Source organism: Humulus lupulus, chromosome 6, assembly GCF_963169125.1.
Source record: "Humulus lupulus chromosome 6, drHumLupu1.1, whole genome shotgun sequence".
Taxonomy (NCBI): Eukaryota; Viridiplantae; Streptophyta; class Magnoliopsida; order Rosales; family Cannabaceae; genus Humulus; species Humulus lupulus.
In genome coordinates this window covers 223,049,170-223,121,258 of record NC_084798.1, presented here as the reverse complement: position 1 = coordinate 223,121,258, position 72,089 = coordinate 223,049,170, and the positions used below count along the sequence as shown (strand labels likewise).

Here is a 72,089-nt window from a genome sequence, read left to right as displayed (position 1 = left end):
GTAAGTAGTTTATGTATTTTTATCTTAATTCTTATTTTATGTTATATATGATATTTACTAATAAATGTTTGTAAATTAGGATGATTTGTTTGATATTGGGCGTACTAGATATGGAGAAGGGCATATGCCTGGGATCTTGAGAGGCATTGATACTTCGTGTGCTAAAAAGTATTCTGACTGGAAGTACGATATTAAAGAGCACTTAACGATTAATGGGCCACAAAATCGTTATGGTGGTTGCACGGATACGCAGTGGCAAAAAGCAATTGATTTTTTCCGTCGCCCAGAAATTACGGTATTAATTTCTTGCTAAACTTAACTATCTTAATTAAATATATTACTAACGATAACTTTTTGCAGAAACGTTCTGTGGTCAACAAGGAAAATAGAAAGAAATTGAAAGAGCTTAGCTATGGAGGTTCTCAGTCAATCCCAGCCTTACGCTATAAAAAGGTTAGTTAATTAATTATTTTTTAGTTTATTTTTCTTATTTACGTTTAATTATTAATTTTATAAAAATATATGTACGTGACAGCGCAATTTAGAGACTGGGCAACTTGAGTCCATCCCGGATAGCTGGATGGATACTCACCATAAATCAGGCACAGGGTGGGTGACAGAGACAGCAAAAAATACTTGGGTACGTTAAGTTTTTTTAAACATTTTTCAAATTTTTAATTGTTTCAAAATTTTAATTACATTATACATTGTATCACAGGAGGAATTGCGTGCATACCGCGACACACAGCAGACACAGGCAACTGATACTGAGAGTTCCACACCAGTTTCGAGTGCGCCTGAAGATGAAGACATATCTTTGGTACAAAATGTCTTCGGAAAACGACGGGGCCACCAGAAAGGATATGGACGTATCCTTAACATAAGGGACCGAACTCCATTTGATTTTCGTCCTTCACAAACTAGAGATGAAGAGTTGTCTGAGATGAGAGAGCGTCTTCGACAGTTAGAGGAGCATGTCCGGACTCATTGTATCACCCCGGGATCTCAATCTGCCCCACCACCACCACCCGATGATCCTGATGTTGGAGCACCGACTCAGTAGGACTTATGTATGAATTTTATTACAATTGACTATTACATTATCATGTTTAAGACAAGTCTTTATTTTAATTCAACGAATACACTCTTATGTTTTTTTTTATATCTTTAATATAAGTGTTTTAATTTTATTCTATTTTCTTATATTTAATTCAAAATAAATAAATAAATAAGGGAATAACAAATATAAAAAAAAATTGGGGACAAGTCTATACCGAGGACATTGTCCTCGGTATATACCACCAAGATGTCGGTATGTACCAGTACGATGAGAAATTGAGGTTTGTTGTACCGAGGACATTTGTCACTTTCTACCGAGGACATTATCCTCGGTAAAACGTATACCGAGAACATTTTGAATGTCGTCGGTAGACGTTTTGTTTTTACCGACGCGGCTGTACCGACAACTTTATACCGACGACATTGTCTCGGTATAAGATATACCGAGGACATTTCGGCTTATACCGAGGACATTTGTTCTCGGTATAGGCCCTGATTTTTGTAGTGTAACCATGCTCATGACAAGTGTCATATTCTTATTGGCTCTATCTAAACCTTAGGTTATAATAATTATCATATTAATAACTAATGACTCTACAAAATAGAGTTATTTTACCACTTTTTATGTGCTAATTGTTGCTTAATTCTTGAGTTTTTAATTGATCTATTAAGTTTTTAAGTAATTTTGAATTTATTAGGTTTATTTTAATTTTATAGATTTTTATGTATTTTTATAGTTATATTATTGTAAAATGTTATATTTTAATTATTTAAAATTAATATTGTTAAGTTAAGAGTAAAAAGATGAAATTTTGAGCTTAAATGTTTAAGTAAATTAAGTTTTAATTAATATTTTCATGGAACTTTTGTTGTATATTTTATTATTGAAAATATTTAGTTTTAATTTAATTTATGTTTGTTTTATAGGGAATTTGTTGTAATTTATTTGCTATTGAAAAGCAATAAAAATGAGGATAAAGAGTGGCATTTTTGAGAAAAAAGAAATGAAAAGCTAGCATTTTTGAAGACCACCAGCCCGGCCCAACGCCTGGGCCAGCCATCAACACTTCCGCATGCATCTCCTTCCCAGCCACCATGGGCCTGCTCTCCTCACCAGCCCAGCAAAGCCCCAGTAAGCAGCTTCTCCAGCTCCAGCCCAATCATTCCACCAATTCGTGAGCGTGCCTCTAGCCGAAGCCCGCACGCCAGCACCTCACCATGCCAGCCATCTCCTTCACCCAGTCGCCTGCCACAACCCACCAAGCCCCTTTTGTGTTTATTTTGAGCCCAACAAAAGCACATTTTTCCCTTTGTCCCCTTATGTTCAAAAATACCAATTCTTTTACCCAAATTTTTCTACACATTTTACCCCAAAATCATCATTACACCTTATAATTTACCCATATTTGTCATATTATTATTAATTTAATCAATTTAATTCATTTAAATTGATTATTTTAATATATTTTTTTTGGCTATAAATAAGGGAGTGTAGTGCATAATTTTGGGAGGGATTACACTACACATTCTACACTTTCAAGACCTCTCCATTTTCTTCTTCTTCTTCTTTGTTGTTAATTTTCTATGTATTTTTAGAGGAACAATTTGTGGGTTTTCCTCCAAATTTTCCTATGTCATGTTTGTAATTTTTTGGTTTGTATTTTCTATTCTAGTTATGAGTTTCTAATCTTTTTAAGATTATTAAGGTGATGATGAAACAATATGTAACTAGATAGTGTTTATTTTGTATGTTGATTTCCCATTTGTGTAACAAAGTTTATGGATTTTTCTTTTTCAAATATCTTCTTTCATCTTAAATACCATGTATTTTTTATTGTTAGCACATATTTACACTTTGTTCTTCATTTTGCAAGAACATAATATTCTTTGTGTAAGATGTGTCATTAAATTGTACACATCCATGCTTAGCTTTCGTGAATTACGTCCTTGTGAGTAATTCTGATCGCGTTTAGACCCTATAATCATATTGGGACAATATTCCTTAGTTTATGGTTTACTAACATTTTAAATATATTTAAGGGAATTTAAAATCAAAAACTGGAATTTCATACCCTAGCCTAAACCCGAGCCCTTGGGGTCAAATAACCATAATACCCTTCTCAAAATTTTGAACTCAACTTAGAAAATTATTATTTCCAATAATAATTTTGTTATATTATTTTATAATATAATGTAATATTATATTATAATATAATGTTTTAGATTAAATAAATGTGACAAAGTGTGTCACATATTGTAACATATTTGGTGTTACAAATTTGTAACTTCCAAATATTACCATTTATTGTGTAAAATTGTTGTTACACAATATTGAGATGAATTTCATAAAGTTATATGTGATATGGCTGTTAGAGATATGATTTTAACCCCAATAATGTATTTTGGGAGTTACAAAATCATTTGGGAGGGTTTGGAAATGTTTGGAAAAACAGCACATTTTTTGTATTGAAATTGGTCGGTGGCTGTGGCCTGTGGGTCAGAGACCAGTGGTCGCGGCCACTAATGTCTCTCGCCGCGGCCACAGGCCAAAACTGACCAATTTTTCAGTTTTTTCAATCTTTGTTGAACGGCTCAAAAAACCTAAATAACTCCCAAATCTCATTTTTAATCCCATATTAATCCAATTAAACATTGGTAACAGCTATGGGGGTTGGTGGAATTTGAAATTCAAATGGTGTCTCTAAACTCTATAAATAGGAGCTTATAGCTCACTTGTAAGACACAACATTTCTATCCATTAGAGCACTTGGCTAGAAACACCTTGAGGCTTGATAATTCCATAAAGCTTTTCCAATATCTAAGAGAGATCCCTTAGTGCTTGAGTTAGGGGAATAAGCTTTTGGACAAAGGTTGTAAACGTTGTTCAAGTTGGTGATCCCCAACCCTCTTCACTTAGGTTGTGTAAGTGAGAGTTTCTTGTATTTCTATTCTTCTTTCTATTGTTTTGTTTTCTTCTTATTCTCTTGTTCTTTTACTTGTATTTCTTGTTCAAGAGTTGTAATCTTTTCTTTTCTTTTGTTTCAAACACTTCTAGTTTACTTGTAACCTTTTGCTTAGAGTTGTATTTTACTATTCTCTTCTTCTTCATCATCTTCTTCATTTTCTTTGTTTATTTGTAATTTTTAGTTATAGAGTTGTAACCTTATTTAATCAATTTATATGTATTTGTAATATTATTGCATAGAGTTGTAATATTATAATCATTTCCATTGAGGCAAAACAATTTTTCCTAACATTCAAAAGCTTATCCCTTTTTTGTTTCAATGGAAGGGGAGACAATCAAGATCATGAACCAAGACCTAGTGAGATTGGATAGGTTTGATGGATCCAATTTTACTAGGTGGCAAGACAAGGTGAGGTTTCTTTTAACCACTCTTAAAATCGCCTACATCCTTGAGTCATCCTTGGCACCTTTAGCCGAGCCATCCGACAAAGACACTCCCGAAGAGGTGGAGAAGAGAAGGAAGAGGGAGGAGGACAACCTTCTTTGTAGGGATCATATCCTCAACGCCCTATCCGATAGGCTCTATGACCTCTACACCGAGACCAAATCGGCCAAGGAGATATGGGATGCACTTGAGAAAAAGTTTAAGGCGGAAGAGGAAGGTACCAAAATTTTTTTGATATCTCAATACTTCGATTTCAAATTTTTTGGTGACAAACCTATTCTTCCTCAAATTCATGAATTGCAAATAATTGTTAACAAACTGAAAGTTTTAAAGATTGAGCTTCCCAGGGCCTTTCAATTTGGTGCTATAGTGGCTAAATTACCTCCAACTTGGAAGAGCTATAGGAAAAGAATCCTTCATAAAAATGAGGATTATTCTTTGGAGGAAATCCAAAAACATATTCGAATCGAAGAGGAATCGATATGTAGAGATAAACTTGTGGAGGGGTCTAATGAAGATACTTCCAAAGCAAATGCGGTGTCACAACCAAAACATCCCAAAAACAAAGGGAAAAAGGGTAATGAGAAACCTTTGGGTCCAAAAACCAACCCAAACAAGTTTAAGGGCGAGAAAGGTCCTTGCTTTGTGTGTGGGAAAAAGGGTCACTATGCTAGAGAATGTAGGCATAGAAAAGACCAACAAGGACCTAAGGTGAACTCAACTCAAGAGGAAAACATAGTTGCTACCCTTAGTGAGGTGAATGCGGTTCAAGGCAAGGTGAAAGGGTGGTGGTATGATACATGTGCCACCGTCTATGTCAACTATGACAAATCATTGTTCAAGACCTTTGAAGAGTCAAAGGGCAACCATGAGATACAAATGGGCAATGAGGGCAAATCCAAGGTACTTGGCAAAGGTACCATTGAAGTCTTTTCACCTCCGGCAAGAAAGCTACATTAGTAAATGTATTTTATGTTCCCGAAACGAGTAGAAACTTGGTAAGTGGTGATTTGCTTGGCAAGCCCGGCATTAAAGCCGTTTTTGAGTCCGATAAACTTATACTTACCAAATGAAATATATTTTTGGGAAAGGGGTACTCTTGTGAGGGTATGGTTAAATTGTGCACCAATGATGTAACTTTCAATATTATCAATAAAAATGCTAATTCTGTCTATACTGTTGAGTATGATTCTTTATTTTTGTGGCATCTTAGACTATCGCATATAGGTTTTTCTTCCATGAAAAGAGTAGTAAAATGTGGTATGATTGCATGCAATATTAAAAACTATGGTAAATGTGAAATATGTGCTAAGGCAAAAATGATTAAGAAACCATTTCCTAGTGTAGAAAGATCATCTAATTTACTAGATTTAATCCATAGTGATCTTTGTGAATTAAATGGTGTTTTAATTAGAGGTGGTAAAAGGTATTTTCTTATTTTTATAGATGATTTTAGTAGATATACCTATGTGTTTCTTTTAAAGCATAAAAATAAAACTTTTGATGCTTTTAAATTGTATAAATTAGAAGTTGAAAATCAATAAATAAAAGATTAAGGTGCTAAGAAGTGATAGAGGAGGAGAGTACTTCTCTAATGAATTCAATACATTTTGTGAAGAAAATGGTATAATTCATGAGTGCACTGCACCTTATACACCACAACACAATGGTGTTGCTGAAAGGAAAAATAGGACTTATCTAGAGATGATAAATTCTATGTTGGTGTTTTCTAAGTTGAACTTCAACTTATGGGGTGAAGCACTTTTAACCGCTTGTCACATTCTTAATCGAATACCGATGAAGAAAAATGAGTTATGGAAAGGAAGAAAACCCAACATAGGGTACTTCAAAGTGTGGGGGTGTCTTGCATATTGCAAGAAAAACGAACCTAATAGAACAAAGTTAGGTTCAAGAGCCATAAAGTGTGCTTTTGTTGGTTATGCCAACAATAGTAAAGCTTATAGGCTATTAGACTTAGAGTCTAATATTATGATTGAATCTAGAGAAGTTGAATTCTTTGAGAATATGTTATGTGACAACAATTCTCAAGCTTCAACATCTCTAAAGGAGAATTTGTTATATGAGAACAATTCTCAAGCTTCTACATCCAAAGTTGATTCTCAAGAGGAGAATTCTCAAATGGATGTAAAGCAACCCTTTGAACCTAGAAGAAGTCAAAGGCTTAAAAATCATAAAAGTCTAGTAGTGGATGAGATAGATTCTCAACGAATTTCATTCTACATGGTAGAAGGAAATAGAGAGGAAGTCATTAGGAAAATTCCTATTGTACTTCTCGTTGAGGATGATCCTAAGACTTATAGAGAAGCTATGCAATCGAGAGATAGTACATTTTGGAAAGAAACCATCAATGATGAGATGGATTCCATTCTTTCCAATAACACTTGGGAATTGGTAGACCCTCCCACCAGGGTCTAAGCCAATTGAGTGTAAGTGGTATTTAGGAGAAAATATCACACTGACGGCACTATCCAAACCTTTAAAGCTAGATTAGTAGCTAAAGGGTTTAGGTAAAAAGAGGGTATCGATTATTTCGATACCTATGCGCCTGTTGCAAGAACAACTTCTATAAGAATTTTGTTCACTTTAGATTCTATACACAACTTGTATGTTCATCAAATGGATGTAAAAACGGCATTCCTAAATGGTGACCTCAATGAGGAGGTCTATATGGAACAACCCGAAGGGTTTGTCCTACCAAAATATGAACATAAAGTTTGTAGACTTGTAAAATCCTTATATGGATTGAAACAAGCTCCTAAGCAATGGCATGAGAAATTTGATCAAGCCATCATGTCTAATGGGTTTAGACATAACAATGGAGACAAGTGTTTGTATTCCAAAACTTGTAAGGGATATATGATCATTGTTTGCTTATATGTGGATGACATGCTTATTCTAAGTAATAGCATAAAAGGGATAGAAGAAACGAAGAGGTTTCTATCATCAACCTTCAAGATGAAAGATCTTGGAGAAGTTGATACCATACTTGGTATGAAAGTAAAGAAACATAGTGGGGGTTTTGCGTTAGGGCAAGCCCACTATGTTGAGAAAGTATTGAACAAATTTAACCATCTCAAGGTTAAAGATGCCAATACTCCATTCGATCATAGTGTAAAACTAGAGAAAAATGAAGGAAGAATGGTGGCTCAATTGGAGTACGCTAGTGCTATAGGGAGTCTAATGTACGCTGCCCAGTGTACTAGACCTGATATAGCATTTGCGGTAAGTAAACTTAGTAGGTTTACAAGCAATCCAAGTGTGGATCACTGGAAGGCAATTGGAAGAGTCCTAGGTTATCTCAAGAAAACCAAAGGACTAAGCCTTTACTACTCCAAATTTCCTTCGATATTAGAAGGATATACAGATGCAAGTTGGATATCCAATCTTGGGGACAACTACTTGTCCAAAACTGGTTGGGTATTTACACTTGGTGGAGGTGCAATTTCTTGGGGTTCCAAGAAACAAACCTATATATCTCATTCCACTATGGAAGCAGAGTTCATAGCTCTAGTTGCTACCGGAAAAGAGGTCGAATGATTAAGGGATCTGTTGATAGAGATTCCCCTAATCAAAGATAATGTATCTACTATATCGATACATTGTGATAGCCAAGCAACATTGGCTAGAGCATACAACGGAGTGTATAATGGGAAGTCTAGACATATTAGTCTAAGACATGGATATGTAAGAGAATTGATTCAAAGAGGAGTCATCTCAATATCCTATGTGAGAACAAGTGAAAATCTGGCGGATCCTTTCACTAAGCCACTAACGAGGGATTAGTGGTTACATCATCTCGAGGGATGGGACTTAAACTCCCTAAAGAGATTCACGATTGATGGTAACCTATCTTAACACTAGTTATTCAACTAGTGTTAGGTTCAATAGGTAATAACAAGTCAATCAAGTGAATATTAGTTGTACTCAAAACAAGTCTCATCTGAGATATTGAGTACTTGTGTGTTACCAAGATGAGGGTTAAAACCGAAAGGTTTTTTAATAGAATTCAGTCTTGTAAAGACAAGTATTTTTGGTAACGAAATACTGTAAGAATTCTACCTATATGGACCTAGGGGTGGTGCCGCCTCTCATGAGAATTGGGAGTATTCTCAAGAACCTCCATGAATGGAAAGTGCACATGGCCATTAATGGTGCAAAGCGAGACATAGAGGTCTCAAGTGAACAAAGCAAAGGTGTGTGTGTTATCACCGATTTGTCATCATGAAAAGATGGTTCAATGCCTAGTGCAACCTAATTTTCGACAAATTTTGTGATAATTACACTATTGTAAAGTTCAAGCTCAAAAACACTTTGCTTTATGCACTAATGCAATGACTCGTATAAGAGAGAGTTCTTATTTAATCAAGTGGGGGATATGTTATATTTCAAAATATAATGATTGATTAAATAAGTGTTACAGTAGATAAACTATTTAATCTAGTGGGGTAATGTTATATTATTTTATAATATAATGTAATATTATATTATATTATAATATAATGTTTTAGATTAAATAAATGTGACAAAGTGTGTCACATATTGTAACATATAATAGAGAGTTACAATATTTAGATATATGAGATATATCCAAATAATGTAACATATTTGGTGTTACAAATTTGTAACTTCCAAATATTACCCTTTATTGTGTAAAATTGTTGTTACAAATATTGAGATGAATTTCATAAAGTCATATGTGACATGGCTGTTAGAGATATGATTTTAACCCCAATAATGTGTTTTGGGAGTTACAAAATCATTTGGGAGGGTTTGGAACCGTTTGGAAAAACAACACATTTTTTGTGCTGAAATTGGTCGGTGGCCGCGGCCACCAACATTCAGTGGCCGCGGCCTGTGGGTCAGAGACCAGTGGCCGCGGCCACTAATGTCTCTGGCCACGGCCACAGGCCAAAACTGACCAATTTTTAAGTTTTTTCAATCTTTGTTGAACGGCTCAAAAAACCCAAATAACTCTCAAATCTCATTTTTAATTCCATATTAATCCAATTAAACATTGGTAACATCCATGGGGGTTGGTGGAATTTGAAATTCAAAGGGTGTCTCTAAACTCTATAAATAGGAGCCTATAGCTCACTTGTAAGACACAACATTTCTATCCATTAGAGCACTTGGCTAAAAACACCTTGAGGCTTGATAATTCCATAAAGTTTTTCCAATATCTGAGAGAGATCCCTTAGTGCTTGAGTTAGGGGGAAATAAGCTTTTGGACAAAGGTTTTAAACGTTGTTCAAGTTGGTGATCCCCAACCCTCTTCACTTAGGTTGTGTAAGTGAGACTTTCTTGTATATTTCTGTTCTTCTTTCTATTGTTTTGTTTTCTTCTTTTCTCTTGTTCTTTTACTTGTATTTCTTGTTCAAGAGTTGTAATATTTTCTTTTCTTTTGTTTCAAACACTTCTAGTTTACTTGTAACATTTTGCTTAGAGTTGTATTTTACTATTCTCTTCTTCTTCATCATCTTCTTCATTTTCTTTGTTTATTTGTAATTTTCAGTTATAGAGTTGTAACCTTATTTAATCAATTTATATTTATTTATAAGAAATATTATTGCATAGAATTGTAATATTATAATCATTTCCATTGAGGCAAAACAATTTTTCCTAACAAATTTTATACTAGACTACGCCCGAAATTTCAAGTCAAAACTCCAATTATTTCTTAAAATCCCATTTTTCGATACCCGTGTCCAAATCACGAGCCCCGAGCCCACTTATTATTCTTAAGACTTAGAAGGGGTAATATTATACATCCTAAAATATTTTATAAATCCTAAAATATTTTATAAATCCTTGAAAATATTTCGTAGGTTCTAAGCCACCAAATCCAAACTTTGGAACTAATTCCCGAGCCTAGAATTTTCTTGAAGCTTAAGAAATAATTTTCGAGCCTTGCTCATAAGTTATTAAACCTGGATATTGATTAGATAAATTTTCTAACCCCGACCCTCAAAAATCAGGTCTTAGACTTTGTGGTACTAATCCCGAGCCTTGTGACAAAATTCTAAAGTTTTGGGACCAACTACCATTTTTGGTCCCATGGTTACTAATCAGTAACCATTTGAATACATGCATGTGACCATCCATTTGGTCATCACCTTCATCACACGTTCGACCATGGCCACCCATTTTTCCAATTATTGCCACCTCCTTGCTTGTTTAGTCGTTCAAACTCATCTCTTGGAGGAAACTGACGCTTTTGAACTTGAAACTCATGCTCAAGCGCTAATAACGTAGCTAGGGAATCTCGTGACAATTTGTACAAGTATAATGTTGATATTTGTTAATCCTCAGCATACTCTTTACGAACCTACATTTCGAGAAAATTTATTTATTCTCAAAATTTGTGTGTAACAGGATCATATACATTCACTTTCAAATCTCATATATTCTTAAACTATGACTTCACATTTAGGTCAATAGTATTACATGCTATACTATATTAAATTATAATTTGTGTTGTAAACTTTTAATAAATTATATATATATATATATAATGCGGTATGAAATAGTTATCCAAATATTATATATGCATACATATAATGTGCACCAAAATGATAAGTGAATAGACAAGTACATGTTCTTTGTAGTATTGGCAATGGCATATAGTTGTTGAAGCCATGTGAATTGAATTGTCCTTAAGGAAGGTCAATTTTTAGAAGATATATTCCAAAGTATTTTCATTCATGTGAGGAATTATTAGAAAAAGTGAATGAGAAAAAATATGAAAAAGTATAGGTAATTTAAGAGAGTGTGTATCATTACTACTTTATATAGGTGGGTTTTGTCTTGGTTTTTAATACAATGAATCCAAAAGAAAATGAAGTATACATCTACCAATCAAAATAGAGTAAAACACAACTTTTGAAGGTAATACTTGGGTTTGAGAAAAGTTTAAATTTTTTTAATGGTTTTTAGTGAAAAAGAGGCAAAGAAGTAGAAAAGGAAAGCCAATAATATCATTTAAAAAAAAAAACCCTTTACATAATTGATTGAAATACACAAATATTTTATTATCAAATTTACTACTAAAATAGTAAATTTTCTTTTCTAAACCAAAGTACCAAATGTTATAGTTTTTTATATATATTATGTACTACCAACAACTAATTTTTTTTTAAAAAAAAAAAAGAAAAATTCATTTTTTTAAAAAAGGTCAATTTTTTCACCTTTCGAGCTTGTAATGGTTTCGAGGCTACCATCTTCGAGGCTGCCCGCTGCTTGTAGGTCCGGTGCCTAGGTTGCAGACATGTGTTCCAGACATTACAAGCCCGTTCCTAACGAATCCAACTTTCGAGATCACAATTCTTAGGGCTCGAAATCTGGGTGTAACATTTTGCCCCTTCAAAAGTATTTGTTCGAATTCTATGAGAAGGAAACTTTTGAACTACTTTCTTCGGGAACCGCACTGTCACACACTTGAGAATGGACACGTGTCAGTCGGGTATTGCCCATTCAAGGTACTCGAGTACCTTGGAAATCCGCCCACGATCGTTCGCCTGCCACCTTTTTGGTGCCATCATGTCATTAGTCCCTGACCGTCGGATTTTATAAGGATTCTAGCCAATGGCTCTGATTAATCCCTTTTTTACCACTTTTTACCACCTATATATAAGGCCCTAGTCATCGTCTTCCTCTTATTTTACACTCATCAGAAAGAAAAAGAATAGAGGCAAAACTAGAAGCCATCTCAGAGAGCTTTTTGCTTGTGCATGTTCTCATTGCCAAAGAAACAAATGACCGCCAGTTTGTTAAAGACCGTAAGGTTAAACCTGCAGCCTCTCCTTCAATCAACGATTTCTCTGCAATCGCCATCATTGTGTAAGTATCTGATGATCTTTTCGTTTTCCTTTATGTCGGTTTCTGTCTGTGTTGTTCTTTTATTTCTGGGAATGCACTGGTTTATTTTTTTTAGTTTGACACGCTAGGAAGCTCTGACCGATAGGCTTTTACGTTTAAGTCTCCATGCTAAGTTTAAGTCACTGGTTCCAAATCCAGTTTTGTTGTAGAACAAGGTCTCTTTTTTCTAGGTTTTCAAAATTTAAAAGACATATCTTGCACGCCAAGATATCGGGTACAAAATCTTGGTTTTAAAGAGCGCACGATACCCAAGACTACCATTTCTGAATAACCGTCACCCTTTTTTCATGATATTTTGGGATTTTCAAAAGATTTATCCACTCTCCTCCTTTTTCTCGTAGAATACACGTTCCGACTCTTAATCGGGTTTTTAGTATCGAGCTCGTTTCGTACCCAAGAATTCTCCGAGCTTGTCTTGTCAAGCTCGCAATTCTTGAATCCTTGCATGCATGGCCCTCACCATTTTTTCTTTCTCGCTAGATGTCACAGAATCTGGAAAGACGATGGGGGTCGTTGCTGGCAATTCCTTACTCGCCAAAAACCCCGAACCCAGAGTCGCTGTTTGCCTGGAATCAACGTCTGATTCACGAATACGATCTCGCATGCGAACAGGAGGAAACCCGAGCTCACTATCGCCGCCAAATCGTTGAGGTCATAGAAAAGAAGAGGAGAACCCTTCGAGAGGCCCTTTATTCGGAATCTGATTCAGGACCCAGGCCAATTCCCCTCGACCCTAAGTTAAAAGTGACAATCGCGTACAGTCCGGGAGAGCTCCAATTTTCACTGATGGGGGAGCCTTCTACCTCGAAACCGAGGAGGGATTTCTTTGAGGCCGAGCACTACTGGAGCTCGGTTACTTCACTAGGCCAGATAACTGATATCCTGGCCTTTCACGGTCTCAGGCTGTCAAGCACCCTAAGGTGTTGAGCCCTACCTCCAGCGAGCGAGGTACGCGGCTTGGAGCCAAGAGCATATGAAGGCAGGAGCGTTACTGCCTTTGAAGTCATTCTTCAAGGACTTCACGGACTTTGTTGGGTTGGCTCCATTCCAGCTCAACACCAATTCTTACAGGGTTCTGTCTACCCTGAGGTCGTTATACCACGAGTTGAAGTGGAAAGGACCTTCACCAAAGGAGATTTTGTATCTCTTCTGTCTGAAAAGCAATCCCTCCCGAGCTCGGGGAGGAGACGACTTCTACTATCTTTCGAGCTACCCCAAAGAGAAAAAGGTGTTCGAGGACCTTCCTAATCATCCACCTGACTTTAAGAAGGTCTTCTTCTGGACAGATGGTCTGTCCCCGTCTCGATACTACTCATTCAGACGGATTCGTAAGTATCCCAACCTTCTTTATCTCTGTGCTCAGACTTTTGTCTGTAGGTTTGTACTTAGTTGAAATGTGTTTTATTTTCCAGCCAACTTTCACCGCCCTACTCCCGATGACGTCACTACAAGAAATGTGATCTTTACCTACCAATTTATATTGGTAGGTAAAGGGAACCTTTACCCACAAATATTTATTCGTAAGATTTATTGGTGGGTAAATATTGCCAATATTATAATATTTTAGAAGGATGATTATCTACTAATAATATAGGTAAGTAAAGAGTGTTACCCTACACATATACTGGAGGGAAATTTTTTTGCATTTGGCGCCAATGTTTCCCTCTTATTATTTTAATTTTTAATAAAAATGATGTTGAGTTGTGTGATGATGTGTTAAAAATATCCTACATGTCATCTTACTTATTTTTAACATGTCATATTATTTTTAACAAAGGGTACAAATCTTAAAAACAAATAAACATTACAAAAACAAAAATTAAAATTAAATTAATTCTAACTACCAGTAAAAACAAAATCATAACACTACTACAAAATACCCTTTACATGACACTTTTTTAGGACACACACATAAATGCAAGTCCTTAAAAATATTTATGGAGTTCTTAGGACACTCATTGAGAGTCCTGAAAAAATACAATTTAGGACTCGCAATGAGTGTCCTAAAATAATATGCGAGTCCTAAAAAAATTTGGGCTAAAAAATGAATGTTTTAATTAACAATTTTTAAGGACTTGCTTTGCTCTGGGAGTCCTTAATGTATGAGTACATAGTGTATGCTTCTATATCAAAATACAAAACAAAGTGCCATGAATATATTTTGTTTCGCGGGAAAACTAAGTGCCAAAAAAATTTCATTTCCCTCTTTGTGCCATGAATATATTTTGTTTCCTTCACTTTTAGACCCATACTCGAAAACCCCCCAAACCCCAATGGAGAGACCCATACTCGGAAACCCCCAAACCCCAAAGGCAGAAACCCCAACGGAGAGACCCAAACTCAAACCTCAGTTAGCGTCGAAACCCCAAACGGAGAGACCCAAACCCACGGTAGAGGTATTTCTCCCTCCCTCACCTCTTGTTTTTAATTTTTTTTTCTCAGCTACTTCTTCTTCTTCCTCAGTCATCTGTTTTTTTTTTTCTTGGGCTGCTGGGTCATCTGGTTCAACCATCTGCGATTCTTCCGAGCTCCATCGGATACGGCTCCTCCCATCTCCCTCTACACTTGCACGGCTGACTATTAAGGTATATATATATTTAGTTTGATTTATTATTAATATTGTTAACTTAATTTATTTATAAATATATGTATATATGTATACAAGCATAGTTTTTGGCTGGTATTGGTGGTGGTGGGCTTGGGTTCTTCGCTGTGAAAATGTCACTGATTCCACTCTCTTAATTTACTAGCACAATTTTTCTTTTAATCGCAATCGCAATCCCTCTGCACTTGCATGGCTGAATTTGATTTGCTACATTCAAGGTTCATAATTAATCAATCTCAGTTACTTTATTTGCTAATTTTAAATCTTTACCATTGATTTGTGATGTTGCATTTGAAACAGATGGTCGAATTGTTTAAAAATATAAGGGAGATGATGTTGCATCACACATTCTCTTTGTCTCTCGCCCTTTACTAGATGACTGTGATGGAGCCTAGACACCTCGTGTTGTGGCTCACTGTCTTCAGGTAAGAGCAACTCTATGTCGAGCCCTCTCTCCCTTTGCATTTAGACTCTTTGTTTCTTTCTAATCAAAGACCTGTATATTTCTTCTCACACTTTCTTTCTTATATTTGATTTTAATATTAGTGCTACAAGAAAAGATGATAAATTTTATTTTTCTTTTATGTATGGGTTTATGGTGTTTGATCATAATTGTACCCATAGTAGAATCTGAAAATAGGGCTGGGCTCACAGAGACAAATATGTGCAATGGGTGTACGAATTTTTTAATTTCATTTTGGTATTTACAGCTACAAATTTGTGTGCCATGGGTATTAAATCATGTGCCTAGCACTTTGAATATGGAATCTCTGCAATGGGTATTTGAATTAGCTTTACTTTTATATATAACTTCATTATTTATTGAGGTAACTCTGTAGGTTCATACGAATGTGATGGGGTTGCTAGTTAGGATCTTTCTTTAGACCTCTTGGACTATCCATAATCTCATTTATGTCAGCAACTCTGTAAGTTCATTCAAATGTATTTGTTCTTTTTTTTATATGTCTGATTTCTTGTTTTTTTTTTTTCCATTTGGGATCTAGCTTTTTGAGTTATTATGTCTGCATCTTCCCTAATAAAGGACTGTAGATTGTATTTTATTTGGGAACTTAACCCTATTAAAGCAAATGCGATCATTTTGTATGACATTGGCATATCTATTTTGTTTATATGCTGATTTGGTTACACACCTTGATGTGTGGTAGTTACACACCTTCCTGAAGATATCTCCTATGAAAGGTGTCAAGCGGTTCGGGAAGAAAGGCAAGCTTAGTCCCCAATTCATAGGTCCTTTTGAGATATTGGACAAAGTGGTACCAGTTGCGTATAGACTAGCCCTACCGCCAGCACTAGCCGATAGTCACAACGTATTCCACGTCTCGATGCTACGCAAATATGTGTCAGACTCATCTCACGTCCTCAAGTACGATACGATAGCACTCCAGAAAGACTTAAGTTACGAGGAACGACCGGTTAGCATCCTAGATAGGGGGATGAAGCAGTTACGGTCCAAGAGCTTTCCTATAGTCAAAGTCCTATGGAGTAATAGTTCTGAACGAGAGGCAACGTGGGAGTTGGAGGAGGACATGCAAGGCCGGTATCCGGAGTTATTTGATAAGTAAATTTCGAGGACGAAATTATTTTTAGTAGGGGAGAATTGTAGAGTCCAAGAACTTTACTTAGCTAGTTAGATAGTAGTATTATAGAATTTATAGTATTATCTTTATGACTGTGGATTTTTGGTTCAGACCAGGAATTATTTGGACACTCATAGTAGTACTTGTAGATTTTCTAAGTTTAACCTATAGTTTAAGAATATTAATGTTAACCTAAGGTTTGATTAATATGACTGATATTAAGGATACTATTTATTATACTATAAGGTTTAGATAAGAACCAATAGGATTTTATGCACATGTTATGTATGGGTGATTAAGGATTAAGTATTTTGAGGATTAAATTTAATAAGGGTAAAGTTTGAATGCTCTAAGGTCAGTCAGCAGCTTTGAATACGTTTGAGGGCTTAGTCAAGGCTGTTTACTCAATTTGAATTAAGCTAAAAATGTGTAATTTCGTGTTTAAATAATCAGCGAATGCCGATATATCGCAGCTATAGGAGGCGATGTATCGCAGCACGTAGATACGGAAAACACGAAACGATGCACGTTTGCCTCGGGCTTAATGGTCCAGGCGATATATCGCCTATAGGGGGCGATATATCGCCTCCTTCAGCATAATTTGAATGCTTTTGAATTCGTTTTCCATTCAGCCATTCAACCTTTTGATAAGTCCAGCACCTTTTTGAACGAGTCTTCAGCCTCTACTGAACGATTATTCAAATTATTTTCACCTAAAAAGCCATTATTTTTATTCAAGTTAAATTAAGATCCTTTCATTCCTAAACTCTATAAATAGGACCTAGTACCCAGTCATTATTCACCTTTTACTCTAAGTTCAGAGGCTGCAAGTTGCTAGGTGAGTGTGAGAGTGTAAACACTTGGGTGGGGAAATCATAAGCTTGATCATCATAAGCTTATCAAACACTTGGGGAAGTAAGGCTTCATAGTATTTCGGTTCGAGGTTTAGATTGGTCTACAAGTCTTCAAGGTATTTCTACACCTTAGTTCATTGGTATTATTTTATTTTAAGTTCTCATAGTCTTCTACTCAGCCTCTAACCTTAATCTTTATTTTGGTTAGGAAATCTAAGTTCTTGAGCAAAAAGGTTTTGGTAAGTATTTTTCTCAATGGTTTAGTCCTTCCATTCCTTTCATTTCTCTTCTTCTCTATACTCACTCTTTTTCAAATGGTTCTTAGGAGTGTTCCAAAGTCCCACCTCTGTCCTCTTATCCCGGTAATTTTGGTAAGGAAAATAGGGTAGAATTTATATGTTATATGCTTTTTATATGTTATCTTATGTTTTATGTTATGAAATATGTTATGTTATATTATGTTATGTATGTTTGTAGGCTTGGGCATATGACCCATATGACTAACCCCCAAATGGATTATGGGCATATGACCTGCTTAGCTAGTAAGACCCCACTAATCTAATGGGCATATGACTTGTTTAGTCTATGGGACCCCAAGTAATAATGGCCATTATAGTATGTGTATGATATAAGTATTATGTTATGTTTTTTTATGTTTCTTATGAAATTTATGTATATGAACTATATGGTAGATTTTCCTTGCTGGGCATTAGGCTCATTCCTTTTTGTTTATATGTGCAGGAAAATAGCTATAGTGGCGGGTAAGATTCGTGGATGCTTGGGGAATGTGTATCGGTGATGAATGAATTCAAGGAGTCGAGAGTTCGATGTCGAGGATGTAGTCTTTTATTTATGGTTTATGTGTATTTTTCCGCATCTATTTACGTAATCTCTTTTCATTTCAAGTAAGATATGTTTTCTTTTTTAAACAATGGGATCTCATATCCTGCTTTGAGTTTATGTAATTTTAAACATTGGTTTTTACAAGTTTTTAATAAAGTATGATCTTTTTCTCTTGTAAGTTCTATTAAAGATTAGGGTATATGTATAGTTTTCGTTAATGGTCCAAAGTCTAGAGTAGTTGGGTCATTACAATGAACCTAGACGTAGCAAAAGAATTAGAACAGAAAAATCTTTTGGTCCAGATTTTCTAACCTATTTGCTAGAAGGTGAACCTCAAAGCTTTGATGAAGCTGTGAACTCCACTGAAGGCTCTTTATGGAAAGATGCTATTAATAGTGAGATTGAATCCATACTTCAAAATAACACCTGAGAGTTAGTAGATCTTCCTCCAGGATGTAAGCCTTTAGGGGCCAAATGGATTTTCAAAAGGAAAATGAAATCTGATGGTTCAATTGATAAGTATAAGGCACAGCTTGTAATTAAAGGTTATAAGCAGCGTGAAGACCTCGATTACTTTGACACTTATTCTCCTGTGATGAGAATAGATTCCATTAGGATGATACTTGCTATTGCTGCGTTACGCAATCTTGAAGTACATCAAATGGATGTGAAAACTGCTTTTCTAAATGGGGATTTAAATGAAGAAATTTATATGGAACAACCCGATGGGTTTTCCTCCCCAGGTCAAGAAAGAAAAGTATGTAAGTTGGTGAAATCTTTATATGGTTTAAAGCAAGCACCAAAACAATGGCATGAGAAATTTGACCAAACTATGTTGGCAAATGGCTTCAAAATCAATGAATGCGATAAATGTATTTATGTTAAAGAAACAGATAATGACTATGTCATTTTGTGTCTTTACGTAGATGACATGCTCATTGTTGGAAGCAGTGATAAAATGATCAAATCTATCAAGAGTATGTTGAACTCGAAATTTGACATGAAAGATATGGGTCTAGCAGATGTCATTTTGGGGATTCAAATCTCAAGGACATCTGATAAGATCATTCTAAGTCAGTCACATTATGTGGAAAAAATTCTTGAGAAATTCAACAAAGAAGATTCTAGTGTATCTAGAACCCCTATAGATTCGAGTCTACATTTGTTCAAGAACAAAGGGGAGAGTGTCTCTCAGGTAGAGTACTCTAGAATTATTGGAAGTTTAATGTACTTAATGAGTTGTACAAGACCTGATATAGCCTACGCAGTTAGCAAATTGAGTAGATACACGAGTAATCCAGGGTATGACCACTGGAAAGGAATAACAAGAGTACTTAGGTACTTACGATTTACTCGTAGCTATGGGCTGCACTATACTAAATATCCAGCAGTACTTGAAGGGTATTGTGATGCTAATTGGATATCTGATATGAAAGATTCAAAATCTACGATTGGATATGTGTTCACACTCGGTGGTGCAGCTGTATCATGGAAATCTTCTAAACAAACGGTAATAACTAGATCCACGATGGAATCTGAGTTTATTGCCTTAGACAAGTGTGGCGAAGAAGCTAAATGGCTTCGTCAATTTTTAGAAGATATTCCAAAATGGTCTAAACCAGTGCCAGCTATTGGCTTACATTGCGATAGTCAATCTGCAATTGGTAGGGTGCATAATAATATGTATAATGGTAAGTCTAGACATATACGTCGTAGACACAATACCATTAAACAACTACTCTCAACTGGAGTTATCTCTATTGACTATGTGAAGTCAAAGGATAATATTGCGGATCCGCTAACCAAAGGGTTAAATAGAGAGTTGGTTGAAAAATCATCGAGGGGAATGGGTCTAAAGCCCATGAATGAATAAAGTCAATACAGTAGACACCCCACCTAGTTGACTGGAGATCCCAAGATCTAGGTTCAAAGGGACAACTAAAACTGTAAAGACTATGTTGGATCACTATGGGGGTTATCCTCATTGTCCATTCCTATGATGAAACAGTGATAACCGTAAGGAAAAGGTTAAGCTATGCTTTTAATGATTTCTTATGCGTCGAAATGTCGAGCAGAGTAATACGGGTTACTCTTAATTAAGAAAATCACATATGTGAGAGAGAAGATGGGTCGCTTCTATAGGGATTGAATAAGGGCTCAATTCCTAGAATATCTCTTGCAGAACCAGGGAAATGTTCAGGGCCAAAACGAACATAATCTTGAGAACCAATATATGTCAGGAAAGATTCCTGTGTGTGGTATATCATCGTTTACACGAACGGCAGAACAGTTCAAAGACATCACATCTACTGATCAGCCAGTAAAGTAAATATACTTACACAAGGGAAGGTTCAAAGGGTAACACCTACCTATCCTATGCAAGTTTCTACCGTTGAACTCTATCACCTAGGTCTATTTCTTTTGTTGGTTTTTCTTGAGTCAGTTTTTTCATTCATGTGGGGGATTGTTGGATATTTTTTAATGAAAAAACAATTGGGGTTTGTCCCACATTTTTTGTGAGTGGTTATGCCTCTCAAGAATAGCCTATATATAGAGATCATAGGTCTTAGTTTAAATTACACCAAAAACTTATATTCATATATATATATATATATATTTGTATTCCATTGAAGATTAAGATATATATATATTTTCAATATTGTTTTTTCCTTTCTACTATTTATAGTTCTTAGATTTGTTCTAGTGTCATAGAGTTCGGGTATATTTGGTTCGGCGAATTAATTGAGTTACTTGTCGTTCACCGTTGTATCCTGGGAGATCGACGTCGAAACTTCGTAGAGGCGACGAATCTGTTTTAAGGAAACTGTGTGTTACACAGGCCTCGGCTTTTATTTTGTTCTTTATAATTATTGTCTAACTTAATTATAATTGCTATTTATATTATAATTATTTATATTATGTTATTTATAATTATAATATTGTTATTTATATTATAATTATTTATATTGTGTTATTTATAATTATAATATTGCCATTTATAAATTATTTATATTGTATTATTTATAATTATAATATTGTTATATATATTATAAATTATTTATATTGTATTATTTATAATTATAATTATAATATTGTTATATATATTATAAGTTATTTATATTGCATTATTTATAATTATAATATTTATGTATCTTTAATTTAATAAATATAAATATTATATTTATCATAATATTATGTTATTCAAGTTTTATATGTGTTATTTTTTATCTTACAACATCATGAATAGATTCAACTAAAAAGAAACAAAAAATCACCATAGTAACGTAAAATTATTGCATTCAAATCAGCAAGTAAACATTTTTTTAGGTAAAAATCACTCCTGTCATCATTTTGGTGTGGGCATAATACGATCGGATCAAAATAGCGAAGAGAATATTCATCAGAAAATTTACCATTAAATTTTAGTTGCTGCAAATTTATCTATAATATTCATTAATATGCATAACAACAGACAATCAAAATCTTATTAAAACAATAACATCTCTAAAACAAATGAGTACTCGACAACAAAAATCCAAAATTTAAAGTAATAATAAAACTATTCCTTTTACTTTGATAGAAAGCTACCCTGAAATTAAAGCACCAAAACCTGTATATGTAGTAGCGGAAACAGAGTATATCTTCTTCTTTGCCTCCTTCTCACTAAAACACAAAATCACTAAAACCCATTAAAAAAGATTGAAACTTTTCTCAAACCCCTTTAACAATCAAACGAGTTAGCTCAGTACCTCCCAAGAACAGTGGCAAGGGTTTTGACATAAGAATTGACCATTTCATCCCCAGGTAGTTTGGGGTGATTGGCTAACTCCATTACTATAAGCCAGTGATCGTATCACAGTCATCTAGAAGGATAGTCTCCTTAGGCGGGCGGTTGCTCCAGTTCGGAGCCGGGTCGTTCGGCGGCGAGTAACTTGACCCGGAAATCTGGAACCGGACATGAACATTTACTGAGCTAACACCGAAGCTAAGCGATGGAAAATCGAGAATGAGGTTTAAGAAAGAGAAGGGGAGAGAGTCCGGCTGATGATGGAGGATGAGCCAGGCCTGGCAGCGGAGGACGCCATTGTTGGCTCTCACCTAGTAGCTTCGACAGTGCGTGAGTGAGCTCTTTGATATTGTCGTTTTTTATAAACATATCGTTTATCAAATAATATATCGTTTTAAAAAAGGTATCGTTTTTTCGATCACTGTCGTTTATCAAGGAGGATGGCATTTTTAAAGAAAAATGTGCTGTCGTTTTTCATGAAACTTGTCGTGTTTATTGATCATGGAGGAATTGGAGTGAAATGACAAAGAACTACCCTTTTGCTTGTAGTATTCATCTCATTGATTAATGGTCTTAATGCTCCTTTGTTGCAACAATTAGATGGATTCAATATCGAGACATTTGATGATCAATATAACAACATCAAAGTAATAGTCTTAATTCTCCTTTATAGCATATGAAATTGCTCAGAAAGAAGTAAATTTCAATTAATACTATTATATTGATGGTTAAGTATAATAAGTAGCATTATGTCCTTTGGACTAATGATCACCAAAACGGTGCCGTATTATTTGGTTACCAATTTTTTGCATGATTTGGTCATTGATTGGTGTATCTGTGAGCTGTCGTTGGCGTACGACAACATGATGGTAAAAACGACAACTATTCCCACCATTTTAGTTTTTTTATTTTTATTTTTTGCCGAACAATTTTAGTTAATTAAAAAGCAAATAATTTTCCAAAATACAATTAATATTTTTAAAGACGTTCTTGTTTTCTTTTTCTTCAACTAATTAACCCAATAAATATATATTTAAATCATTGTAATTTAAACTCCGTTCTTCTTCTTCTTCTTCTTACCTCTTTTGATCTTCCGAGATCACCTCAAGCTCAACGCTCCTCCGTCGTCGTTCATCAATGCGCCGCCCCGACCAGCTGCTACGCTACATCCACGGTCCTCGTCGACCTCCTTACACCTCACTCGCCAACTCTCTGCTCATCATCTCAACTCAACTCAGCTACCACACAGTAAAAATCTCTCCTTTTTATTTCTCTCTCGGAGCAGGCTCAACCTGTCTCCATTTTATAGCTTTGTGTATTCTATATTGTGTTAGTTGTTATATGTATATGTATCTTTATAGATAGATAGATAAATAGATAGATAGTATTCGATAAAATGTATGTGCTGTAGTTGGTATGTGTAGTGTTTGATAAAATGTCTGTGTTAAGAATTGGTTACAGTGACGACAAACTGCTTCATGTTTCGTTGTTCAAAGTTCTTAGAAACTAAAGATTGAGTTAAGGGGTCATGTGTCATTAGTAGTATGTGCAAGGTTTTGTTGTTCTTAATTAACCATAGTATGGCTAAAGCTAATGTCTCAACACCCATCATTAGATTGAATAACTTTCATCTTTCTCTTGTATATGTTTCAACTTTTAACAACTATTTCTACATTTGTTTTTTCAGGAAGCTTTATATCGAACTTCTTTAGTTACTTGGCATGAGATTAGGTTGGAAATCTTTTAGAATTTGCCATTTCTATACCAACCACACCACAGTTGTAGTTGCTTGCAAGTAGAATCTCAGTTGTGATTTGAAAATGGTTTATGATATAATTAGTTTACAAGTTTCCAAAGAAATACATTTTATTGTTAAAAAAAGTTAGTAGATGCTAAACCCCTATATGGGCTAGTAAAACCCTCACACATTGGCATTGGTATTGAGACAGAAAGAAAGAGAGATGTTCCGGAGCCGATTATCACCATTTTTGTTGGTGAAGAGTAACCGTAAGGCTCTCTACAACCACCTCACCCAAGCAACATCATCTTCGTCTAGAGTTGCAAGGGAGGAGACATCTAGATTTTTCTCCACTGGAATCGTACGGAGAATTCTGCATGACTTCCGATCTTCCCCTAAGGTTCTTCTATCTTTATCTTTAGAACTAAGAGATTGTACTTTGCTAAATTTTGTTGTATGGAAACTTGAACCAACTTCAAACACTTTGAGCTGAATTGATTAGCTTCAACTTCATTAAATGCCATTTCGAGACACCCAAAATGACTACTTTCTCATTTTTATATAGTAGTCATAGATTTGATTGTGGAGTTCTGTAAACTGTCATTGCAGTTGTAGATATTTTAAAAATCATAGCTTGGGATATCAGAAAACAATTTTTTTTTAAACTTTTGTGCTATGATATAAGTATATATATATATATATTGGTTCTTAGGACTTATATGGCTGGTTCCTTGTCTGCTGTCTTTCTTTTTATTTCGTTTTCTAGATTTTTTGTTCTTTGCTTCATATCAGTGTGTGCTCTTACATTTAAGTTTATATGTAGATATTTTTATATTTTAGTTGAGCATCATTACTTCTTACTGCATCAGCTAGCAGTAACCCAAGATTAAAGTTTAAAAATTTCAACTTGCAAAAATTCATTGGTTTCATAAATGCCATTTCGACCTCATTCCTGCTTTAAAATTTATTTCTTTTAAGTATCATATATATATGTTTTTAGGTATCTAAGTACTTGCTACATATTCAGCTATTATATTCTAAATTGCGAATTTGATAGCGGGAAGTAACCACAAAAGCAGAAAAGTCGATAGTTGCATATTTTTGCTTTTGATATTATGTGTTTCTTATGGCGACCCTGTATTCCATGACAATTAAATGTAATGGAAGTCCTTGTTCTAACTCAGTTTCACTTGGGAATTAGAACACAATTCATGTATCATGTTCATGTAATTTAAATGTAATACTTGTGTAACAAGTTTATAATGCAATTCAGGGTCAGTGTGTGCCATCTTTGAGAAATGTTTCCACCGTGCAATCTCTTAATGCAAAAAGTAATGAAGGACTGAAGCTACTTGTAAATGGAGGACCTCATGCTCAGAAAATGGTTGGGATATGGCTCTTTGGCTCTGCTGCTTGGGTGTTTAGTATGGTCGTACTTGGAGGTGTTACACGACTAACAAGATCTGGTCTTTCAATGACTGATTGGAAGTTCAGTGGTGGGCTCCCTCCTCTATCTGATGAGGAATGGTTACAGGAATTCGAAAAGTACAAGCAGTCCCCTGAATATAAGCGGTCAGTGAAAGAAAAGAACAGTACATGTATTTGTAGCATTGCTAATGGTTTGTGATGCTTAGCTTTCTAGTTTTTAACGGTTTTGAGGTGAACTCTTTTGGAGTTCGGACAAGGATTATTTTATGGCATTTGCTATAATATTATTAATATTTTTTGAATTTATGGACGATGGTTTTTGCAGGGTTAATAGAGGAATGAGCATTGATGATTTCAAATTTATATACTGGATGGAATATGCTCATCGTATGTGGGGAAGAGCTCTTGGTATCATGTTTGCTTTGCCATTTTCATATTTTCTTCGTAAGGGATATATTACCATACGACTTGGACTGAAACTCTCTACTCTTTTCGCCCTTGGTGCTGGGCAGGGTCTGATTGGATGGTGGATGGTTAAAAGTGGTTTAGAGGTAGGCACCTTATATTAAGTGTATTTGCAAATTTGAATCGAAAAATGTTGTGGTTTGCGCCTTTTTAAATGATCTCTCTTTTTTCAAATAGGAACCACCATCTGAATATGCACAGCCTAGAGTAAGCCCGTATCGGCTTGCAGCTCATCTCACTTCGGCATTTGTTATATACAGTGGCCTTCTTTGGACAGGTCTCTCGGTGGTAATGCCCGAACCACCTGCAGAATCAATGTCCTGGGTTAAGGGGCCTGCAAAAGTAAAGAGACTTGCTCTTCCTGTCAGCTTACTCGTCGGCATTACTGCTGTCTCAGGAGCATTTGTTGCAGGAAATGATGCTGTATGTAACTTCAACTGTTATTGTATTGCTCAGTTTTTAACAAATTAATTAGTAGGTGGTATGGTTTTTTTTGCTAGTAGCATATCGTGGTAATGATTTTGTGAATTTCCAGGGACATGCCTACAATACTTTTCCAAAGATGGGTGACACATGGATACCAGGGACATGCCACTTATTCGCAACTTCTTTGAGAATACTTCATTGGTGCAGGTAATTTTCCTGTGGTGTTTCTTTACTGTGTATTATTGAGAGAATTCCTTAGCATGATTTAGGTTCAGTCTGTCATTGAATTTTGATTCATAAAGGTATTCACGAGATCTCAAATTCAGAAAAATATATTTTAATCCATTGAATTACGAGCTCAATGGCTCAAACTCCGTATGAACATTAGTTTCCTGAAATCCGTGTGAACCTATACTCATCAATGTGATCATAGAATATTCCTTTTAACCTCATTTACAGCTTGACCATCGTATCCTGGCAACAGCCACTTTAGTTTCAATCGGCTCATTATGGTGGTTAACGAGGAAGGTGGATCTTCATCCTGCAGTTCGATATTTGATTGGAAGCACTGTTGGCATGGCTGGTCTTTAGGTACATATGTTTCGATAACTCAATTTCTATTAATGTTCTTCTGACTTTAAAGATAACTCAATTTCTATTAATGTTCTTCTGACTTTAAAGATCGAAACTTGGTTCTTCCCCTTGAACACGTAGCTAGGACTGAACGATATTTGATGATCGTACTTGTAATCATTGCAGGTTACCTTGGGGATATCTACCCTTTTGTCATACGTGCCAGTTTCCCTGGGCAGTGCTCATCAAGCTGGGGCTTTGACACTAATGATCCTTCTCATTCACACTCTGAGGAAGCCATCACCCGCTCTTCTTAAATCTCTGCCAAAAGTTGCCAAGACAATCTAGCTTACCGCACAAATTTGTGCAGATGCCTGCCCTTTTGGTTGGTGTCATAAGAAAAATTTGTTTCATATATACCCTTTGTTTTTCTTCTTCTTCTTGTTTAGCTAATGTGATTTATTCAATTCCTCATTGTGGAACTTGAAACGTTATAAATTGATGAAATAATACAAGGACAATTTTCCTTCCTGGATGGTGCTTCATGTTACAAGGGCCTTTGTGGTTAAAGAAACTTACCACATTTTCGTTCATGGAGATCAGCTAGAAAAAGTTTGATGGAAGAAGACGTATCAGAGAACATTGATTGATCAGATAAGATATTTGTATATTGAAATGAGGTTGTGAGAGAGTGGTGATAAAGAATAGCACAAGACTAGATAAAGTATTACAATATATTTTAATACTATCTTTTTCTTCAGTAGTCAATAATGCATGTTATATTGTTTAAATTTGTGTTGTAATAAATTATCTAATTGTTAATAAAATGTGCACCAAAATGAGAAGTGCATGCAGAAGCAGAACATATAGTTTGTATCATTGGCAGAGACAGCTTGAGGATTTTCTTCAATTTAATTAGATTGAAGAAAAGTTGAGATGAAAATTGTTGACGACCCACTACACAAATATTTGATTAAGAAATTTACTGCTAAAATACTAAAACTTTCATTTTTACTGACATTTAAATACCAAACTATTGTGTGCCGATTCATCATCTGAAAGGACCATGTATGTGATCATGTTTAGTTTCTATAATCATAACTGATCAACCAAATTATATAAAAAAAAAAAACAGGAAATATACGTATTTAATACGGTTCCTATATTTGTAAAAAAAATAGTAACAAATGGTACATTCTTTACTATTTTGGTCAATAAATTTTCTATAATATACAAATTAATCTTTTTTTATATACTAATTTAGTAACACATTGAAATATAATAATTTTAGTACCATCTAATAAGAGATATTCCTATCAAATACCCTATATTTCTAAAATCAATAACAAGTTTATAATGCAATTCAAGGATGTGCCATGCATCTTTGAGAAATGTTTCCATCGTGCAGTCTCTTAATGCTTAGAAGATGGTTGGGATATGGTTCTTTGGCTTTGCTGCTTGGGTGTCTAGTATGTTCGTTCTTGCACGTGTTAGAGCACTCACAATGGATGTTCTCCTCTATATTACAAAATACATCACTAAAACATACTTTATTATAATTTATCTCAAATTTTTACATTATATCATACATCAGCTTCTCTATTTTTTCTCTACATCATTTAAATATTATATATTTTTTTAAATATTTTATTCATTTTAAGAAATAAAATAATTAAATATATAATAGTATCACACTGATATATATATATACAAAAATTTATAAAAAATAATAAAATATTTATAACTTGATGAATAGTGTTTCACTACATATAGAGAAATACTATTCATTTAGATAAAAAAAAAAATATAAGTTTACACCATTCATTGGAAGACTATTTAACAATTTTTTCTCTATATTAAAAAGAATAAAACATTTTACCTTCTCCATTAGGAGTGCTCTTACACGACTACAATATTTGGTCTTCGATGATTGAAACATTCCAAAAGTAGTCCACAATTTTAGGTTGTGTATTATTCTAGCTTTTCATAATTATGTTGACTATCCTTAGAATCTTTATCAATTATTTGTATCATCTCAAGTTCCATTGCTACTTTTTTCATGGCAGGTCGATTCCTTTAACTCAAATGTAAACATCTCTGTGCAAGGTCAACAACAATTAAGATCTCTTCTTTTGGTTCATTTTTGATAACTTGATCATCAAGAATGTCAAAGAGACTAATTTTTTCCTCCATTGTCATTGTGAAATATGTCGCCAAACATCTTCCTTCCTTTAACCCTTGTTGTAGATGTTGCTTTTTATCCAATCAAGGGCTCAACAAGAACCACTCCATATTAATTTTTTCTTTTAATAAATAAATTATATATTTAGACGAAAAAATATATTTAAATTTATACAATTATTATGTGAATTTTTTATAAAAAGAAATTGGATATATATTCATTTCATTCTTGTTTTTTTAAAATTTTTTTTTATAATGTCATTTACATAAGTTAATATATAAATTTGAGCTTTATATTTTTAGTATAATAGAGCCATACCTTGTATGGCCTTAACAACTAATATATATATATATATATTTAAATATATGGGTGATAGATGTAGTCACACATTCACCATTTGTCTCACATATTATAATAATAAAGTAATATGATGTGCATATGTGTAATATGTTAAACTAATGGTTTTTTTTTCTTCTGACAATTGGATTATGGGTCAACTCAAATGTACTTGTTTGATGAATTTTACTTGCTAGTTTAAGAATAAAGAGATGCTGTGTTTCGTACCAGAAGAGATCGAGTATCGATAAAGAGATTGAAAGGTGGTATATTTGTGTGAATATGCATGTTCACCATCATTCTCACCTACTTGTAAGAATAATATTTATGGAGATAATATTTATTAGATAGTGGGCAATAAAAATTCGTATAAAAAGAACTAATTAGAAAAATAAAAAGGCCAAAACCATACAAAAACACAAATACTACTATATTATATTACATAGTAAAGGTACCAAGCGTTGAATGCTAATATAATCAGATGAAACCAAAGTTAACAATATTAACCAATAAAGTAAACCACAATATATAATTGATCTCTCAAATTTAAGATAGAAAAAAATAAGTGAAGAGTACTATGTACAAAAAGGATATTACTATATTTGTTCACCCTTACAACAATGATAATTCTTGATGCAACGAGAAGCTAGTAGCAGCACTATCAAAAGTTAACTCTATTGACGATGTGGAATTAGTCCAAGAGTCTGCAATTTCAGGTTGTGCATATGCTAACTCTACATAATCATGTTGACTACCCTTTGAATCTTTATTATCAATGACTTGTATCCTCTCTAGCTCCTTTGCTACTTCTTTCATGGTAGGTCGATTCCTTCCGCTCAAATGTAAGCATCTCTGTGCAAGATCAGCAACAACTATGATCTCTTTTTTTGGCGCATCTTTGAGAACTTGACCATCAAGAATGTCAAAAAGACTGTTTTCCTTCATTGTCATTTTGAAATATGTCGCCAAACTTTTTCCTTCTTCAGACCTTGTTGCAGATATTACTTTTTGTCCAGTCAAGAGCTCGACAAGAATCACTCCAAAACTATAAACATCACTCTTATCTGTAAATTGGCTTAATTGAAAATATTCTGGATCTAGATAACCAAATGTGCCATAAACTAAAGTGGTCAAGTGAGTTTGCTCTAAGGAAATAGTTCTTGATGTACCAAAATCTGCAACTTTTGCTCTCAATTTTTCATCTAGGAGTATGTTTGTAGACTTAACATCTCGATGATAAATTGAAAAAGAAGCCCCTGAATGTAAGTATGAAAGAGCTCCTGCAACTTCAGTTGCAATTCGCAATCGCATGCTCCATGTAAAAGGAAACTCCATATTTCTCTGATGAATAAACTCAGAAAGTGTCCCGTTTGGTATGAATTCATAAACTAGAAGTGGAAGATCTGTCTCCAAACAACATCCCAATAACTTAACAACATTTCTATGATTGATTTGCGTAAGAATGACAACCTCATTAATGAATTGAGAAAGTTTGGCTTCATCAATTATTTTAGACTTCTTTATAGCAACAATCTTTCCATCTTCCAACATACCTTTGTACACAGTTCCTTGACCTCCTTGGCCAAGAATTCTATCCATACTAAAATAATTAGTTGCCTTCTCTAACTCTTTTAAATCAAACAACTTGGTTTGTTCAACATTGTTTTCACTTGTTTGCATTTGTTGTTCCAACAAAAGACCTTTGAAAAATGCTTTCTTCTGTTGAACTGCTTTTCTTTTCTTTATGAATTTGTGTAATCTCCACATGCCAAAAACTAGAATTAATGCTCCAGGAGGAAACCCAGCTCCTACACCTGTTTAACATGTATAGAAATATGACAATTTTTTCAGGACACTTGCTGGTGGCATAATAATACCCAATGTGATACTTTCTACACGCATTACTTTGTATTTTTGTTTATTTAATCTTCATTCATATCAACAAGTTTACTCTATGAGATGACCCACATACACCCATTGCTTTGTTTATTTAATCTTCATTCATATCAAAATTTTGTTCTAATATATATTATTATATCCAATATTATTATTATTTGTTTTTACTTTTGTTGGAATGACTTCCTAGATGTACCACTATTGGTAATGATTTTTTGCTATTTTTATAGAATTAGTTAATTAACCGTGCATGCATTATAAATATTATTTTATGAATGAATTGATAACCAGGCATACATACATAAATATGCATTGTATATAATAAAGACATACCTATAAAGATAAATTTGCGCTTATAACTACAACGAAATCCCCCGATTGTGTTGACGCAAGTACTGCCTCCCTGACATGGATTCGGGATTTTCTCATCATTGCATTCATTAATATCTGACAATTAATTTGTATTATTTTTCTTGTTAATATATATTTGAAATAAATATTACTATTTTTTATGTATTTATTATGATATATATATATATATATATCTTTGTATTATACAAGGCACTATATGCCCATCATAAAAAAAAAAAATTGTCTAACCTCTTATTATTTCCATGAGTTTATATATGTAAATATATATATATATTTTTATATATATATATATATTTCTCTTTTAGCTATTGAAACATTGTTACATTACTTAGTACATATTTGTACGTTTTTGTGTAATAAGTACGTGCATATACTTTCATAAAATTCAATATCTAAAATCATTAATTAAATATTATATTTTCAAAATAATAATAAATTAAATATTCTATAGACATACAATATCCTTTATCCAACTAAAGCAATTTATTTATTTATTTAGTCCTTTAGTTATGTATAAATAAAAAATGATCATGTATTTCAATTTCTAATAATTTATTATTTTATTATATTTGTTAATAATATTTATAAATAGAAATTGAAACACAATGTTCATACTATAACAAAAATTATAAAATTTAATATTAAAATTCATTATAAAAAAATTATAGTTTTACATATTTTTATTATATTTAGCAAATAATGTATGTAATTACATCAAATCTAATTAATGACATTTATCATGTTAAAAAATATATGCTCTTTAATTAAGTTTATATAACTTATATATATACACAATTATTTCACATTTGATTATCATTTTACATGTTTTGAGATTGTTAGTCATAGCTTATTTTTGTTATACATAACTAACAAAAACATCCAAGAATATATATATATATATGAATTAATTTAAATAATATTAGTGGTGGATTGAGGTTTACCTTGACACCCGTCCTGAATGTACGCATTCCCTCGAAATCCATAACCGCAGCGACAGCTGTATATCCTATCTAGAGAGGAATTTAAAGTACCATTATAGCTGTCGCAGTCGAAGCTGCTGGTTGGCAGAACTTGAGTTTTAAATATGTCGAAATACGTACTGTTAATAAAGTACCAATCTAGTAGGGCGGGAACATAATAATCCAGATCATCATCATGGGATGTTTTGTATTTATCAATTTCATAACTATCAATCAGGAATGCATATTTGCAGTATTCGTTATCACGATTTGTTGCAAGAGTCGTACTAGAATCATTATCCATGGAGATTTTGAAGCTGCCACCTCTACTCATAGAGAAAGAAGTACGACAACATTTAACGTCATCGCAATTACTAAAATCAATACTATTGGATGATGATGATGAGCAGGTGGAACTGCTGCTAGTGCACCCATCCTGGAGGACCCTGATACCTCTCCTTATTTCGTACTTGGCAACAAGACCACAACTTACTGCAACGAAGTCATTGTAATAAGAATAGTAGAAGGGGCTTCCTGTTAAATTTGCTGATTTTTTGCTTGTCTTATTTGCACAGTTGAAGAAACTGATGGGGCTTCTCACCTGAACCCATTGGGGTCTATAGTCGTCATTATCATATAACGAAATGTTAAGTACCTGTAGTTGGATGTGTTTGAGGAAAGGCACAGAGTTGTGGCATGAGATTTCGAACCATTTGTCAAAATAACAATTGGACGATCCAATTCCGAATGGGAATGGGATAGTTATGTTTCCGCACTTTTCTTTACAATGAGGTTTGGCATATATAGCAGCTAGTACTGTTGACGGCCTTGCCATTAAGAACCATCCAGTTATGATAACAAACAAGTAGTAGTTCAGCATAGTAGTCACTACCATTTTCTTCTTTGCCGTAGTCTCCTATCTAAAAAATAAAAACAGTAAGAAATTTATCTAATAAAAGGTGATGTCTTATATTTTTTTTAAACAGTCGAGATATGCATGCAATATTGTTTTTTTTTTTCATTCTTACACTATTAAAGTTATGGCAATATGATATGCCAGATATAAAATATTTGCATCATGTCGAAATTAATAGAATGATACCATTAAATTTTATATATTATTCTACTTTTCCCAGGAATATACTACTTAAATAAACTATATATATATATATTGAGAAGACGTACTGTAGATAACAAGAAAAAGAAAACAATGAATTAATAAAAGAGGATATTTTGTGATACGTACCACAGAGAGAGAGATGAGCAAGTTGGAAATTTTGTTTATGTGAATAAGGAATTTATGTGACACTAGTGAGAATATATAATATTCTAAAGATATGTGAAATTCAATTTTTCTTTTTTTTCTTTTTTAAAAAATAAAAGAAAAGAAAAAGAAGAAGACATCCTATCAGTATGTGCATGTTCTTTTCAGCAGAAAAAAAATAAAATAAAATAAAAAAGAAATAAGCATATATAGAAAACTCGAGGAAAAATCCACAACTGAAAAATCTTTACTGATATATATGAACCAATATAGAAAACTCGAGGAAACATCCACAGCTGAAAAGTCTTTACTGAACCAAACAAACATTCATGCATTAGAAGACATGGCCTACCCCATTAATTTGAAGATATTAAATTATTAGGATGTGGATTGCAAAGAAGACTCGAGCAATAATCAACAGCTTAAAAGTCTTTTTTGTTTAGTCATAAATGTATATTGTTATACGTCTAAGTCCACAATTATATACGTCTAACTACTCTTATTGTAAATAACTTGAATCATTCCCTACCCCCATTGATTTGAACATATTAAATAGAGCAGGAAAGAAGTTAATTAGGAGTTGGAATTATTTGGCTTTATTTATTTTGTATAAATTAGCTTTTTAATATGTTCTTTTTAATTTCTTGTAATTTTTTTTCTTTATTCTTATGTTGTCTCTTGTCAAATATATATATATATAAAAAATAAAAAAAATTATTAAAAAGTAGAAAAAAAAATATGTAAAAAAAATGAATGAAAAAAAAAGAACAAAAACAACATTTTTCATTTTCATCTTTTGTAGTTTTGTTGAAGAAAAAAAATGTCGAATAAAAAAAACAACAAAATCAACATTACTACATTTGTTTTCAATTAATTTCATAAAAAAAATTGAGTATTTTATTTTTGTTCTTTATTTTGGCTCTTAATATTATTTTGTAAAATCTCGAAGGTTCTTATGTCATTTAGATTCCAATTAATTGATTAGCCTATCTTTTGATCAATATTCGTTAACATTGTTTGCCCTAAAACGATAACATCCATTTTTTAGCGTTAATTGATAAATTTCCAACTCGAAGAGTGTCAACCATCTCCCATAAAAATATTTTCAATACATTTGTGAGGATTTGGAGTTGAGACTTTATTCTTTGGTGATTTTTCAATATTGTTTGTGTTGTAAATTTTTGGAAAGAACAATATGGGTTGGTGCACACACACAAAGCTCTTGAATTACAATTTTGATAGTTTTAAATAACATTTTCTAAATTCTCACTAAACATTTTGTTAAATGATTTTGCATAATCTAGTTCACTAATTCATCTTGGCAATAATTTTATTCCGCTTGAATTGCTAGGGACTAGCAATAAACTAGTTGGAGGTTGTGATTAAGGATCGAAAATACACATTTATTGATTTTAATTGTCAAAATAAATTAAGTTTTAATTAATATTTTCATGAAATTAATGTGATATATTTTATAACTGAAAATATTTAATTTGGATTTAATTTGTTTTTATTTTGTAGGAAAATGATACAATTTTGGTTGAATAAAATAAAGCAAAAAGAAAATGAAGAAAGTTGGCATTTTGAAGAAGTCAAGCCCAAATTGAAAAAGCTCAATCCAATTCACGAAGATGTCATGTCAGCAATCCATGAAATTTATTCTCCACCAATAAGAGATGTTAATTACAACTCATTCCAACAAATATTTACAATCCATGTGCTTCATTTTCAACCAATAGAAGTGTCTTCTTTTCAACAAAAATTAGCAATCCATGTGCTTCCCTCTCAACTAATGGTAGCTTTCCACATGTCATTTCCATCATAGTTTATTTGTATTCTACACCTATAAATATGATGTAGTTTTCATTTGAAAAACACACATTTTCTACACACTTCTCTCCCTACCATCTTTTCTCTCTATTTCCTCTTCTCCATTTTATCTCTAAGCATAGTTTTCTCACATTTTCAATGGAAAATGTGAGAATGACTTTTAACTTAGGCTAGAGTTTTCTTTTGATGAGGATATGAGTGAAGCTTTATATTTTGTAATCTTTTTATTTTGATTTTATAAAAGTGTTTTAATGTTCAAATATTTGAGTTTTATTATTTCTATCATTATTTATGCAATTAATATTTATTATTAATTTTATATAGATTCAGTCAAGCTTTTTCTATGTAGTTTTACTAAAATAATTTATATTAATTTTATTATTTTGTGTGTAGTCTTTTACTGCATTATCGCCAAGATGGTATAGTGTCACTTCTAGATTTCTCATAACAGTAGTATTAGCATTAGATATTAGTTTGTTATTTTGTGAATAGTCTTTTATTGCATATTGCCAATGGTATTATGTCAATTCTAGGTTTCTCATAACAATAACATATGCATGTACTTCAACTAAGATATTTTATTACTCAAATACATTAGCAAATTATCAAAGTAAATAGGTGACCAAAATATATTGTGGAACCTGTAAATAGGTGACCAAGAAATTATCAAAGTAATTTCTTGATTCATCCTATCTTATTCTATGCTAGACTTTTAACACATCTATTGATTGTACATATAATATTATGGTCTGAGACGTGACTTGCATTAAAGACTTTGATGTAGAGTTTTTTTTTCCAAACTTGACTGTATGAAGTTTTGTTAGCTGAATTTTCTTAGTTCGCGATATTTACTTTCATTCTATCCATCGATCTCACTGTTTACTTGATCAAAATTATTTGAATGGATTTTTTTCCCTCTAATTAGCACTTTTTTATTTAATAAAAATCGAATGAGTAATTTAGTGTTGTCATCATTTTAATTTGTGCATGTTCTTGTTAAGTAAGTATTGATTTATATATAAAATTTGGAGTAAACATATTAAAATTTGGCAGTCACATTGAATAATAGATTATAAAAAAAATATAAAATTACCTTTGAAGTATGTTCTTTACTTTTTGCTGCAACAACTGATTTTCCAGTTGGTTAAACACTTTGTTTAAAAAGATTTTTGAATTTTGACATAAAATTTTACTTTTCAATTTCATTGCAAGGGCATATATATAGACAAGCTCTTTGTTTTCTGTTTTTTTAAAATAAATTTGTATATAAAAAAGCATGAATTTTTTTCAAAAGGTTTCTTATCATTGATATTTTGATATTATGATCACTTCAATTAGTAATCACTATTCTCGATAACCATATTTTGCTGAAAGAATTTGGTCAGTTTTTAATTTTTTTTATTTATGTGTGTTATTGAAGAAAATTATTACAAGTATAATTAATAAGGATTAAATTTGCTAACAATTTAATAATTTATGCTAGAAATGATAAGGTTGATCTAACAAAGTATTTGCTTCAAATGGCGACTCTTATGGCATAATATATACATCTATTACTTGGCTCTTTCAACATTTATTTTTTGGACTTTGACTTTTCATTCCATATTAATTAGTTATGAATTTTTCAAAAAATTTTAAAGTAAAACAAAAGTATTATCATTGTCGATTGAGACATAACAATATGATTTGATCATATCATCAATTATATGAATTTTCTAAGCTTATATTTTGGCTTGGAAAATTCTTGTGTCTGAATGATAATTTGGACGAGTATTATATGGTGTAGAAGTAATGAAACTGACCTCCACATACATTTTAAATGTCTAAAGGACTTTCCAACGTTAGTTCCATGGTACATAATTGTTACATATATATATATATAAATATATATATATAACATTCACTCTTTTGATTTCACTATTTACTAATTGTTATGAAAAATATATACCCAGGAATTAAAATTTTCAAAAATGAATATGGTTCATGTGGTGAACTAGGTTCGTGATTGGTTTGCTGAGTCAACTAAGTGAGTTGCTTAGGTATATCATGTTTTCTTGAAATAATACTTATTATGTGATTGTCTTTGATTTTACATAATCAATTTGATAGCTTGATTAGTTCTTGAAAATGTGTATTTAATGTTCTTAAGTGTTAAAATAATTAAGTTTTAATCAATATTTTTATGAAATTAATGTAATATATTTTATTATTGAAAATATTTGATTTGATTTGAATTTATGTTTATTTTGCATAAATAATAATGCATTGTGGCAAATATAAAGAAAGAAATTAAAAAGAAATAAAGATGCAAGCTTTGAAAGAGAAATTGGTATTTTTGAAAATTAAAAGCCAATTGAAAAATGACATTTTTAGGGAAAGAAGCCCAAAAACTAGAAGTGACATTTGTACAATGGATCCCCATATTCATATTTAAGGCCAGTTTGACATGAATTTCAAAACTTAGAGTGGTTTTAATACTTAATGTTTTTAAATTTTATTTTTTAACTTTTTTTTTAAAAAGCTCTTAAATGATTTAGTGGTGTATTTCTAAAATTACATAAAAAATTGTCTAAATGGAGTTTTTACACAATTCATTACAATATTATTTTTAATTACTATATTCATACCAATTAATATATTTTCATTTATATATACAAATCTTAACCAATTTTTCATTTTATTTACTAAAATTGTCTTTATTATTTCTTATACAAATATTACCTAATTAATTGAGAAGCGTGATATTAGGGTATGTAGTTAAAACTTACCATTTTTAAATATTTTCTCTTTTTGGTTTATTTCAAATTTTTTTGAACCTCTGCCATAAAACACCTGTTATATACATTTCCCCAAACACTGCACATTTTCCCAAATTCAAATTCAAATTCAAATTCAAAACCCCAAACCTCTTATTCTCTCCATTCCCAACCGAAAACTCATATACTCAAACCCATTTCTATTATTCATCTTCCAAACCGATGGTCTCAACCAGGAGCGCCAGTGATACTCTTTCCATAAACTCGCTGGAGAAGGAAGAAGAGATGGAGGTTGAGTCTGAACCCGAGGAGACTCGCCATTGATACTGTTTAACGTGATTGTTTGTTTATTTTTATAAACTCACTAGTATATTTTTATTTTAAATTTAATATATTGGTTATTATTAGTAGCAATTTTGTTTATTTTTATGTTTATGCTCATGATGTCATTTTTAATTTTTTGGATTGTTTTGTATGTTAAATTTTTTTCCTTTTTATGAATATAAAGTTATGTTTATATTTATTTTTATGAATATTTCTTCCTATGAATATACAACTAAGTTTATGTTTATTTTTTGGACATTGTTTATTTTGTTAATGTTGAATGAATATATTGTACTTTAAACAGATTTGTTTATTTTTTAATTGTTATTTTTTGTTTTAAATTGGTAGATATGGTAAATATATACAGTTGTCATATTTGTGTATTATGTTTTTAATAAATTAAACAGTATCGTATATGTTATACCCAGATTTCGAGCCATGTTAAATATGACCTCGAAAGCTGGATTCACAGCGAATGAACTCGTAAAGTTCGAAGTATGCTCTAGGACTAAATATCGAGCCTGCAAGACTGAGACGACCTCGAATATGGTGGCCTCGAAATATTCACGATCTCGAAGGGTAGCTCCCGAGACGCCTCTATCCTCAGGGATGAACTCGGATCAGCGGTTCCGAGCCTAACGCGAGTACGATCTCAAAAGCCATGTGACCTCGGGAGATGTCGTTAGCTCGAACGTTGATGAGAGACCTGGGAGAATAAGACCTTGGAGATATACGATAATAACCTTGAATATCTACAAGTGTTGTCCATAAGGGACGTAGTCTTCATTTATTACTGTAAATCCCCTAAAATCGTGGGATATTATTTAATTAGTTATACGCCCCCTGGTCTTCAGGGGACGTTTCCTTTTATATCGGATTGCAGGCATTTAAAGCCATTTAATTTATTTACACAAAAAGAGTAACTACCCAAAATATGTGGGATAGTACTCTGCAACCTTCTCTATAAATAGAGAGGTCATGCACCATTGTAAAGGACGGAATTTCTGGATCTTGAGAGAAAGCTCTGAAGAATTCATGCTTAAGAATTTTCAGAGATAATCTTGAGTTTAATAACAAAGACTCGTGGACTAGGCAGATTTAACTGCTGAACCACGTAAAAATCGTGTTTTGTATTATTATATTTTAATTGGCCATAACTAGTTATTGTTTATGTGCTCTTCTTTCACTGTTGACGAAAAGCGGCGTCAACAGTTTGGTGCTTTCATTGAGAGCCTTAAGCATTCTTCCCTGAAAAAGTCATGGCCACTAATAATCAGAGCACACCTGAAGAAAATTACCCAAGACGTCCTGGGAAACAGCCAATGGAAAACTCAGATGTTGAAGAAAGAAGTTGATCTTCCGATTCCCGGGGACCACCTGCTCCACCAAGGGATGAGGATATGTATTACAATCCTGAGCGGTATGTTCCCATTGTGGAACTTGAAAACCGGCAATTGAAGCAGCAGTTGGCAGAGGCCAACAAACGAAATGAGGAGTTGGCAGGGATAGCCGCAGAGGCGCAGGTGGCTCAGCCCCCGCCTCCGCGCGAAAACCAAGTCCCTCCTCCAAGGGACGTAGACCCCGTGGGCGTCCACGAAAAGATGCTGCCACAAGGAGGCCAGCTCAACCTCCGGCACCAGCAGAGCCATCCGCTCCACCTAGGCCCCAGAGGAGTACTCGGGCTCGGGCCCCGGCTAACCCGCCTGTGGAGGTACCTGCAGGAATTGAGAATAACCGAACCCCTGCAGAGGCTCGGACTCAGATACCTGGGAGTGCACCAAATGCGACCGACCCATCTCGGGCAAATTCTGGACCGTCTAGGCCACGACATGGATGGCAGCCACCGTCACCTATACGGTTCCCTCCATCACCCATAAGATATCCTTCGCCCCCCTGCAGGAATGCTCAACCCGTTCGAGATCAGGGCGAAAGGCATACGGGGGGAAGACAAGGAAACGGGGAGGCTTTCCAGGAGCGGAGAGGCGCCCCATCTGAAAAAAGCCAAACATCTCGGTCTCGCACGGTGGAGACGAGGCGACATGGGAAGAATCCATCACGAAATAATAATGCTACGAGTTTTACCAGTGATGATTCTGGAGATACCAGGTCGGTCAGCAAGCATGACCGAGGTCGTAAGAATACTGGAAACCGCAGAAATCGTCCCGACCTGCGAGAGCATCTAAACCAAAGTCGAGGTAATGGTGACCCAACAAATCCGGACTTGAGGGACCGCTTGAATAGGCGTAGAGATCCCTTGCGGAGACGCGAGCCTGGAATCACGATCAATGACAATCAATTCCAGACAGTGCCTCTTGCGGACCCGGTCCAAGAAAGAATTGATCAGCTTGAAAAAGCCTTTAGGCTTTTGAAGAATGAACGAGAAAATGGTCGGTATGAGGACTCTGACGAGGAGCTCGAATCGTTTGCTCCCCATATTTCCAATACCCCATTTCCTCAAGGGTTTCGGATCCCTCACGTCCCGACGTTTGAAGGAAAGACCGACCCGTGTAGTCATCTGAGCACGTTCAACACCATCATGAGAGCCAGTAATGTAGGTTACGAGCTCAGATGCATGTTGTTTCCAGCATCATTGACAGGACTTGCCAAAAGTTGGTTCGAAAAATATAAGAGACACTTAATAACTTCTTGGGAATAGTTGTCTAGAGACTTCAAGAAGCAGTTCAGAGCAATGATGGGGGTCAGACCAGAGGCATCAGCCTTAACTAACGTTCGACAGCAGCCGGGCGAAACACTAAAAAGTTATTTAACAAGGTTTAATCTGGAAGTCGCCTGAGCTCGGGACGTGGATGATAGTGGGCACCTAATGGCTGTCCGAGCTGGCGTAATGCCGGGGAGTGCCCTTTGGGACGACATGCAAAGAAAACCTGTAAGGTCCATAACTGAGTTTAACAGACGAGCGCAGAGGTTTGTCAATGTAGAGGAAGCGAGGTCGACGCTCAATGCGACTTCCCAGCCCGAAACTACAACGATAAACGTCAACTCTGCCTCAATCTCGGCGGACCCAGCAGCTACAAAGCCTGTCACGGAGAACCCCTCCAAGAGGAAAAAGAACGAAGGAAGTAACCCCGAAGCCGAGGGAGGAAAGAAAAAGAAAGGGGAGAGATATTTCTCCGTATACAGAGTATACACCGAGCTCAATGAGTCTCGGGAAAACATATACCCGGCTAATGAAAACCAGGTCCCCTTTAGGCGTCCGGACCCGATGATGAATCAAAAATCCAAGAGGGACTCCAGTAAGTATTGCCGATTTCACAGAGACACCAGGTATACGACCGATGAATGTCGACAACTGAAGGACGAGATCGAAGGGTTAATCTCGAGACGTTACTTCCAGCAATATGTCAAAAACTAGAGTACTAGTCAGGCGGCCGCGAGCCAGAGAGTAGCCGCGCCTCCGACGACACAAAACAACAATTCCCGAGCTCGGGAAGAAGACAGGCCCCCGCTGATAGATGGAGAGGATGTAATAACCATCTCGGGAGGGCCTCATCTCGCAGGAGTGGGCAGGAATGCCCAAAAGAGATATGTTAACGAGCTGAAGACCGGGGACGTGTCTTCTTACGAACCTGAACCTAGGGCCCCCAAAAGCCAGAGGATTGAGACACAACCAATAACCTTCACCAAGGAAGACGCCTCCCATGTCCAGTTTCCTCATCATGATCCGCTGGTCATTACTCTTCAGCTGGCCAATAAAAGGGTCCACTGAGTTCTCATAGATAATGGGAGCTCAGTCAACATTCCTTATAAAGCAACCCTCGAGAAGATGGGACTCTCCCTTCGCGACCTGAAAGCATGTGCAACTACTTTGTACAACTTTTCAGGAGAAGGAACCGCCTGCATGGGATCCATCGAGCTCCCCGTGACCTTGGGAGACTACCCAGTCTCGGCAACCAAGATAATGGAGTTCGTGGTAGTAGACTTACCATCTGCCTACAATGTGCTGCTCGGGAGACCCGCCCTGGTCGGGCTGGGGGTAGTTTCATCAATAAGGCATCTGGCCCTTAAGTTCCCGACCCCTAGCGGGGTCGGAACATTGAAAGGAGATCAATTAGCAGGGAGGGAATGCTACAACATCTCCTTGAGGGGAAAGAAACAGACGAGCGCACAAGCACTTGTCATCATACAAAACAAAGACGGAACGGTCTTAGAGATTGACAAAGAGATTGATCCAAGGATTGAGGAGAAAGTTGACCTCGAACCTTTAGAGGAGCTCGAAGAAGTCGATCCCTCGAAAAAGGTGAAGGTCGGAAAACACCTCCAAGACGAAACAAAATAGCAATTAATTTTCTTTCTAAAGAAAAACCAGGATGTCTTCGTGTGGTCGCACTCAAACATGGTGGGGATAAGCTCGAATATAGCAAGCCACGCACTGAACATAGACAAAAGTTTCCCCCGAAGCAACAAAAGCGAAGACAGCTGGACGAAGACAGAAAGAAAGCACTAAAGGAGGAGGTTGACAGGTTAAAGGCAAACCGATTCATTAGGGATGCCTTTTACCCGGACTGGGTAGCCAATCCGGTGTTGGTCCCAAAGCCAAATGGGACGTGGTGAACCTGTATTGACTACTCAGATCTCAACAATGCTTGCCCAAAAGACTGTTTTCCGTTACTAAGGATTGACCAGTGTAATGACCCACTAATCTAGACTTTTGGACCATTAACGAAACTATACATAAAACTTACATTTTTGCGAAAATACCATACTTTATTGGAAACTTGTAGAAATAGAGTTACTTTCATAAAATAAGTAGGATATGGGATCCCATTGTCTTAAAAACAAAACATAATTTAAAGTAAAAGATGTTACATAAATAGTGCAGAAAATACATATAAAAAGACATAAAACAAAACTACATCCTCGAATCGAATAACGCTCGGCTCCTTGACTCCATTCACCATCGATACACAACCTCTAAGCGTCCACGAACCTTACCGCCTCTAAAGCTATTTTCCTGCACATAAAACAAAAAGGAATGAGCCTAATGCCCAGCAAGGAAAATCTAACACATAGTCATAAACATAATTTCATAAGAAACATAAAGACTTAACATAATACTTATAACATACACATACTATAATGGCCATTGTTACTTGGGGTCCCATAGACTAAACAAGTCATATGCCCATTAGATTAGTGGGGTCCTACTAGCTAAGTAGGTCATATGCCCATAATCTTTTGGGGTCTTGTTAGTCATATGGGTCATATGCCCAAGCCTACATACATACATACATATCATAATACATTTAATAACATAAAACATAAGATAACATAAGCATATAACATATTGATTCTAGCCTATGAAATCATATTCCCACTCGTGCTTTTGAAATAAATACCTCAACCCCGCCAGCAGACGGTAGGAGTTGGGAGGGAGCTGAAATGGGGCCAACCCCACATAATTCAGGAAGTCGGCAAAGTACTGGTCCAGGGGGAGGAAGGCCCCTGCCTTGAAGTGTTCACCGCTCCAGGCCGCGAACGATTCATCGAGCGGTGTGCAGCTCCGCTCGCCCTCTGCGGCAGGTCGGACAATCACTGAGGCTTTCCCCAAGGGAATGTTGTGGGTGATGAAGAGTTTGGTGATCTTGGCCTGCTCGGTTATCTTCGAGACGATTCTCTCCGCCTCGAAAAACGCGTCAGGGGCCACCTCGGCCTGTTTCTCCACGGCCGGGCCAAAGTGGGGAATCGACGAGCTGCGCATCACCGCCTTTCCTTTATCTTGTTGAGAGGCCGAGCTTCCCACGTTCTTCTGGGGCAGGTTCTTCTTCGGGGCCATCTGGTCGCCTATCGAACAAAAGAAAACACTTTAGAAAAGGCGACCCAAGCAGAAGGCTGAGGCAAATGTTAATTACACGAGCTGGGGTAAGCCCAGCCCGCGGAGAGTGGAACCACGCGGTTCAATGAACACGCGCCTAGGCCCTCAACAGATCCCAGATTACTCGGAATTCGTGTGTCAAGGGGCTCAGAGTAAAAATTTGCCTTGGGAGGAAAGTTTCAACAGGCAAAACGTGAAAAACCGCTTTTGAGGCATATTCCCTAAGCTACCCGGTTTTGCACCCAAAATTCCTAAAGGTCCTACCCAGAAATTGTCCCTGAAGGAGCACCATGAACCCATACTCTAAGACGGTGTCCCATGGCAGGCGTGCCCTAACCTAAGAAGGGTTGTCACCCTCTGTATTCACACAACTCAGAAAACCCCTACATGTGGCTACAGTAATATTTTTTACCTAAGCTACAGTGGCATGCTTTCAAAGTGAACAGGGTCAGAAGAACTTACAGTATATGGCTGGATGGTGAGCGAGATTGCTGCGCTGGTAGGAGCTTCGTTGGTATAGTGACCTCCAAGGCTTTGAAGAAACTCGTAAGCTTAAGCTTCGTGAACGGAGAAGATGAGAACAGCAGAGATGAGGGTTTCGTTCTTTGGAAGGCCAGAGAAAGAAGAAGGAAATTTGGGAATTTTTTGAATGATAAGGTGGCCCATGCGTGGGATGACCACCCCCTTTTATACAAGGGAAGAATCACGTGTAAAAGGCTCTTGGGAGACCCTCCACTCGAAATGTAAAACGACGGCTGGACAGTAGGCTAGGCCATTTGATGCGGTTCTCGTAGAGTGTACCGTCGCCACCCACGGCGTTCCACGTATCAGACGCCTGCGAAAAGAATGGAATGCGAAGGGTTGTGGGGGAAGTCTAAAAGCCCCTACTGTGGTCTCCTGTATATGACGTCGTAGACCACGAGCAGGAGCTTGGGGGGCAGATGTACGCCCTGGTTTTCCCACGGGCTGTTTAGCAGGGCGAGCCTCGAACTAATCAGGTTTAGTCCGAGGCTCCCGCAGGCCGGAGGTTCTATTTCCAGGACGGACCCTTGTCAGCTCGAGGGGGTCCTGTTTCCAGCTCGTGTTTGTTGCCCAGGAGCTGAGAGTGACATCCGAAGGCCACGGACGGGAGCAGCTCGGGTTACGAACTGCTCAAGTCACGAGCTTCTCAGGAAGCTCCGACCCTATGAGAAGTCAACACGCAAGATAAACGTGCATATTCCTACCATCACATGCCCGATATCCCCCTGACTTCTCGGACACGCAGCAGGAACGTGCGTATTCAGACACCCACGGACGGGTTGGGCCGTGCGGCCCATTATCTCCTTCCATGCTGATTAGACCACACTTGTGTGTCAGGTTTAGGAATTAATCATGAATGTCACAGATTTGATATGACAAATGGTAAGGTCACGGGATGACCTCCCTACCAACTTCCAGGTGCCTTCTCCTATAAATAGGGAGACCCTGGGAGTTGATAGGGGTTGGAAAAAATAGTCTTTGAAGAAATATATACTTTGTAAACCAAATACCCAGAGAAGATCAATAATATTGACTAGTGGAGTAGAGGGATTTTAACCTTCGAACCACTTAAAAACGTGTCTTGAGTCACCTAGTTCTTTCCAAAAGATTTCATATCTGTGACGGTTCTACTTTTAGTACTAATCTCTTTCTCTTCTTCTCTTAATTATCTGTTGCCGAAGAACCGCGTCAACACTCTCATATCATGGAAATCCAAGAAGCAAACAACTGTCTTTCGTTCTTCAGCTGAAGCAGAATATCAAGCTATGGCCAATGCAACGTGTGAGATTATGTGGTTGCTGTCTTTGCTGAAAGATCTCACCATCTCTCACTCCCATCCAGCCATCCTATATTGTGATAACACGGCAGCCATTCACATCTCGGAAAATCCCGTCCTCCATGAAAGAACAAAGCACATTGAGATAGACTGTCACCTTGTTCGTGAGAAAGTTCAATATGGTTTCCTCAAACTCATTCATGTTCCATGAAAAAGCAACCTTGCTGATGTGCTCACAAAGCCCCTGTTCCCAGCTCAATTCAAGGAATTAGTGTCCAAAATGAATGTTAAAAATCTGTACATTCCATCTTGTGGGGGTGTATTAGAATAATAACAATATTTAGTTAAGGCTTTCTTTTTCTGTTTCGGTTGGTTGTAACCTCTTGGGTTTGTTGGGCCTATATATACTTTCAGCCCCTCTTGAATTCTGTAAGGTTTTGAGTTTAATAAAATTCTTTGATTAGTCTTTTACTGATTGGGTCATGGTCCATTTTTCCTGACAATGGGATCGCCGTCATGTTGAGACAAGGGCTTGTTGACTGAGCCAGAAGTTTGAGCTGCTTTGGAGTCAAGCATATCAATGTGGGTGAGAAGATCACGGATATACTTTTGTTAACACAAATGCAGCTGGCCAGAACTGTAGGAAACTTCAATGCCTAAGAAGTAAAGAAGTTGCCCAAGGTCTCGAAGAGTAAACTTGTTATGAAGCATTCGAATGAAATTATCAACAAGTGTGGAATCACTGCGAGTTATGATAATATCATCTACATAAACCTGAATGTAAATGAGAGCGGTGGAAGAATGAAGCACAAACATGTATTGTGATTATGTCTTTGGTTATGTCATCTACATTCTCAAACCCCTGTTGTGGTCTTTGTTTCAATCTACAAATAGTTTCATTTTCGTCATTGGTTATGTCTTTTATCTTTCGGTTGTAGAAATGGTTTATTTTCTTTGATTTTTGTCTTCTTCATCTTTGATATATTTTGTACGAATAAAATTGTAGTGATTATATAGGAATGTTTTAATAGAGTAACCAGTTTCTGTCTCAATTATATAAGTGGAACTTGTTCTGCTCTTTGGTCAACTACTACAACAGTCAGTCAGAGGTATATATAAAAAAATGCCAGAAACAGACTTAAATATATATATAAAAAAAATTGTCCTTTTTGATTGTTAGAGATACAAAATACTAATTCAGATGAGAATGAAAATGTTGATTTCTTCACTGATCATTTTTATCTTTTGAAACCTTTCTTTTATGTTAAAAACCTTAAACTTTTCGATATCAACTAAATTCCTTTGCTCTGAGATTTTTCTTTTTAGTACTGTTTTGTTTCAATCTACAAAGTTTATGTCTTTCATCTTTTGGTTGTAGAAATGGTTTATTTTCTTTGGTTTTTGTCTTCTTCTTTGATATTTTGTACGAATAAAATTGTAGTGATTATATAGGAATGTTTTAATAGGGTAACCAGTTTCTGTCTCAATTGTATAAGTGGAACTTGTTCTGCTCTTCGGTCAACTACTGCAACAGTCAGAGGTATAATAAAGTCTTCATCCAAAATCTAAAGATTACAAGTCTAAATTATCTACAATCTCACACTTATAAAAGTCTACAAGTCTAAAATATTCAAAGTCTCGTACATATATAATAAAGTCCATATAAAATAATGTTCATAACAAAGTCTCATGAAATAAAAAGTTGATAACTCCATACAATAAAGTCCAACTCATCAGAACCAACTTCAATCCAAAAGCAATATATATATTTCTGCAAAATGACAACAATATCAGCCAAAGTTGATAACTCCATACAATAAAGTCCATTTTGAACTAATTACTGTATTTAATTTATGCATACACTATAAACTCTAAAATACAAAACTATAACATATAATTTACTCTAAAATCCTGAATGAGAGAGAGACTGTACCAGTGGGGTGCGTGAGAATGAGAGCTGAGAGCTGCACGAAACAAAGAAACGAGAGGCTGTAAGGCTTCGGCCAAATATTTTTAAATTCTTTTATTTGTCCAATTAAACTTATAATAATAAACTTAAGCATTCCCAACACTAGATCGTCCCCAAGTAGAAACCAATTGGCTTTATAATCAATTAAACAGTACATATATATACACATTCAAATTACTTTATTAATTAGTCACCTCTAGAAATTATTATTATGCTACTGCAATAACCTATAAAGTATTCCAAATTATAATTCAACAGTCAAATATATATTATTGTTTTTTTAACTATCCAAATTTGAAAAACAAAATATAAGTGAAAAGGATACCTTATAATAATGGTAATTCTTGATGCATCGAGGAGCTAGTAGCATTACTATCAAAAGTTGATGACGTGAAAGCATTCCAAGAGTAGTCTATAACTTCAGGTTGTGCATACGCTAACTCTTCATAATTATGTCGACTGCCCTTTGAATCTTTATTATCAATGACTTGTATCCTTTCTAGCTCCTTTGCTACTTCTTTCATGGTAGGTCGATTCCTTCCGCTCAAATGTAAGCATCTCTGTGCAAGATCAGCAACAACTATGATCTCTTCTTTTGGCGCTTCTTTGAGAACTTGACCATCAAGAATGTCGAACAGACTATTGCTATTTTCCTCCATTGTCATTATAAAATATGTCGCCAAGCTTCTTCCTTCCTCTGATCTTGCTGCAGATATTGCTTTTTGTCCAGTCAAGAGCTCAACAAGAATCACTCCAAAACTATAAACATCACTCTTATCTGTAAATTGGCTTGATTGAAAATATTCTGGATCTAGATAACCAAATGTGCCATAAACTAAAGTGGTCAAGTGAGTTTGCTCTAAGGAAATAGTTCTTGATGTACCAAAGTCTGCAACTTTTGCTCTCAATTTTTCATCAAGGAGTATGTTTGTAGACTTAACATCTCGATGATAAATTGGAAAAGAAGCTGCTGAGTGTAAGTATGAGAGAGCTCCCGCAACCTCAGTTGCAATTCGTAATCGCATACTCCATGTAAAAGGAAACTCTGCATTTTTATCATGAATATACTCAGAAAGTGTTCCGTTTGGGACAAATTCATAAACTAGAAGTGGAAGATCTGTCTCCAAACAACATCCCAATAGCTTAACAACATTTCTATGATTAATTTGCGTAAGAATGACAACCTCATTAATGAATTGAGAAAGTTTGGCTTCATCAATTATTTTAGACTTCTTTATAGCAACAATCTTTCCATCTTCCAACATTCCTTTGTACACAGTTCCTTGACCTCCTTGGCCAAGAATTCTATCCATACTAAAATGATTAGTTGCCTTCTCTAAGTCTTTTAAATCAAACAACTTGGTTTGTTCAACATTGTTTTCACTTGTTTGCATTTGTTGTTCCAACAAAAGACCTTTGAAAAATGCTTTCTTCTGTTGAACTGTTTTTCTTTTCTTTCTGAAATTGTGTAATCTCCACATGCCAAAAACTAGAATTAATGCTGCAGCAGGAAACCCAGCTCCTACACCTGTTTAACATGTATTAATAAATAAACATACATTTATAGAAATATGAAATATGTGATACTTTCTACACGCATTACTTTGTATTTTTGTTTATTTAATCTTCATTCATATCAACAAGTTTACTCTATGAGATGACCCACATACACACATTGCTTTGTAGAGTGACGTGAAATTTCTATTGTGTCACTTAAAAAGGGATGCAAATTAAATGTCTCTATTTTATTGTCGTAATGTTCGAGTAAAAAAGTGACAAAATTCCAATTATTCCAATTTCAAAACTTTATAGGTAATTTTTAACAATATTTCCCTTATTTGAAAATAAATTTATAAAGATGAGTCGAAGGACAATGCCTGGGCTTGAGGCTTCTGCGAGATCGGCGGGGAGTTGAAGACGAAATCGTCGGAGGTCCGATCTCGGCTCTGGCGGCAGATAGACGGCGAGACTGGGTTTATCGGTTTGTAGACTCATTCTTGTTAACTTATTATTTTTGAACTTTTTCCCCCAAAACCTAGATATGGAAACTCATTCTTGAGGTATTTTTTTTTCTGACTTGGACTATGGAGCAAATTCTGAGCAACTCTTGAGATGGTCCAACTAGGTAGTGACACATGTCATCCTAGTCACCACCTAACTAATGGATATCAATAGACTAAGAGTGACGAAATTACTATTATACTAATTTCTGGTATCCCCTAAAAAAAAGATTGAGTCTATGATGCGTACAAATCTCAAACTTTAGGGTAGTTTTGGTGCAAACAGTTAAGTTTTTTTTTTCTTTTGCATCGAAAATACATCTTGTTACGCTTTTTTGGTAATCGTAGGTACCTATCAGTTAAGATGTGATTATTTCTTTTGGAGATGTGCTATAATTTCTTAAGAATTGATAAATTTAAAAGATATTTTCACTTCTAGTTTTATTCAAATATTAATAAAAAAAATTAAAATATAATATAATGAAGCTCTTTTACTCACAAGATTTGTTGTGAGTGAAAGTATAAGATTTTTTTTTAAAATGAGAGTAGGTGGATAGATGAGTTCTAATAGTAGAATAGTTATCCCAATTACATTATTTTATTATTGAATTTATATATATATATACAAATTTTTGTTCCATTATATTATATATTTCCAATATATATTATTATTGAATTTTATTTTTGGTGGAATGAATTCCTAGATGCACTACTATTATGAAATTTTACTATGTTTTACATTAATTAATTACTACAAAATATTATTTTATGATGAATAGATAATCACACATACACACAAACAAAATTATAAATATAAATATATATATATATATGCATTGGATATAAAGACATACCTATAAAGATAGCCATGCGTTTATAACTACAGTGATAGTCCCCGAAAGTGTTCACGCAAGTAGAGCCTTCAGGGCATGCCGATTTGTACTCAATGCATTCATTAATATCTGAGAATTAAATAGCACATAATTTTTTTTAGTTAATATAAAATTTATTATTTATTTATTATCATATATATACATTATAAAAAAAGATTACTGTAACTAATAATAAGTCCTAACTGCTAATTGCATTTATGAACAACCTTTAATATACAATTTGTGTCATAAAATAAAGGTAGCTAATATATGAGGAACTTATAAATCTTTTTATATAAAAAGTGCAGAAATTTTTTGCTTTAACAGTATATTTTTTTAACTTTAACTAAATACTTTAAATATTTAACAAAATATATCTTTAAAACTAACTAAAAATTATCATTAATGTTTAAAAATATTATTATATTATATTTATATATTAAAAAAAATCATAAATAATGTTTTGTTTTAATTTTTTATTTAATAGATTTATGCTATTTTTTTTATATATATATAATATTGTTTATTTATTTGAAATTTATAAGATAATAATATAAATCTAATATATATATATAATTTTGATAAATTCTATAAAACTAATGGATTACTTGATTCTATTATATATATATATATATATAATTAGAATTAATATTTGTGGGAGAGGTTTACCTTGATTACACCCACCCACCAGATAGGGATTCCCTCGAAGTCCATACTTGCACGAACAATGATCTATCCGATCTGAAGAGGATTCTAATAAATTACCATAGTCCTCCGTCGAAGTCCAACAACGGAAATTGCTAGTTATGGTTGGCAATGGCATAGCAGGTGTTTTAAATACATCGAAATACGTACTGTTAAGGGACCAACTTAGTCGGACGGGAACATAATCCAGATCACGAAATGTTTTATGTTTATCAATTTCATCATAATCTATCAAGAATGCATATTTGCATTGGCTATGATTTGCAGGAGTACCAGAAGAATCATTATCCATGGAGATTTCGAAGCTGTCGCTCACAACATCCGAAGGGAAGACGACGGAAGTAGTACAACATTCAACGCCATCGCAATTACTAAAATCAATAATATTATGACTAGTTGATGTAGTTGTTGTACTATTGGATGAGCATCCATTCTCGAAGAGCATGTTGCCTGACTTTGTTACGAACTTGGCCAGGGCACCACAACTTACTGCAATGAATACATTGCCACGCGAATAGTAAAACGGGGTTCCTGTTAAATTTGCTGATCTTTGCCTTGTCTTTTTTCCGCAATCGAAGAAACTAATGGGGTTTCTCACCACAATCCATTGGGAATCGTAATAATCGGAATAATAACCACGATAATCAGGTTTTAATGAAATATTAAGTACCTGTAGCTGAGTGTGTTTGAGAACAGGCGTGGAAGAGCTGTAGTCGCAGGAGATTTCGAATCGTTCGTCAAGAAAACATTCGGATGGTCCAATTCCGAAAGGGTATGGAATATCTACATCTCCACACTTGTCTTGGCAATAATCGTGTTTTGCAATGGTTGAAGCTAGTGTGGACATTATTGTCATTAATGATGATCCAATCATAAGAACATTTACAAACAAGTAGTAGTAGTAGTTCGGCAGACTCATCATCAGTGCCTCTTTCTTCTTTATTGATCACTTATCTGTTATCTGGTATCACATTTAATAAAAAAAAATACGCATGTATAGTACTTCAATGGTGAATTAAACTTCAGTTTGAATATATAACTTAAAAAAAATACTATAAAAGGTAATTAAACTAAAAGGTATAAGGGTAATTAAACAACTATTTTGTATACTGTTACTTAGTAACTCATGTTACTAATAATATTGTTTATCTGGTACTTTTGTAATTTGAAATTTTATATATTTGGTACCTTAAACAAATTTTATTAATGAAATTTTATCAATACGAACAAACTATCCTCAATTATATGGATTTCAAATTCAAATTTAATTATTCAATTACATATAACTTAGAACAATTTATTAGTCATATTTATAAAATTTTATTGATCGCATCTGAGTCCAAGAACCAAATATGTACAATTTTAAATTATAAGATACTGAATGAGTATTACCGAAAATATAAGATACCAATTCTGTATTTTGATAATACACAAAATACCAAATATGTATTTACGCGAGATATATTAATATATAATATCTAAAAGCATGAAGTAATTACTAAATTCACTTGTATATATATTTTATAACTTGCAAATATATAATTTAAAACTTGATTTCGAGTACTCATATAAAAAGAGTAAAAAATAATTTATGGACATCATCAAGGAAAGTATGATAGAGTGCTAATATCAGAGGATACTTCTATAGTATGTTCCAAGAAAGAGACATATTGATACACTTTTCGTGCTTCTAGTTATAATCTTAATTTTTTTATATAATAATATACAATATATTTATTTACTATTTCACATATGGATCAAATTTTTAATGATAGTGTACAAATTTTTTATAAATTTTGAATAATTCATCGTCCCTTATACAAATAAAGGTAACATTCAATGACAACTTTATAGTCACAATATATATTTTGTGTGACTAAATATTACTTTTAGTAACAACAAAATATTACTTGTTACTTTGCCTTGTAGCTCAAAATAATAAATTATATCTAGAAATGAATTGAATGATTCTGTGTAGAAATTTAAAATAAATACTCTACTTTCTCATAAGTATAAAATAAACTATACATTGAGAAGAAAAACATCAAAAATAAATATAGAGGGATAAAATTATTTCCAAGAAACAGCAAGATATAGTATGAGTCTATGTGTTACTTACCAAAAGAGATCGAGCGTTTTTTATATTTCCCAGAGAGATCGACAAGGAAAGTGTTAATTATTTTTTCATCAATGAGAAACTAGGAAGGTATATTTGTGTGAGTATATGTGTGTTTTAGTGAGAATATATATAATATTTCAAAGATACATGAAATTAATTTAGGGAAAAAAGAAAAAGAAAAAAAAAAGACTTGTAGCAAATATAGAAGAATCGAGGAAACATCCACAGTTGAAAAGTCTTAGCTGAACTAAGAAAGAAGACTCGAGGAAACAAAAAGTCTTAATTTGCTTAGACCCTACCTTTTTAATTGTCTGTGTTTGGTCCATGTATCATCGACTAGTACTTGATGTGGTCCAGTAGTCAAGTCATCAATCAATATTTATGTTCATAAATTATATGAAAAGACATATTTTAGCTTGATGAACAAGTCATTTATATGGATCAATCAGAATGCTTTAAAATAGTTGGATAAGAATGAAAAATTTGCAAGTTGAATAAGTCCATTTATAGACTTAAGCAAGCTTCTCGTTCTTGGAATCTTAGGTTTGATGAGATAATCAAAACCTATGGCTTTGAACAAAATATTGATGAGCCTTGTGTTTACTAATTAAGGGAAAATCAAATAGTGGTATTTCTGGTTCTTCATGTAAATGACATCTTACTCATTGGAAACAATGTTAAGAAATTATCATATGTGAAGAATTGGCTGAGCACTCAATTCTAAATGAAGGATTTGAGTGAAGCGAGTTATGTTCTAGGTATCCAGATCATTAGGGATAGAAAGAATAAACTCTCGGCTCTATCTCAAGCAACTTACATTGATAAAGTGCTTGAACGTTTCTCAATGACAAATTCCAAGAAAGGACGTCTACCATCCCGCCGTGGAATTCATCTTTTAAAAAAAAACAGTCTCCCTAGACTCCTGAAGATGAAGATGCAATGAGAAAAGTTCTTTACGCATCTGCAGTTGGAAGTCTGATGTATGCTATGTTGTGTACTAGACCAGATACCTGCTATGCAGTGGGAGTAGTGAGTAGGTATCAGTTAAACTCAGGACCGAAACATTGAATAACAGTTAAACATATCCTGAAATATTTAAGACAGACTAGGGATTATATGTTAGTCTACAAGGGTGGTGTTTTGAACCTTGTAGGCTTGTAATGACCCAACTATTTCTAAGACCTTGGACCATTAGATCTACTATACATAGCTACTATTTTGGGAAAGATACATAAGAAATAATATAACTTTATTAAATCTCGAAATATTGTATCAAATACATAATAATAGAAAACATGGCATGGGTACCCATTGTTTAAAACATAAAACATAATTTTATACTAAAGAAATTTTTTTACAAAACTAAATGCGGAAAAACATGATTTAAAAGACTAAAAATAAATAACTTCATCCTCAATCGACACGCAGTCCACACATTTCATCCACCCTCAACACACAAGCCAAGCTACCAAGAATCCTTCCGCCTTCCGTATTCATTTTCCTGCATCACACTAAAAATAAAGGAATGAGCCTAATGCCCAGCAAGGAAAAACTACTAACACCATAAACATACACATAAATCATATCATAACATATGCTATAAACATATCATAACATATACTAAAAACATATTATAATATATACTATAAACATATTATAACATATTCCATATAAGACTATACTAATAATGGTCATTATGACATGTAATAAATCATCTACGTCCCATGTCTAATATTTGAGGTATGTTAGATCACATATAATGTATGATAACACATCTACGTCCCCTGTCTAATATTTAAGGTAGGGTAAATCATATGTAGTGTATGATAACACATCTACGTCCCCTATCTAATATTTGAGGTAGGGTAAATCATAACATAACATATTAAAACATAAACTTATCATAACATATTATACATAACATAACATATCATTCAAACATACAAGATCTAGCATATTTTCCTTACCAAAACCGGGACGCGAGAACAAATGCGGGGCTTGGAATACTCCTAAAACCAGCAATAGAATAGTGAGTATTTCTTAAAAGAAAGAGATGAAAAGACTAGAACTAAACCACCAAGAGAAATATTACCGAAAAGACACCTTAAGTTCAAAGAACTTAAAAATCTAACCACAAAATCATAACAAAAGTTAGAACCTGAATGAAAACTAAAGAAACTAAGGAATCAAACAAGATTGAACTTAAGAATATGGGTACCTTTGTTGGCCTTATAGATGGCCTAACTTCAATACTGAAATACTCTAATCCTTACTTCCCAAGTGTTTGGTAAAGCTTAAGAATAGTAAAGCTTTTTCTTTCCCAACCCAAGTGTATCTGTTTAACGCCCAAAATGTGACTACACTAAGCGGTAGTTGTAGTATGATCGGGCAGTCAATCCACAAGGAGGTAACCTAAAATCAAAAGGTTAGTAGAAAATAACACAAAAAGTTAGTAATAAGAAGTAAATAAAATTGTAAATGGAAAGAGGTTTGAGATTTTGGTATTGTATTTTTGATAAAGTGATGAAATGAGATAAGTGAAATAAATGTAAGATGTAATCAAGAGTTTGAGAAAATGAAAGGTTTCAAGATTCATCCATATGCTTGTTTAGTTACTTGGCTACTTGATTTACAAAAATACACAAGTAAATAGTTCACATCCCAACATTTACTTGGAAAATCTAACATTAAAGTCCATAGTTTTTCAAACAAAAGTTCATTTGAGTTATAAAGTTATTTACTTTAAAAGCACAATGTTAATCTTATGAAAAATCTAAAAATGACAAAATACCCAAGGGCAATAATGCAATAGAAGATTAGACATAAAATTATGTATCAATATTACTTTTACTAATTAGAAGCACATAGAAAGAGCATGACTAATCCTATATACTATTAGCATAAGTAAATAAAGATAACAAAATAAAGATAGAGATGAAAGAACATAAATAACTCAAATATATTACATTACGAACATAGTAAATCAAAGTAGCAAAATAACATCACTTGCATATGGAATCATCCCTAACCTTCCTAGGAAGATTAGGCCATTATGCTCATGATTCTCACAAAATTATAAGAAGTAAATATGAGAAGAAAGTGAGTGGAAATTTTGCTATAGTTTCTCTACTCTAAAAATTACATACCAAATGTGACGAAAGTGTCCCTATTTATAGATGGAGAAAATGACTAAAAAGAAATTAAACAACAAAATGGGGTTTACAAAATAAATCTGAAATATTAATAATAAAATATGATTTTGAAAAATCAAATCTTATTATTAATATTACCCTAGCTATTTTTGTGTATAGTCAAAATGCTCATTTTCTAAAATACCACAAAAACATGATCTTTAAAGCTCAAAATAGCAATTTACAAAGCCCAATACCCACAAAACATGGTTGGTGACACAAGAGGGTTTTGACCCATTTTTGGCCAATGAAAACGTGCCACATGGGCGGCTGGGTTGAAGAGAAGGCTGATGGGCTGTTGCAATTTGGGCCAAAGGCTGGGATCCTTGGGCGTGAAGATGCTGCTGGAAGGAGTGGGCCTGCGTTGGGCTGGCCTTTGTTTGGGCTGTTGGGTAGCTTTGTTGAAGGAAAAAGGAAGCTTGGTGATAACTCTACAAAATAGAGTTATTTTACCATATTTTATATGCTAATTGTTACTTAGTTCTTGAATTTTTAATTAACTTATTAAATTTTTATGTAATTTTTAATTTATTAGTCTTATTGTAGTTTTCTAGATTTTTATATGTTTTTATAGATATTTTATTATAATATGTTGTAGTTTAATTATTTGAAATTTGTGTTGTTAGATTATAAGTAAAAAAATGTGATTTTATTGAACTTAATTGCCAAAGTAAATTAAATTTCAATTAGTATTTTCATGGAATCAATATGAGTTATTTTATAATTGAAAATATTTGATTCTAATTTAATATTTACTTATTTTGTAGGATGTACTTTGCAATTTTTTTATGCTTGAAAAAGAAGAGAAAAGGAAATAAAAGTGGCATTTTTGTAGAAAAAGTAAGAAATTTTGGCATTTGTTCAAAGGCCCATAAGCAACCCCAGCCCAATGAAGCTCCTCTTGCCATCACTTGCCGCTGCCTCTCCCTCACAGCCATGCTCAATTCTCCAGCCGCTACCTGTCCCAAACTCCTCCACCATTCAGCATCACTTCCATCATATAACCAGCCCCTTGGCCAAACGTCCTTCAATATTGCCTAGCTCACGTTCAGCAGGCTCATCAAAACGGGCCAGCCTAACATCCAAAGCCCATCTCTCTTCCAGCAGCGCCAGGCCCACGGAGACATCCACCAGCCACCAGCTGCTGCCATTTCCTCCACTCGGCCCAGCCCACAAGCCCAACACATGCCAGCCGCCTGCCACCAGCAGCCAAATAGCTGCATTTTCCCATTTTGAGCCTAAAATTGCCAAAGTGTACCATTTGTCCCCTATGTTCAAAATGTCAACTTTTTACCCATAATTTTTACCCAAAATCATCATCACTCCTACAATTACCCCCTACATACCATTTTTATTTTATTTAATTAATCTAATCAATTTAATTAATTTTAAATTGATTATTTTAATAATCTCATTTTGGCTATAAATATGGTATTTCAAGACCATTTGGGGGTGCTTAATTTTTGGTTACCATCTTCCTTTCTCCCATTTTCTCTCTACCATCCTCTCTTCCATTTTGGGTTTTTCAAGAGTATTTTGCAAGTATATATGTCATTTATTTTGTAATTTCTACTCTAGTTATGTGCTTCTAATATTTTTCATAAGATTATTAAGATCATGATGAAGCAACTTGTAACTAGGTAATATTTATGTTGTATGTTGATTTCCCTTGTAATGCAACAAGTTTATGGATTTTTCTTCTTCATATATTTCTTTCATCTTAAATATCTTGTATTTTAGATTGTTAGAACATATTTACACTTTGTTCTTCATTAGTGCATAAACATAATATTCTTTGTGTAAGATGTGTCATTAAATTGTACACATCCATGCTTAGAACAAAAATATTATGTTTTGCCTTATAAATAATGTTCATTGATTTATTTGTTATTTTATTAGATTGATTTACACTAAATGTTTTGAAATTATAATTTTGAAAAGTGAAGAAAAATCCTATCTTTTTATAAGTAATTTGTGCTTAAAATTATAAATCTATTTAGAAAATGATAGTTTAAATTATTTTAACTATCACTAAAACTTGGGAATCAATATACTAATAAATATTATTAAACTTACATTTTGTGGATTCTAGTATCTTAATAATCTTTTCTTTTAACACTTATTTTCAACTCATTATTGCTTTATTTTTATTCTCTTAAATAACTTTATTTTTTTCAATCTTTTATTTTATGTTCATAATATTAAAACTCATCAATCTTTGGAGCTAGGTTATAATTTATTACTTTTGATTTAAAATAGCATACTCTTTACGAACCTACATTTCGAGAAAGTTTATTTATTCTCAAAATTTGAGTGTAACATGATCATATACATTCACTTTCAAATCTCATATATTCTTAAACTATGACTTCACATTTAGGTCAATAGTATTACATGCTATACTATATTAAATTAATTTGTGTTGTAAACTTGTAATAAATTATATATATATATATATACACTGCGGTATGAAATAGTTATCCAAATATTATATATATAAAATGTGCACCAAAATGATAAGTGAATAGACAAGTACATGTTCTTTGTAGTATTGGCAATGACATATAGTTGCTGAATCCATGTGAATTGAATTGTCCCTAAGGAAGGTCAATTTTTAGAAGATATATTCCAAGGTATTTTCATTCTTGTGAGGAATTATTAGAAAAAGTGAATGAGAAAAAATATGAAAAAGTATAGGTAATTTAAGAGTGTGTGTATCATTACTACTTTATATAGGTGGGTTTTGTCTTGGTTTTTAATACAATGTGTAACGCCCCGATTTCCCGAGACGTTACTTAGGGAGTCCATTTAAAAATAATAAACAATAAATACTTTAAGACACTAAGAGAAAATATTTATTTAAAATTTAAACAGACAATGAGATCTCATTATTTAAAAATAAAAATGTTGGACGCTAGGTTTAATAACAAAAACATAAAGAAAATAACCATTCAAGTCTGAAAATTTTAAAAACATAACATTTATTTCTAAAAAAACATAAAATAACTGGAGCCCAGCCTCTAACATGTTCCGTCCATGCCTCGAGCCCGCACCACTCACTGCTTTGCTTTGCCTTTACCTGCACACAGAGTACCCGTGAGCTAACGCCCAGTAAGAAGAGCTATGTAGGACATAACTCCCCAAACCAGAAAACATAAACTTTCAACTAAACATAAATAAACATCAGAAGCACAATAATCATCATGTGATATATAAACACCATATCACACTAACATAATGTGAGTTACACTCACACACATAAATACTAACAAGTCATATTGATCGGACATGAAATGTAATCTGCACAGTTGAAAAGTCTTAGCTGAACCAAGAAAGAAGACTCGAGGAAAGAAAAAGTCTTAATTTACTTAGACCCAACCTTTTTAATTTGCTTAGAAGATACTAGCCATCATCGACTAGTACTTGATGTGGTCTAATAGTCATGTCATCAACCAATATTTATGTTCATAAATTAAATGAAAAGTCATATTTTAGCTAGAAAGAAGTCATTTACATGGATATGTCAGAAGTCATTTATATGGATTAGTCGTAATGCTTAGACCCCACCTTTTTAATTGTCTGTGTTTGGTCCATGTATTAGAAGATACCAGTACTTGATGTGGTCCAGTAGTCAAGTCATCAACCAATATATATGTTCATAAATTATATGAATAAAGACATATTTTAGCTTGACCAAGGAAGTCATTTATATGGAAGAATGCTTTAAAATAGTTGGATAAGAATGAAAAATTTTCAAGTTGAATATGTTATTTATGGACTTAAGCAAGCTTCTCATTCTTTAAAATAGTTAGATAAGAATGAAAAATTTTCAAGTTGAATATGTCATCAACCAATATTTATGTTCATAAATTATATGAAAAGACATATTTTAGCTTGACGAACGAAGTCATTTATATGGATAAGTCCGAATGTTTTAAAATAGTTGGATAAGAATGAAAAATTTGAGTTGAATATGTCCATTTATGAACTTAAGCAAGATGAGATAATCAAAACCTATGGCTTTGAACAAAATATTGACGAGTCTTGTGTTTACTAATTAAGGAAAAATCAAATAGTGGTATTCCTGGTTCTTCATGTAAATGATATCTTACTCATTGGAAACAATGTTAAGAAATTATCATATATAAAGAATTGGCTGAGCACTCAATTCTAGATGAAAGATTTGGGTGAAACGAGTTATGTTCTAGGTATCCAGATCATTAGGGATAGAAAGAATAACACCACCCTTGTAGACTAACATATAATCCCTAGTCTGTCTTAAATGTTTCAGGATATGCTTAACTGTTATTCAATGTTCCGGTCCTGAGTTTAACTGATACCTACTCACTACTCCCACTGCATAGTAGGTATCTAGTCTAGTACACAACATAGCATACATCAGACTTCCAACTGCAGATGTGTAAAGAACTTTTCTCATTGCATCTTCATCTTCAGGAGTCTAGGGAGACTGTTTTTTTTTAAAAGATGAATTCCATGGCGGGATGGTAGACATCCTTTCTTGGAATTTGTCATTGAGAAACGTTCAAGCACTTTATCAATGTAAGTTGCATGAGATAGAGCTGAACCTGTAGGCTTGTAATGATCCAACTATTTCTAAGACCTTAGACCATTAAATCTACTATACATAGCTACTATTTTGGGAAAGATACATAAAAAATAATATAACTTTATTAAATCTCGAAATATTGTATCAAATACATAATAATAGAAAACATGGCATGGGTACCCATTGTTTAAATCATAAAACATAATTTTAAACTAAAGAAAACTGTTTACAAAACTAAATGCGGAAAAACATGATTTAAAAGACTAAAAATAAATAACTTCATTCTCAATCGACATGCAATCCACACATTCCATCCATCCTCAACACACAAGCCAAGATACCAAGAATCCTTCCGCCTTCCATATTCACTTTCCTGCATCACACTAAAAATAAAGGAATGAGCCTAATGCCTAGCAAGGAAAAACTACTAACACCATAAACATACACATAAAATCATATCATAACATATGCTATAAACATATCATAACATATTCTAAAAACATATTATAACATATACTATAAACATATTATAACATATTCCATATAAGACTATACTAATAATGGTCATTATGACATGTGATAAACTATCTACATCCCCTGTCTAATATTTGAGGTATGTTAGATCACATATAGTGTATGATAACACATCTACGTCCCCTGTCTAATATTTGAGATAGGGTAAATCGCATGTAGTGTATGATAACCCATCTACATCCCCTGTCTAATATTTGAGGTAGGGTAAATCATAACATAACATATTAAAACATAAACTTATCATAACATATTATACATAACATAAAAGCATAACATATCATTCAAACATACAAGATCTAGCATATTTTCCTTACCAAAACCGAGATGCAAGAACAAATGCGGGGCTTGGAATACTCCTAAAACCAGCAATAAAACAATGAGTATTTCTTAAAAGAAAGAGATGAAAAGACTAGAACTAAACCACCAAAAGAAATATTACCGAAAAGACACCTTAAGTTCAAAGAACTTAAAAATCTAACCACAAAACCATAACAAAAGTTAGAACCTGAATGAAAACTAAAGAAACTAAGGAATCAAACAGGATTGAACTTAAGAATAAGGGTACCTTTGTTGACTTTATAGATTGGCCTAACTCCAATACCGAAATACTCTAATCCTTACTTCCCAAGTGTTTGGTAAAGCTTAAGAATAGTAAAGCTTTTTCTTTCCCAACCCAAGAGTATCACTCTTATGTCTCTCTAATACCTTGGAGTCTGATCACAGCTGAAGAGTAAGTGAAAGGGTTGGGTGCTAAGTCCTATTTATAAAGTTCTAGGAATAAAAATCTTATTTTTGGCTTTGAATAAAAATAATGATTTTAATTGAAAATATTTTAATATTCTTCAGTCAAAGGTTTAGAACTTGGTCAAATTGTTCAGAGAGAGGTTTAAGGAGTCAAAGCTTGATTTTTAAAATTAAAAACAAAAATAATAAAAACAAATAGAATCCTAACTTCTAACTTCCTAAAACTCGTAACTCTAAACTCACCTGCAGTAAAATCAATATAACTAGAGCTGCAGAACTCCGATTTATTCCAACTTTTATACCGTTAGAAATCTAATTCAATTATCTACAACTTTCTAGAAATACTATTTTTCGAAATTCATAATATAACTGGGTCAAAAATATGTCGGAAGTTACAGTTTACGGAAAATCTATTTAATTATCTAAATAACAACATAATCCACAAATAAAAAAAATTGTGACAAATGTCATGCTCCTAACAGATTCTGGTGAAGACTAAATCTTATATTTCCCTTGTTTTATCATTAAAATAATAATTCCTTATTTTATCATTAAAATAATAATTCCTTAATAATTATGTATATGACAAGTGTCATAATCCTATTGGCTCTATCTAAACCTTAGGAATAACCATGCTCATGACAAGTGTCATATTCTTATTGGCTCTATCTAAACCTTAGGTTATAATAATTATCATATTAATAACTAATAACTCTACAAAATAGAGTTATTTTACCACTTTTTATGTGCTAATTGTTGCTTAATTCTTGAGTTTTTAATTGATTTATTAAGTTTTTAAGTAATTTTGCATTTATTAGGTTTATTTTAATTTTATAGATTTTTGTGTATTTTTATAGTTATATTATTGGAAAATGTTATAGTTTAATCATTTAAAATTAATATTGTTAAGTTAAGAGTAAAAAGATAAAATTTTGAGCTTAAATGTTTATGTAAATTAAGTTTTAATTAATATTTTCATGGAACTTTTGTTGTATATTTTATTATTGAAAATATTTAGTTTTAATTTCATTTATGTTTGTTTTATAGGGAATTTGTTGTAATTTATTTGCTCTTGAAAAGCAATAAAAATGAGGATAAAGAGTGCCATTTTTTAGAAAAAAGAAATGAAAAGCTAGCATTTTTGAAGACCACCAGCCCGGCCCAACGCCTGGGCCAGCCATCAACACTTCCGCATGCATCTCCTTCCCAGCCACCATGGGCCTGCTCTCCTCACCAGCCCAGCAAGCCCCAGTAAGCAGCTTCTCCAGCTCCAGCCCAATCATTCCACCAATTCGTGAGCGTGCCTCTGGCCGAAGCCCGCACGCCAGCACCTCACCATGCCAGCCATCTCCTTCACCCAGCCGCCTGTCACAACCCACCAAGCCCCTTTTGTGTTTATTTTGAGCCCAACAAAAGCACATTTGTCCCTTTGTTCCCTTATGTTCAAAAATACCAATTCTTTTACCCAAATTTTTCTACACATTTTACCCCAAAATCATCATTACACCTTATAATTTACCCATATTTGTCATATTATTATTAATTTAATCAATTTAATTCATTTAAATTGATTATTTTAATTTACTTTTTTTGGCTATAAATAAGGGAGTGTAGTGCATAATTTTGGGAGGGATTACACTACACATTCTACACTTTCAAGACCTCTCCATTTTCTTCTTCTTATTCTTTGATGTTAATTTTCTATGTATTTTTAGAGGAACAATTTGTGGGTTTTCCTCCAAATTTTCCTATGTCATGTTTGTAATTTTTTGGTTTGTATTTTCTATTCTAGTTATGAGTTTCTAATCTTTTTAAGATTATTAAGGTGATGATGAAACAATATGTAACTAGATAGTGTTTATTTTGTATGTTGATTTCCCATTTGTACAACAAAGTTTATGGATTTTTCTTTTTCAAATATCTTCTTTCATCTTAAATACCATGTATTTTTTATTGTTAGCACATATTTACACTTTGTTCTTCATTTTGCAAGAACATAATATTATTTGTGTAAGATGTGTCATTAAATTGTACACATCCATGCTTAGCTTTCGTGAATTATGCCCTTGTGAGTAATTCTGATCGCGTTTAGACCCTATAATCATATTGTGACAATATTCCTTAGTTTATGGTTTACTAACATTTTAAATATATTTAAGGGAATTTAAAATCAAAAACTGGAATTTCGGACCCTAGCCCAAACCCGAGCCCTTGGGGTAAAATAACCATAATACCCTTCTCAAAATTTCGAACTCAACTTAGAAAATTATTATTTCCAATAATAATTTTGTTATATTATTTTATAATATAATGTAATATTATATTATATTATAATATAATGTTTTAGATTAAATAAATGTGACAAAGTGTGTCACATATTGTAACATATTTGGTGTTACAAATTTGTAACTTCCAAATATTACCATTTATTGTGTAAAATTGTTGTTACACAATATTGAGATGAATTTCATAAAGTCATATGTGATATAGCTGTCAGAGATATGATTTTAACCCCAATAATCACAACAAGGAAAATGGGCTTTTACTTCGGTTTTTAAGCTTGATTTACTTCGGTTTTCGCTAAAATTCGCAACCGCAGTAGTTCGGAGCGAAGTAAAAACTAGCTAAAAACCGAAGTAGAATCCCCACTTTCTACTTCGGTTTTTACATAATAACCGAAGTAGAAAGTGTATATACGCTAGAATCCTGGGCACTTTCTACTTCGGTTTTTAGGGAAAACCGAAGTAAAAGGTGTACTTTCTACTTCGGTTTTATCTAAGAACCGAAGTAAAAGGGCACTTTCTACTTCGGTTCTTAGGTAAAACCGAAGTAGAAAGTGCACATTTTACTTCGGTTTTACCTAAAAACCGAAGTAGAAAGTGCCCTCCTTTTTTATTTAATAGATGTTTCTAATTATTTTTAAATGGATGGTTTCTATTTTTATATATATATATTGGCCTAATTTTATTTAATTGATCTAATTAATATATTTTTTTTGGCCTAATTATTTTTCAACAATTTAATTATATGATATTACAATTATATATATTTTTACAATTGAAATTGGTTAAGAATTTTTTTTGAATGAAAATATGATAACTTTTATTAATTAAAAATGTTGTACATAAACATATAAAATACAAGTACTTAAGTAAGATAACTAGCCTTAACATTAATACATTTACAAAAGACTAAACTTACAACTAAACAAAAATAGGCTTACTGATAAATGTATGGTATCAATTTGCCTAACCATTCGTGTTGGATTGGCAAGAGGTCTGCAATTTCACAATATTGCGTCTTTCCACCAAACTGTAAATTAATAAATATAAATTAATTTCATAGATTATCGATAGCAAATAAATTATAAAAAATGAACTTACTTTTTCTTTTAGGGTAGTCATTACATTTGATGCCCGTACAAGATCTCTAATGTACTTCAAGACATAAAAACCACATTCATGACTTTGTGGTTGTCTTGGACATGTAACATTGAATATCTTTGTGGGATTGCCGAGTAATGCATTGGAAGAAGCTCTATTGTAACGTCCTACGTTTTTGGGTACCTTTAAACGACTCGGGTCGGGATTTTCCCCCCGGGTTAAGAATATTATTTTAAATAATATTATATTTTGTTTGTAAGTATTCCATGAGTTATTGCTAGCCAAAATATGAATTTTGTGATTTTAAAAGTCAAGATAAGACTTTCGGTCCTGGACCGACACAAAAACCCTGATCGGGTAAAAATCTCGGAAAATAAAACGAAAAATCATGGCAATTATATTTTGGGCATAAAATACATTCATAAAAGTTAAAGTTTGGTCAAAAATAATAAACCTAAAAGAAAATGGAAATTTTAAGGCATTTTGTGGTAAATGCCTAATTTTGCCGAAATGAGGAATTTTATTCCATGAATGGACCTTAGGTTAAATTTTATTTTGTGGTTAATTAAATTAAATATGAGAGACATTTAATTTAATTAATTAATAGTAAGTTTGGTCATTAAAACTTAATGAGAGTGAAAAAGGTGTAAGAAGTCAAGTGGGCAAGTGGGTAGAAAAGCACTCAAGTGTTTTGTGATATTTTGAAGAGTTGTGTGAGCCATTCTAACCCCCAAATCCGACCACTCTCCCTCCCTCATTCACTCTCATCTGATTTTTGAAGACTCTCTCAAGTGTTCTCTCCATTTGCAACCCCAAGAACACCAAAGAAACTTGGAAGCTAAGTCTTGGTCTAGGAAGGGTTTTCCCTAAGGTAAAGTTTCATTAATCTAGACTTTTGTAAAGTTTTAAGCATAGAGTTTCAAATAGCTAATTGACTATGTTGTTGGGGGAAGTTTGTTAGGGTTTTTGAAAGGTTTTGAAGGAGTCAAAGCTTATAGGAAGGTCCAAACCTTAAGCAAGAACACCAAAGAGGTAAAAAGTTTACTTTTGATGATTTTGTTGTAGGGTTTTTAGTTTTAAGCATTATTTTGTATATCTAATGCTTAGAGTTTCTTGTTGGTGATGTAATAAGGTTATGGTAGTTGTTTAATAATTTTTATGATGCATGTGTATTGATTTTTGAAAATGGGAACCAAAACCCCCAAGGGTTTTGTAGGTTACCCTAAAACAAAACATGTTTTGAGCTGTGACTTCCAAGGGGTCAAGCAGCCACTGTATATTGGTTTTGTAAAAATTAATTGTACTGTGATGTTGTTGAGATTGAGTACATAAAATTGAGCTTTTGAAACACAAAAAAATGTTTAGAAATGAGTAAGTTATGCTATTTCAAAGATTAGGTAAAAAAACTGTTTTTTCGTATTCTTATTTTCGGAACCAAGTTTGGACAGCCACTGTATAGGGCAAATGAACCCAGTTTTTTCTAAAATTTTGTGGACATATTTCTGGCATAACCTATTATTCCACTGTAAAATTTGGTAAGAAAATATTGAACGGTTTGAAATTTATTAACTGTCAAAGTTTGGAAAAAATAAGGACTTGAAAATAAGGTCAATTTTACCTCATTGTTGGAAAATGATTTCACCAATCAAAAATGCTCATTTTGACCTAAGATTTTACAACGGCCTAAATGGCATAACAAAAATGGAATTGGGAAATTTTGGTAACAATTGGGTAAGTAAATTTCACGTTATGAGCTAACGAAGTATGTAGTTAAAAATGTGAAAAATAGGTTTTTCACACTTAGTGTAAAAATGAGATTTTGGAACATAAGGTGAAAAGTAAAAATTTGTTTATTTCAAGATATAAAATGGTAAGTCTTGAAATTATATTTTCACTAAAATTACCCCATTGAGTTTAAATGAATTATTTTTATTAAGGAGATTTTATTCTTTTTAAAAATAAGAGATTTAATTTATTAATAGTTAATAAATTAAAAGAGGGTTTAAAACCCTATATTTTGAGAAAATAATTAAATGAATTATTTTTCTAGTAAGTAAAATTGATTAATTGCTTTTGGAAAATTAATTAGTCAAGACGAGAAATTTTTAACGGTTTTCCTAATTAAGACAAATTAGGCAATTTTCTTAAAACGGTTTTTAGATATTAAAACCTTAAGAAAAATAAAAGGAAAATTTAAAGAGTTTATTTTCTTTAAAAATAATTAAGGAATTTATTTTTATTTTCTGGATATAATACCGGCTAAAATCTTACATATTTTAACTGACTAGTCGAAAGTGCGGGTTAATAGCGATACCTTGAAAGAATAAGATTTTTAGCGGATTGTGGGAAATACCATTGTGATACCCGAGCCTAGGTATCGAGACCTTAGGATAGGTCTCCCCGAGACTTAAGGTTTAGTCTCGAATATTTTGTATAACTTTCCTTAATAAGTTTAAAACCAAATAAGGATTGTAAATCCTTACAAATGACTTTTATTAAAATGACCAAACTGCCCAAAATAATAATAATGAATTATGAGTGCCATAATTAATCCGAGTATACTGTATGGATAACTACAGTATTGGCTAAGCGTAACTGGACTGAACGTTGGAGGGTGAAAACTTGCTGAGCGCTAAGGACTCCAAGTAAGTCAACTTATATTGTATGGCTGCAACATGAAATGATTATTGTCTTGTATGTTAGTATAGGGATACATGCACATATATAGGCTGTCATAGAAAGTTGCTTAGAGACGTTAGTCTAGTGAGTGCTGATTTAGAAAATATGAACGGTAGAAGTCCGTCATATCCTAGACGGTTGATCCCCGTCACACTGCTTGATTTTATTTATGTCCGGTTCATTACCGCGACGAGTGGCCATGAGATGAGGATAAGCTGGTTAAACCTAGGGGCGCCAAGATAAATGGGACCTAGGGGCCCTCATGCTTACTTAATCATTGGACGGTTAGAATCCGAGCAAGTGCTCTGATAAGTTATTCCCGGATAGCAGCCGTGAATATTGGCCATTCCGTGAGAGTGCCTAGAGATACTAGGGGTTGCCAAGATAGAGTGAGGTTGAACACCCTAGGGGCAGCTGCTCACCAGCACCACTGATTAACATAGAAGTCTCCCTAAAACCGTGTAAATTGGATTACACTCTTGAATATGTAGCGATGCCCTAAGTAACACGATAGTTACCCTTGATGAGAATATTTATTGGCTAGATCTTAGTGTGGGGACTCAGTTCTCTTTTACAGATTAGCAATTATGTTGGAGGGCGCGTTACGCATGAATTGTTGGAAATTGTCGAGCGTTGGTCTCGAATTATAGTTGTGATATAATATATCTGCTTGCTCTGGGATTTTCTGAGTGCAGGGATATAATTGTTGATAAGATATAGTTGTGATATAATATATCTGCTTGTTCTGGGATTTTTCTGAGTGCAGGATTTTTATCTAGTTACGATTTAATTTATCATTGGTTATCAGGCATGACCATAAGTTTGCCAGGACGCTTTAGCGTTCTTGAAATTGATTGTTTAGGGTCCGGATGGGTCCGGAACCCTAATTCTCTACATGCTTTGTTTGAAAGTTGATCTTACTAAGCGTTTTCGCTTACCTAGTTGTTTCATGTTGTAGGTAAGAGCAAGGGCAAGGCAGAGCAGTGAGCGCTGGAGTCTTCCTTGCAAATGTACATGTGGACCGACCTTTTGGGAAGCCGTTTTATTTTTGGAAAGGTTGTGTAATTTTCCTAAACTAGGCTCACTCTACTCTTTATAAAATATGTTGAAACTAAATGTTAAGTATGGCCATATGACTTTTTAAAAAAGTTTTTTTTTTATACGGGTTTTTGAGACATTTTGTTAAATGAAAACATTTATATTTCCGCATTATCGAGTCTTGAAAATCCGGGTCGTTACAGTTGGTATCAGAGCTCGAGTTGAGCCGGTTCTGTAGACAACCCACATGTACATTTCGCAAAGATAGACCGGCACTCACTGTAAGTACTGTTTCTTCCTTTAGTGTGTTGTTTTCTTTTTATTCACCTCAATTCTATAAATTGTAGGTTATGGTTGATATACCTGAGATAGGTGACCCTGTGATAGGAAAACTACCCATGATCCCTTCGCCTAGAATCGATTTTCTATAGACTCTTTAACGATGAGAATTCCTTGCCACTTTGAGTACGAATGAGGACATTGGTGTGCCATTTGGCAATGTACGCAGTACATGACAGAAGTCTTCCGTAGAGCCAGAGGAGGATCCCGAGCAGTCTGACAAGGATACCGACATAGAGCTGGATATGTTGATGGACAACTTAGATTAGGTTATGCTATAGGGTCTTGTTGATACTTTTTGTAAAGACCTTGCAAACCTACTAGGTTGTAGGACTTTGGTGTAGTTGTAGCTGAGAACCCGCCAATGGAGGAAGTGGCTGATGAAGAACTCGGCGACGGGTAAATTTCTTATGAGGAGCCGATGGACCAAGATGAGGAAGATCGCGAAGAAGATTCCAAGGAAGATCCCGAGGAAGATCCCGAGGAGGATCCTGAGGATGGTTCTAATATGGCAGCGGAAAGCTACACCGGCTAGGTGTTAGGAGCTGCATAGGTGTTAGAAACCCACCTACTTTTGAAATATGTACCTACCTTGTATATGATTAAGGAAATTAGTAACTGGTTAGCAGGGTTATGACTCCATTTTTTTTTAGGGCTAATTTTGTAAATCCCTTAGACTGGCCGACCCAAACTTAAAACGTTGTTGTATATGGTATAGGTTATGACATGAAGTTGCTAACTTTTATTAAAAACTGTTGATTGCTTGTTGTGCTTGATATGTTTGGCGTGCTTAATTAGGTTAATATTCTTCCCTATTATACATTGTTGTATAAAGACTTACAATGGTGCCTAACACTTGAGTCGGGGGAGGTCGAGCTGTTAATCAACTAGACCCAGCCGAGAGAGCGATCGTTGACCAAGATGCAAGTCATGGTTGAGGAAGGAAGGGGTCGAGGCCGAGGAAAAAAAGTACAGCCGGAACCAAATCCGACAACTAAGATAGAGGATCTTTGACTTTGTGGCGGCTACCGAAAGGGAAAAGGACAAGAGCACAAAGAGGAAGGGGTGTTGCTGGCCGAGGCCAGGCCGCACCTACTGATAGAGCTCAGAACGCGCCTGCCGCTAGAACTCCAAACCAAGCTGATAGAATTCGCGAGATAGTCGAGCAGATGAACAATCTACAAAGGCTAGTGGAGAGGCAGGGAGCCCAAATAGAAAGAGGGAAAAAGAGACAGGAGGACGTTGATGCCCTCCAAGCTGAAAGATTTAACACCCTTCTGGGATGACTCCCCATACCACCCAACAATTCTCAGAACTACGAAGTACCACCTACAAACAATGAAGAACAAAACCTTGGCCCGCAGGTTATCATTGAGCAACCTGTACAGCCAGTAGAAGCGCCAAGAGTTGCCCGAGCGAAACCTATATCAGAAAGGTTCGGCAACCAAAATCCACCGATATTCGAGGGGAGCAGTGACCCTTCAATGGCAGAGGAATGGATTAGTATCTTGGAAAGAATCTTTGACTTCATTGGAACTACTGAGAGAGAGAAGGTAGTCTGCGCGACCTATATGCTGAGAAAGGATGCCCGCATCTGGTGGGACGCAGCCAAGAAAGGGCATAACGTTGCCGAGATGGAATGGCTAGAGTTCTTGACCTTGTTCAATGGCAAGTACTTTAGTAAGGCGGTGATTGAGCACAAAGTGAATGAGTTCAC

The 72,089-nt window shown here is 34.0% G+C and overlaps 7 protein-coding genes and 2 long non-coding RNA genes across 9 annotated transcripts in view; 4 read left to right on the top strand and 5 right to left on the bottom strand.

The window, feature by feature from the left end:
- Positions 1-1,190, top strand: part of LOC133783549 (uncharacterized) — a 5,875-nt gene extending 4,685 nt beyond the window's left edge. The window contains exons 5-8 of the mRNA XM_062223207.1: positions 80-295; positions 361-453; positions 536-640; positions 719-1,190. Of these exons, the coding sequence (XP_062079191.1) occupies positions 80-295; positions 361-453; positions 536-640; positions 719-1,063 (759 nt within the window). The 3' untranslated portion in view covers positions 1,064-1,190. The remainder of the gene's footprint in view (positions 1-79; positions 296-360; positions 454-535; positions 641-718) is intronic.
- Positions 1,191-14,767: 13,577 nt separating this feature from the next.
- Positions 14,768-15,896, top strand: LOC133783554 (uncharacterized). The gene is made up of 3 exons (XR_009870909.1): positions 14,768-14,950; positions 15,271-15,395; positions 15,810-15,896. It is a non-coding gene; the product is annotated as an uncharacterized LOC133783554 (long non-coding RNA).
- A 5,828-nt stretch (positions 15,897-21,724) lies between these two features.
- LOC133783555 (uncharacterized) lies at positions 21,725-22,298 on the bottom strand. Its single transcript, XR_009870910.1, has 2 exons — positions 22,015-22,298; positions 21,725-21,928 (listed from the first exon to the last, which is right to left on the bottom strand). It is a non-coding gene; the product is annotated as an uncharacterized LOC133783555 (long non-coding RNA).
- Positions 22,299-23,152: 854 nt separating this feature from the next.
- On the top strand, positions 23,153-25,439 carry LOC133783553 (cytochrome c oxidase assembly protein COX15-like). The gene is made up of 3 exons (XM_062223210.1): positions 23,153-23,300; positions 24,002-24,190; positions 25,064-25,439. Exons 1-3 carry the CDS (start codon positions 23,190-23,192, stop codon positions 25,415-25,417), a joined length of 654 nt encoding a protein of 217 aa, XP_062079194.1. The 5' UTR covers positions 23,153-23,189; the 3' UTR covers positions 25,418-25,439.
- Positions 25,440-25,523: 84 nt separating this feature from the next.
- On the top strand, positions 25,524-26,999 carry LOC133786212 (cytochrome c oxidase assembly protein COX15-like). Its single transcript, XM_062225414.1, has 6 exons — positions 25,524-25,769; positions 25,861-26,106; positions 26,219-26,316; positions 26,412-26,484; positions 26,569-26,692; positions 26,869-26,999. Exons 1-6 carry the CDS (start codon positions 25,524-25,526, stop codon positions 26,997-26,999), a joined length of 918 nt encoding a protein of 305 aa, XP_062081398.1.
- Positions 27,000-29,673: 2,674 nt separating this feature from the next.
- On the bottom strand, positions 29,674-31,137 carry LOC133783551 (wall-associated receptor kinase-like 1). Its single transcript, XM_062223208.1, has one exon. It carries the CDS (start codon positions 30,965-30,967, stop codon positions 29,813-29,815), a length of 1,155 nt encoding a protein of 384 aa, XP_062079192.1. The 5' UTR covers positions 30,968-31,137; the 3' UTR covers positions 29,674-29,812.
- Positions 31,138-32,661: 1,524 nt separating this feature from the next.
- LOC133786211 (wall-associated receptor kinase-like 5) lies at positions 32,662-33,322 on the bottom strand. The gene is made up of 2 exons (XM_062225413.1): positions 32,881-33,322; positions 32,662-32,753 (listed from the first exon to the last, which is right to left on the bottom strand). The coding sequence occupies exons 1-2, from the start codon at positions 33,320-33,322 to the stop codon at positions 32,662-32,664; spliced, it is 534 nt and encodes a 177-aa protein (XP_062081397.1).
- Positions 33,323-48,527: 15,205 nt separating this feature from the next.
- LOC133786210 (wall-associated receptor kinase-like 1) lies at positions 48,528-49,725 on the bottom strand. The gene has a single exon (XM_062225412.1). The coding sequence runs from the start codon at positions 49,680-49,682 to the stop codon at positions 48,528-48,530; it is 1,155 nt and encodes a 384-aa protein (XP_062081396.1). The 5' UTR covers positions 49,683-49,725.
- Positions 49,726-50,051: 326 nt separating this feature from the next.
- LOC133786209 (wall-associated receptor kinase 5-like) lies at positions 50,052-52,427 on the bottom strand. Its single transcript, XM_062225411.1, has 3 exons — positions 51,743-52,427; positions 51,056-51,163; positions 50,052-50,170 (listed from the first exon to the last, which is right to left on the bottom strand). Exons 1-3 carry the CDS (start codon positions 52,221-52,223, stop codon positions 50,052-50,054), a joined length of 708 nt encoding a protein of 235 aa, XP_062081395.1. The 5' UTR covers positions 52,224-52,427.
- Positions 52,428-72,089: the final 19,662 nt, after the last annotated feature.

Coding starts and splice junctions, on each gene's coding strand:
- LOC133783551 (XM_062223208.1), bottom strand. CDS start 30,967: ATGTGGAGATTACACAAATTCATAAAGAAAAGAAAAGCAGTTCAACAG.
- LOC133786211 (XM_062225413.1), bottom strand. CDS start 33,322: ATGGTAGTGACTACTATGCTGAACTACTACTTGTTTGTTATCATAACT. Junction 32,754..32,880: donor CAAGTACGAAATAAGGAGAG/GTATCAGGGTCC, acceptor CTCTATGAGTAG/AGGTGGCAGCTTCAAAATCT.
- LOC133786212 (XM_062225414.1), top strand. CDS start 25,524: ATGGACGATGGTTTTTGCAGGGTTAATAGAGGAATGAGCATTGATGAT. Junction 25,770..25,860: donor TGGTTAAAAGTGGTTTAGAG/GTAGGCACCTTA, acceptor TTTTTCAAATAG/GAACCACCATCTGAATATGC. Junction 26,485..26,568: donor AGCTCAATGGCTCAAACTCC/GTATGAACATTA, acceptor CCTCATTTACAG/CTTGACCATCGTATCCTGGC.
- LOC133786209 (XM_062225411.1), bottom strand. CDS start 52,223: ATGCTCTTCGAGAATGGATGCTCATCCAATAGTACAACAACTACATCA. Junction 51,164..51,742: donor GGTGGGTGGGTGTAATCAAG/GTAAACCTCTCC, acceptor TTTAATTCTCAG/ATATTAATGAATGCATTGAG. Junction 50,171..51,055: donor ACGCATGGCTATCTTTATAG/GTATGTCTTTAT, acceptor CGATAAACCCAG/TCTCGCCGTCTATCTGCCGC.
- LOC133786210 (XM_062225412.1), bottom strand. CDS start 49,682: ATGTGGAGATTACACAATTTCAGAAAGAAAAGAAAAACAGTTCAACAG.
- LOC133783553 (XM_062223210.1), top strand. CDS start 23,190: ATGCGCCGCCCCGACCAGCTGCTACGCTACATCCACGGTCCTCGTCGA. Junction 23,301..24,001: donor CTCAACTCAGCTACCACACA/GTAAAAATCTCT, acceptor GTATTGAGACAG/AAAGAAAGAGAGATGTTCCG. Junction 24,191..25,063: donor ACTTCCGATCTTCCCCTAAG/GTTCTTCTATCT, acceptor AATGCAATTCAG/GGTCAGTGTGTGCCATCTTT.